Consider the following 69,925-nt stretch of genomic DNA (forward strand, 5'->3'; position numbering starts at 1 on the left):
AGAGACAGAGGGAGGGAGAGGGAGAGGGAGAGGGAGGGTCAACAGGTAGAACAGGTTCAGGGCGAGGCGGTCGAGTGAGCTTCACTTACAGTAAAGAGGAGAGAGAGAGAGAATCCGATTTATCTTCTGTTTGTTTCTGTAGTTCATAACCTCAGTAGAAGAGAAGAAGAAGAAGAAACAGGATGCAAAAGGAAGAAGAAGAAAAAAAAAACGGGATAAAAGAAGTAGAAGAAGAAGAAGAAACGGGATAAAAACAGCCGAAGAAGAAGTTTGTGTTTTCCTTTAAAGACAGATTGAAGAAGAAGAAGCTGCGGATTGTGAACAGGTGAGTCAGGTGAAGTGAACCTCAGTCATCGAGTGGTGTTATTACAAGTACAGCTACACTGATCAGCGGTCAGCCAGCAGACTGCTGATCAGGACACTTTGACTTCATGGTGACGTCATGTAAACTGATACAAAGTGATGTAAATACCGGCTGTTTTACCGGGTCTGTCTGTCTCTGTTTGTGGCGTCACGTGGGTTCACGAACAGTCCTGTAGCTTGTTAGCTTGTTAGCTACTTTAAGATTAGCAACAAGATTTTCACAATAAAAGTCTCACTGAGTTGATTAAAATGCAGCAGAAGGAAAAATAACTCAGAGATCAACTTTAAAGTACGAAGAAGAAGAAAGTTCTCAGAAAGTTTGTACAGTTGTATAATTAAATACTGTCAATATAGTGAAATAAAGTAAATCAAATATAAGTAATGTAAGTACATTAAAGTAAAAATGAAGTGAAATAAAAGTAAAGTAAATCAAATTAAAGTGAAATAAAGTTGAAAAAAGTAAATACATCTAATAAAGTATAATAAAGTATATAAAGTAAAGTTGAAATGAATTCAAATAAAATGAAGTGAAATGAACTATTCTTATTGTCATAATGTACATTACACTGTGTGGCAACTGTGGCTGAGGGAGCAGGGCCGTCCTTCAATCAGAGCATCGGCGGTTTGATCTGCGTCCTTGAGCAAGGCACTTAACCCCAAACCTGCTCCCGTAGCTGCGCCCAGTGTATGAATCTGAATTGTAAGTCTGCTGAATGACTGGAATGTAATGCAAGTATCACAGTGAATCATTCTCTCTCCTCTTAGAGTTCTCTCGCCCTTCCTGATCGGACGACCTCCTGATTGGTTGATTGATCCTCTTTAGCCCCGCCCCCTCCCGTGAGCATCGCCATGTCATCAACCATCAACGTCTCCCCTGACAACCCCTACGGTCAGGTGACCATCCCCCGGGCTAAGCTCCGCCTCTCTGATGACCTCGGCACAGTGATAGCCAATCCGGGGGCTCTGAGCAGCGCCGACCCGTACAGCTCCTCCCCCCCGCCCTACGAGGTGAAGGATGCAGGCGAGGAGGAGGAGGGGGGGGGGGAGGGGCCCCGTCTGCTGCTACCGCTGCAGGAGGAGGAAGTGATGTCACAGCAGGAGGAGGATTGTGATTGGCTTCATTCACGAAAGAAGAAACGCTGCTTTTCATGATCCTAACGTGTCTCCTCGCGTCTCTTTCTCGCGTCCTACCTCCTCCCGGCAAGGATGTGAGGGAAGAGGAAGGAAGGGAGGCGAGGACGAAGGAGAAAAAGCTGCAGAAATCCTTGTTTCCTTTGGACTTGTTTCAAACCACGCGCCACATGTGGAGCATTTATACCTGACTTCAGTGAAGGATACACCTGTGCTTCCTCGCCCTGAGCTCCTCCAGGAGCCTCCTCGTCTCCTCGTGGTGCATTTAATTGGTTGGCGGAGGAATCAAAAATTAGCATAATGAAAAGCACCCGAAGAGAAATAAAGGAAGTTGTTTCCTCCAAATTAAAAAAACTACAAAATGTTTAAACTTCCTGTTTGACTTATAAAATAAAGTTTAAAGAGCTTCATTAACATTTAGACAAACATGCAGGCGCTCAGAAGAAGCAGCTGAAAGATGAGTTTACATTGAATACTTAGTAATAATAATAATAATCATGATCACTAAACAAGATCAATCAAAACGAGAACAATTTAAAAAAAGATGGAATAACCTTTTTTATTATAATAATGTCATCATCCTTATTATTATTATTATTATTATTATTATTATTATTATTCATTGGACGAACATGAACATTATTTATGAATATTAATGAATTAGAAGCCGGGTGTGTTTCTCTGCTGTTGCCATGACGTTAAGAGTAAATATTAATTATTGATTTGTTGTAAAATGAATCGGATGAATCATCAACAGATTGTAAGATGAAGTGTTTCTGTATATAAGGTTTATGAATCATAACGTTTAGTGTCATAATAAATATTAATCTAATGACCAAACAAACGTATTCTTACGGAAAACTTGTGGTGTTTTTATATTTTATATTTTATTCATGATTTTGATTTTCAGACAGTATTTCTATTTTTCACAACGATGATTTTGAACGTTTTAGTATGAAGGAGTGTTTAAAGTATAAATGAAGAATCAAATCATAAATATTAAACGTTGATTTACTGTAAAACGTGTCGATGAAATAAAGACGATGAATGTTCAGTGTTTCACGTATTATTTGTTAATTAGTTTTATCTGAATATTTATATTTAAATGAGAATAAACAAAGTGACAAACATTTAAATGACTTTGATTCTAAAAGCATGCCGGTGTTCCTCTGTGTTCCTCTGATTGGTGAAGGTGATCATGGTTCAGCCAATCAGAGGCAGAGTAGGGCGGGTCATCTCGTTACCATCCGAGGAAACACTCATTTGCATAAAATGAATTCAGCTGACAATGATTTCCGGTTTCTGGCCAAATCAAAGTGAAACCCATTTTATTAATATTAATAATAAAAACAAACGTTCTTGTATCTCACATAAACGTAATTACCCCCCCCCCATTAAACTTTATTAATTGTCTTAATGAACTTTATTAATTTTCTGCTGAAGTAGTTTCTCTCTCTGTTGCTAGGCGACTTCAGTCCTCACCCTGAGCTGTAACCTGATAGGCTGACACCAGCGGCCAATAGAAACAGAGCAGCTCCACTTTCTATTGGCTGATCAGGTTACAGGTCAGATTATTGATCATTTAAACTTTCAATGATATTATAATGTGATTGTGTTGAATATAATACAGTGTATTAAATGTTTGATAATAATATTGATAAGTTCTGGATTTATATTTCATGTTTTATTTATTCATGTTTATATGTTGGTGTTAAAACAGATTTTATTGGTTATAGTTTAGATTATTTTATCTATTTCATTTCTAGATTTTACAGGAAATATTTAACATTTGTTGTATTGTTTGTTTTTGTGTATCTAAATGTGTGTTTAGTACATTGTTATAAGTGTTGTTTTTGTTTCTTTTAAATTGGGTTAGGGTTAGAGAATGACATTATTAATGACACATTATACGTTTTATGTAATAACACAAATAAAAGTTATCTTTACTCACAATATATAAATAATAAGTGACATTCTGTGTCGGCCGAGCGAGGCTGAATTATTGATGATCTCTCTCTCTCTCTCTCTCTCTCTCTCTCTGTCTCTCTCTCTCTGTCTCTCTCTCTCTGTCTCTCTCTCTCTCTGTCTCTCTCTCTCTCTATCTCTCTCTCTCTCTGTCTCTCTCTCTCTCTCTCTCTCTCTCTCTCTCTCTCTCTCTCTCTCTCTCTCTCTCTCTCTCTCTCTCTCTCTCTCTCTCTCTCTCTCTCTCTGTCTATCTCTCTCTCTCTCTCTCTGTCTCTCTCTCTCTGTCTCTCTCTCTGTCTCTGTCTCTCTCTGTCTCTCTCTCAGGCAGAAAGAAGGACGACCACGAACAAACAGAGAACAAGAAAAGAAGAGAGAAGAAGAAGAAAGATGAAAGAAAAGAAGAGAATATAAGAGGAAAGGAAGAGGTGAGAAGAAACAACAAAGAAGAGGACGAAAGAAAAACAGGAGGAAATGAAAGAGTGACGGACAAAAATAAAGGAAAGAAGAGGGAACAGGAATAAAAGACAGAGAGAAGAAGAAATGAAACAAGAACAGACGACAGGAGAAAAAGAGTAAACAACAATAATGTGAAGGAAAAGGAAGAAATAACAAGTAAGTTCCTGTTTACCTTTAAATATATATCGTCCAATCACAGTTCAGCAGGTGTCACCACCTAATATCTGTCTGTAGTCTCATCATCTGATTGGACGGATTGAAGTTACCGAAAAGTAATCAAATTACTTTGACTTTATTAATTATGTTTCCATTAAACATTTTAAATCTTTTATTTTGTTTCTCAAAGTCTCTAAGAATTAATATTTAATAAAAATAAATTATTAATAAATTATTATTAAATTAAAATGAATTAAAATTAAAATGAAAATGAATGAATAGATAAATACACAAACAGGTTAAGAAACTGTATTTAATGTCAAATCCACGATGTTGAAGGAACTTCGCTAACGTCAATTTGACGTTAGCGAAGTTGAGTTGGTAAGTAGCTAGCTAACGAGCTAACGTTGTTATATAATCAACAATCTTGTTTTCAATCAGTTGTCAGGTGATTTTAATCACTTCAAAATAAAATACGTGAATAGAAACACGGCTAACACCTCGTTTTTGTCAGAGGAGACATGATTAGCCTGCATTAGTCCGACATCAGTAAACTAAATGATCAGAAATAAGACAGCAGGCTAACGCTAGCTAACGTTAGCATTAGCTCTTTGTGATCGATTGTAAGATGGATGCTCTTCACCTCAAACTTTGACTGAAACCAAAACAATGATTTTATACAATAGACGAACTAATTCCAGCTGAAAAATATCACCCAGCAAACAAACACAAAGCTAACCTTAGCGTTAGCCAACGTTAGCTAATGCTGCAATACAAGCAAAACAATAAAAGTAAAATGTTAGCGTACTTTAATCAGATGATATTTTATACTATCTAAACTAATACTGTCTCATGTCTCCTGGGGGAAATACATTAACATTTAACTTTCATTATTTTGTTTGTATCGTAGCGACAGCTAATGCTAATGCAAGCATCATGAGTTACCAAGGTAATCTAGGCAGGTTAAAATAGAGCCACTTAACGTATATAAATTACATTGTATTGTATTAAATTATAGTATATTATGTTATGTTCTATTAAATTATATTGTATCAAATACAATTTTATTAAAATATATTCTTCTATTGAATCATGAAATTAAACTTTTCTTCTCGTCTATTAGAACAAAATGTCTGACGACAGAAAAGAAGAAGAGGAAGTGACCTGTCAGCCCCTCCCCCCCCCGCCTCCGCCTTCCTCCGTTGCCGTGGAGACGATGATGTCACTGAGGAGGCAGGACCTCGTGTGCATCGTGTGCTTCGGCAGCTACGACCTGGCCACGCGGTTGCCGCGTCGACTGCACTGTGGCCACGCCTTCTGTCAGGCGTGTCTGAAGAGGCTCGACACCGTCATCAACGAACAGGTGACATCATCGGTGACATCAGCCACACTCACCTGAGATCTGTAGACAGTTCAGGTGTCAGCTGATGTTCAATCAGTGGTGGGCCTTCAAGGCCTTCTCTGCTGGCCTCAACACAATCACAGAGTTACAGATGTTTTATCATTAAGTGGAAATGAAAACTTCAGACACTTTGCAGACCGAAATTTTGAATAAAATGAACTGTATAAAGTAAAAATTGTTTGTATTTAAAAAGGTTATCATGTTCACTTCCTGTCACTAGAACTCCCATGATCCTTTGGGATGTAACATGTAACCCCCCCCCCCCCCCCCCCCCTCCAGGTGTGGATCCCGTGTCCTCAGTGTCGACAGAACACTCCTCGGCCCAGAGGAGGAGCAGCTGGTCTGGACCTGGACTTGGCCTCCTTCCTGGGAGTGAAGGCCCAGCAGACCTGCACCTCCTCCTGCTCCCTGTCCTCCTGGAGCTCCGGCCGTAGGGAGGGGACGGCGGCTGCAGACACGGCCCGGGACGGGAAGCTGTGGCTGGGGAAGGAGGTCGCAGACGACGGCTGGTCACACGGAGGTCTGGCTGAGCCGCGATTCCAACGCTACGGAAACTGCTGCCCGCCGCCGTCCTATTGGCTGTGCTGCTTGTTCTGCTGCCAGGGGCGGGGCTAAGACTGACCAATGAGTGTGCTCACTTTAATTGTCCCTTGTTGGTTCTTCCGAGTGGTGTTATGAAAACTATTTATTTAAATAAACATGTAACGTGTTACTGAGGTTCATAATTAATTTAGAAACAAAAAGATAACAGAAAAACAAAGAGAGGAACTTCTATAAAATATGTATATTATTGTATATAATATACATTATATTCTAAGTGGAATAAAGACAAAGCTGCTGAGAAGAAATATTTATTCATAATTACATATGTTACAAAAAGTATAGAAGCTTAACTAATGACAACAGTTAGCATTCAGTATGGGTCATCAGAATGAATTCATTATTTAATTGTTTATTTTCGTCCAATCACAGGCATCCTGTTGGTGAGCTAGCTGATGCGAATAGCTGTGAAGGCTCCGATTGGTTAAAAATAAAAAAACAATAAAGCTTCAGACATTCAAACTGTGTCAGTGGACGGAGGAACTTCTTATTTCACTTTAACAGAATGTTTTAACGTCATAATTATTTCGTTAAATGTGATGTGAATGTTTAAGTTTTCATATTTCTTCGTGTTTGTGACTTTAAAGGAATATTTGTTTGTTGGTTCAGTTCCTGGAAGAGCGACACAGAGAGACAACAGAAAGAAAAAAAAGACAGAGGTTTGGCATTCAACCCCCCGATGAGGCACAAGGCATGCTGGGAGTCGGAGTCCTCTTTATGTCCTTTACAGGTTTTTTGTTACCGAGAAAAAATTCCCACAATGCCATAAACTCTTGATGTCCGTCTTTCATCAGACGACCAGCACTTCCTTATCATCAGGCTCCTCCCCATCCTGAGTACGCAGCTCGGCCAATCAGACGCTGCCGAGCCCCTCCCCCACTCTGATTCGCTGTCCCGGCTGCAGGTTGAAGCTGAAGTCTTTCGGAGCCTCGAACAGCAGAACGATGGTGGAGCCGAGGTTGAACTCCCCCACGGCCGCGCCCTTCTGTAAGACCACGCCCCCTTCCTCCACAGAGACCACGCCCCCTTCACCCGCCACCTTCAACACACCGTCGTCCACGTAGCTCCGGTCGTGGAAGGAGCCTTTACTGTAGCGAGGAGCGTTGGTCTGAAGCTCCTGAGGACCAATAAATGAATCGAATGAACAGAAATACACATCCAACTACAATACAATGAATACACCCATTCATGTGTTCATGATACAATATTTACTGAAGTTAAAATATGAATTGTGTTAATATTTTCCAGAAATATGAATATACTTGTACAATAAATATATAAATACTAGTATTAACAAAGTTAGTTTAGATAAAAAAGCTTTAAAGAATCTGATTAACTTCCTAAACTGAACTTTAAATATACAATAAAAAATACTGAAACAAAAGTAATAGAAAAGATTCAAAGTATAACGAGTAAAAGCTAAAGTGGTGCTCACCTGGTCGAAGTAAACTCTGATGGAGCCGACGTTTGTGGCTCCGACCGCCGTTAACGAGAAGAAGCCGTGCTGCCATTGGCCGGTGAGAGCAACTCGCTCGTTAAGGCAAAAGAGCTCTTTAACCAAACGAGCCACACCGGGGTTAACGGAGAGTAACGAGCCTAACGAGGGGGAGAGAGGGAGAGAGATGGGTGAGAGAGACAGAAAGAGAGAGACAGACAGAGCGAGGGGAACATCGTCTCACCTGGAAAGTGACGTCGTAGCTCCACCTTCCAGTCGGTAGGCGAATGGAAACAGTGATAGTCACCTGGAGCCAGGTAGACCACGACGTGGAACAGGTCGTTATCAGGGGAGGACAGGAGGAGGTCTCTGAAGGAGGAGGAGGGGTCTAAAGAGAGACAGGAACCTTTAACAGGATGTGGACCCAACAAGTCCTCCAGACCTGACAAGACCCACATTTAAAACAAGTCCCATCTCAAGACCAAGTCTAAATGCTTGAGCAGGTCACTACGCACCTCTATGTAACTGTGCTGAGGGTAGCTTATGTATTTTGATATCAAGTTTATTCACCGTTGCTCCGCCTCTTCTGAGGACCCAGGAAGCTCTCCAGACTGTAGGTGACCCCCTTCACCTGCTCCACCTCGGAGTTCTTCACCTGACCAAAGTGGAGGATCCTCCCGTCAGCCGGAGAGATCTGAGGAGAGACGAGAACAACGTACTGTGAGAGAAGACGCACAGGAGATGAAATACTCAAACATAAATAAAATACATTTAAGAAAAGGAGAGAAAACTAAAGCTGTGACAGAAGATCAAACTTAATACTTTGTGCCTTTGAGTGCCAAAACAAGTCCCAAAATAAAACAATCATAGAAATAAATGAGAAACATGAAGGTAAAACAGAAGGAGGAAGAGGAGGAAGAGGAGCAGTTTACCAGACAGGAGCTGGTACAGAGAGGTCTGACTGCAGCTTTTAGACGTCTTCTGAAGAATTCTCCCAGATTTCTGTAGTGATGTAAATCCTCTACGGCTGCTTCCTATTGGACGAGAGAGACGTGACCAAATACAGACATGATCAAAAATATCTTTCACCAACTTCATCAAGATAAATGATCCGCTTCCTCTCCTCTCCGCTTCCTCTCCTGCTCGTTTCCTCTCCTCTCCGTTTCCTCTCCTCTCCGCTTCCTCTCCTGCTCGTTTCCTCTCCTCTCCGCTTCCTCTCCTGCTCGTTTCCTCTCCTGCTCGTTTCCTCTCCTCTCCGCTTCCTCTCCTGCTCGTTTCCTCTCCTGCTCGTTTCCTCTCCTGCTCGTTTCCTCTCCTCTCCGTTTCCTCTCCTCTCCGTTTCCTCTCCTCTCCGTTTCCTCTCCTCTCTGTTTCCTCTCCTCTCCGTTTCCTCTCCTGCTCGTTTCCTCTCCTGCTCGTTTCCTCTCCTCTCTGTTTCCTCTCCTCTCTGTTTCCTCTCCTCTCTGTTTCCTCTCCTCTCCGTTTCCTCTCCTCTCCGTTTCCTCTCCTCTCCGTTTCCTCTCCTCTCCGTTTCCTCTCCTCTCCTCTCCGTTTCCTCTCCTCTCTGTTTCCTCTCCTGCTCGTTTCCTCTCCTCTCCGTTTCCTCTCCTCTCCGTTTCCTCTCCTGCTCGTTTCCTCTCCTCTCTGTTTCCTCTCCTCTCCGTTTCCTCTCCTGCTCGTTTCCTCTCCTCTCTGTTTCCTCTCCTGCTCGTTTCCTCTCCTCTCCGTTTCCTCTCCTCTCTGTTTCCTCTCCTCTCCGTTTCCTCTCCTGCTCGTTTCCTCTCCTCTCTGTTTCCTCTCCTGCTCGTTTCCTCTCCTGCTCGTTTCCTCTCCTCTCCGTTTCCTCTCCTCTCCGTTTCCTCTCATCTCTGTTTCCTCTCATCTCTGTTTCCTCTCCTGCTCGTTTCCTCTCCTCTCTGTTTCCTCTCCTCTCCTCTCCGTTTCCTCTCCTCTCTGTTTCCTCTCCTGATCGTTTCCTCTCCTCTCCGTTTCCTCTCCTGCTCGTTTCCTCTCCTCTCCGTTTCCTCTCCTGCTCGTTTCCTCTCCTGCTCGTTTCCTCTCCTGCTCGTTTCCTCTCCTGCTCGTTTCCTCTCCTGCTCGTTTCCTCTCTTCTCCGTTTCCTCTCCTGCTCGTTTCCTCTCCTGCTCGTTTCCTCTCCTGCTCGTTTCCTCTCCTGCTCGTTTCCTCTCTTCTCCGTTTCCTCTCCTGCTCGTTTCCTCTCCTCTCTGTTTCCTCTCCTGCTCGTTTCCTCTCCTGCTCGTTTCCTATCCTGCTCGTTTCCTCTCTTCTCCGTTTCCTCTCCTGCTCGTTTCCTCTCCTGCTGGTTTCCTCTCCTGCTCGTTTCCTCTCCTGCTCGTTTCCTCTCTTCTCCGTTTCCTCTCCTGCTCGTTTCCTCTCCTGCTCGTTTCCTCTCCTCTCCGTTTCCTCTCCTGCTCGTTTCCTCTCCTGCTCGTTTCCTCTCCTGCTCGTTTCCTCTCCTCTCTGTTTCCTCTCCTCTCTGTTTCCTCTCCTCTCTGTTTCCTCTCCTCTCTGTTTCCTCTCCTCTCTGTTTCCTCTCCTGCTCGTTTCCTCTCCTCTCTGTTTCCTCTCCTGCTCGTTTCCTCACCTGCATGTTGACTCCAAAGGTCCAGATGTAGAGGGAGTAGACCGGCTTCCTGAGCCACATGGGGAGCTCCACCCCGTTCAGACGGCCCCAGGCCCGAGAGAGGAGGCGGGTCGGGAAGGAGCGGTACAACGCCACCTAGAGGACCGACCAGGAAACTACAGGTGAAATATTATCTTCTGGTTTTAAGGAAGAATTATATTGTTGTGATGTAATACTGATATGTTCAAGGAATCAAACTGGTGGAGGAAGAGGAGAGGAGGTCTGAAAGAAGATGAAATAAGAGGAGAAAAGAAGGAGGTAGGAGATACACCTTCTACAACAGAGTACCTGAACAGGTAGTGAACAGAGTACCTGAACAGGTCGTGAACAGAGTACCTGAACAGGTAGTGAACAGAGTACCTGAACAGGTAGTGAACAGAGTACCTGAACAGGTAGTGAACAGAGTACCTGAACAGGTAGTGAACAGAGTACCTGAACAGGTAGTGAACAGAGTACCTGAACAGGTAGAGAGCAGAGTACCTGAGCAGGTAGTGAACAGAGTACCTGAACAGGTAGTGAACAGAGTACCTGAACAGGTAGTGAACAGAGTACCTGAACAGGTAGTGAACAGAGTACCTGAACAGGTCGTGAACAGAGTACCTGAACAGGTAGTGAACAGAGTACCTGAACAGGTAGTGAACAGAGTACCTGAACAGGTAGAGAACAGAGTACCTGAACAGGTAGTGAACAGAGTACCTGAACAGGTAGTGAACAGAGTACCTGAACAGGTAGAGAGCAGAGTACCTGAGCAGGTAGAGAACAGAGTACCTGAACAGGTAGTGAACAGAGTACCTGAACAGGTAGTGAACAGAGTACCTGAACAGGTAGTGAACAGAGTACCTGAACAGGTAGTGAACAGAGTACCTGAACAGGTAGTGAACAGAGTACCTGAACAGGTAGAGTACAGAGTACCTGAACAGGTAGAGAACAGAGTACCTGAACAGGTAGTGAACAGAGTACCTGAACAGGTAGAGAACAGAGTACCTGAACAGGTAGTGAACAGAGTACCTGAACAGGTAGAGAGCAGAGTACCTGAGCAGGTAGAGAACAGAGTACCTGAACAGGTAGAGAACAGAGTACCTGAGCAGGTAGTGAACAGAGTACCTGAACAGGTAGAGAACAGAGTACCTGAACAGGTAGAGAACAGAGTACCTGAACAGGTAGTGAACAGAGTACCTGAACAGGTAGAGAGCAGAGTACCTGAACAGGTAGAGAACAGAGTACCTGAACAGGTAGTGAACAGAGTACCTGAACAGGTAGAGAGCAGAGTACCTGAGCAGGTAGAGAACAGAGTACCTGAGCAGGTAGAGAACAGAGTACCTGAACAGGTAGTGAACAGAGTACCTGAGCAGGTAGAGAGCAGAGTACCTGAGCAGGTAGAGAGCAGAGTACCTGAACAGGTAGAGAGCAGAGTACCTGAGCAGGTAGAGAACAGAGTACCTGAACAGGTAGATAACAGAATACCTGAGCAGGTAGAGAACAGAGTACCTGAACAGGTAGTGAACAGAGTACCTGAGCAGGTAGAGAGCAGAGTACCTGAACAGGTAGAGAGCAGAGTACCTGAGCAGGTAGAGAGCAGAGTACCTGAACAGGTAGAGAGCAGAGTACCTGAACAGATAGAGAGCAGAGTACCTGAACAGGTAGAGAACAGAGTACCTGAACAGATAGAGAGCAGAGTACCTGAACAGGTAGAGAACAGAGTACCTGAGCAGGTAGAGAACAGAGTACCTGAACAGGTAGTGAACAGAGTACCTGAACAGGTAGTGAACAGAGTACCTGAGCAGGTAGAGAGCAGAGTACCTGAGCAGGTAGAGAGCAGAGTACCTGAACAGGTAGAGAGCAGAGTACCTGAACAGATAGAGAGCAGAGTACCTGAACAGGTAGAGAACAGAGTACCTGAACAGATAGAGAGCAGAGTACCTGAACAGGTAGAGAACAGAGTACCTGAGCAGGTAGAGAACAGAGTACCTGAACAGGTAGTGAACAGAGTACCTGAACAGGTAGATAACAGAGTACCTGAACAGGTAGTGAACAGAGTACCTGAACAGGTAGAGAGCAGAGTACCTGAACAGGTAGAGAGCAGAGTACCTGAACAGGTAGTGAGCAGAGTACCTGAACAGGGAGAGAACAGAGTACCTGAACAGGTAGAGAACAGAGTACCTGAGCAGGTAGAGAACAGAGTACCTGAACAGGTCGTGAACAGCGTACCTGAACAGGTAGAGAACAGAGTACCTGAACAGGTAGAGAACAGAGTACCTGAACAGGTAGAGAACAGAGTACCTGAACAGGTCGTGAACAGCGTACCTGAACAGGTAGAGAGCAGAGTACCTGAACAGGTAGAGAACAGAGTACCTGAACAGGTAGAGAGCAGAGTACCTGAACAGGGAGAGAACAGAGTACCTGAACAGGTAGTGAACAGAGTACCTGAACAGGTCATGAACAGCGTACCTGAACAGGTAGAGAACAGAGTACCTGCACAGGTCGTGAACAGAGTACCTGAACAGGTAGAGAACAGAGTACCTGAACAGGTAGAGAACAGAGTACCTGAACAGGTAGAGAACAGAGTACCTGAACAGGTAGTGAACAGAGTACCTGAACAGGTAGTGAACAGAGTACCTGAACAGGTAGTGAACAGAGTACCTGAACAGGTAGAGAACAGAGTACCTGAACAGGTAGAGAACAGAGTACCTGAACAGGTAGTGAACAGAGTACCTGAACAGGTAGAGAACAGAGTACCTGAACAGGTAGTGAACAGAGTACCTGAACAGGTAGAGAACAGAGTACCTGAACAGGTAGAGAACAGAGTACCTGAACAGGTAGTGAACAGAGTACCTGAACAGGTAGTGAACAGAGTACCTGAACAGGCAGAGAACTAAACATCACTGGGAATTAAATAATTAAATTACTATAAATAAAAAGATGACCCGTCCTCAAAAGGGTTATGTTGAAAAGGGAAAAATAACGAGGTCATTGTTTATTTACTGAACTATTCAGTTTGCTACTTTATGTTCCAAAATTATACTTTTTGTTAAGTGTTCGTAATGTTAAGAATACGGTGGTTTATGTTGATAATTGTCATTTTTGTGCTGGTTTATAGTTTTAACCGTCACATTTCTTGAATACATTGGCAGAGAATTTAAAGTTCTATTTTCTATCTAAATTATTTTTGATTGCAGTAACTTTGGCTAGAACCTCTTTGACTAAATATTAACAGAGAAACTTTACTTATCGATGCTTTAAAGAGACAAATGTAAAGACGTAAAACAATATGAAGAGAAAAGGAGGAAGGAGGAGACGAGAGGAGGAGACAAAATTCAACAACTAACCAAATAAAAAAGGGAAAAGAAGAAACGAATATGGTAGTTTCTGTCCTTCCCCTTTTCCCTTCGTCCAATCAGAAGCCAGCAGGCCGCCGCTCTTACCCGCTTAGCCAACGGCCGCAGAGCGCTGACCGACAGGGCGTAGCAGAGGAAGGCGATTGGCCGACGGCGCCACAGGATTGGTCGACACACGCCACCACTGAGCACGCTCAGACGGCGCCGGAGAGACAAACGAGGCACCTGGAGCCTGAGTGTGATGAGATTTAATGAGATTTAATGAGATTTAATGAGATGTCGCGGTTAAATTGAGGAAATAGAAGGATGAGAAAGTAGGAAGTAAAGACAAAATTAATATGAAGAGAGAGGATGTAAAAACAGGTGGGCGTGGACAGGCGTGAAAAGGGCGGGGCTTCTGTGTGTGTGTGTATATATATATGAGTGTGTGTGTGTGTGTGTGTGGAGGGTTAGGGGTGAGGAGGAGGAGGAGCGGAAGCTAGAGCAGCACACCTATGCTAAGCTACAGCAAAGCTAACAGCGATGCTAACACACTAAATATTTAATTAGAGCAGTCTTCGTAGTTTAATTTTTCCAGTTTCTGCTTCTGAAATAGTTTCAACTTAAATGTGTGTTTACAAACACACATTTTACTTTTATACATATTTATATTTGCTATCATATAATATTTCACCAACACTCGCGTTAGCCTAGTTTAGCTTGCGATAGCCTAGTTTAGCTTGCGTTAGCCTAGTTTAGCTTGCGTTAGCCTAGTTTAGCTTGCGATAGCCTAGTTTAGCTTGCATTAGCCTAGTTTAGCTTGCGTTAGCCTAGTTTAGCTTGCATTAGCCTAGTTTAGCTTGCGTTAGCCTAGTTTAGCTTGCGTTAGCCTAGTTGAGCTTGCGTTAGCCTAGTTGAGCTTGCGTTAGCCTAGTTTAGCTTGCGTTAGCCTAGTTTAGCTTGCATTAGCCTAGTTTAGCTTGCGTTAGCCTAGTTTAGCTTGCGTTAGCCTAGTTTAGCTTGCATTAGCCTCTTTCCTGCTGATCCATATTTATATATAATGTGAATGAGAGTGGGAATATGTGGAATAAAGTTGTGGCTATGTGGCATTAATAAAAGTTTAAATATATATAATGACATTCTGAATTAATGGAATGAACATTAAATGTATGAAAACACATTTAAACTTTCATTCCACAGTAAAGAAAGTCAGTTTGATTTCTACAGATGTTTTAAATATTATACATACATACATATATATGTATACACATATACATACATATATACATACATATATATATACATACATATATACATACATATGTACACATATATATACATATATATACACATATGTACACATATACATATATATATATGTACGTATATATATATATATATATATATGTACGTATATATATATATATATATATATGTACGTACATATATATATATATATATATATATATATATATATATATACGTACATATATATATATATATATATATATATATACATATATATATACATATATGTACATATATATATATACACACACACATATATATATACGATATATATACATATATATACATATACATATATATACATATATATGATATATATACATATATATACATATACATATATATACATATATATGATATATATACACATACATACATATATATACACACTGTGTAGAACACAAACATAAACTGACTTCAGTGTCTGTAGTAAACTAGGTTAGCAGGTTAGCAGGTTAGCACAGATCAACTGAAGAAGGCTAAGGCTGAAATAGATGCCCCCCCCACTAATCCTTAACCTGTAAACCCTCACATGTCTGTCTCTCGAACTCTACATTCTCGCTTCTTCCTCTTCTTCTTCCTCTCCCACCTGAATCTCGCTGTGGTTCTCGTCCTCCCTCCTCTTCCTCCTCCTCCCTCCTCTTCCTCCTTCTCTCCATCGGTCGCGTGCCGCCGCCTCCGCCGCGGCTTCACCTTCCGCAGCAGGTCGCGCTGCTGCCGCGCGCCCCCGCCGCGGCACCGAGGAAAGAACTTTACCATGAACGGGTCGCTGATGACGCAGAGAGAGACGGCCGGTGACACATGATGACGTTTAAATACCAAGAGAAGAAGAAGAAGAAAGCGTGGAGACAGTCCCGTTCTCTGGGAGCAGAGAAGAAGAAGTGACGCAGAGCGCGAGGGAGAGATGAGTTTATACTGGAGAGCCCCGCCCCCTCGACCCTCCCCCTCGGTGTAATATAAAGTGCGTAGAGTGCAGAAATACAGAGAAATCATGTAAAAGTAAAAACACAGATTATTAATAGACAACTTATATTGGATTTATTAATAGGTATTACAATCAAATAAAGTATTTGTATTTGATGTTTATTCTTACTATGAAACAAATAAGAAATCTGAGTTTATTTTATAATATAAATGCTTGAATGATATGAAGGTAATTTTATCATTGTGCTTTTAAACATTATTATTGTTTGTTATTAAATTCATTAAGAAAAACGTGATATATTTATGTGACGATATTATTTGGTTGTTTTATATTTACTTTGAGATCAAGAGATAAAACATTCTGTAAATCATTGATAATATTTCATCACACTGATGCAGAAATACATTTCATTATCTCCAGCGTTACTCCGGTGATGAAATCACAACAGTTTTAAGTTTTAAGTCAAATACGATTAAATTCATCTGTGTCACGGAAATAATCTATTATTTGAGTTCCAGTATTTTTCTCATCATTAATATCATTATTATTAACTCAGAAATACAAAATACAGTCTATTATTTTGCAACATTTGTTTGTTTTTAAGTGACAATGATTGAATAAAATATCAAAATATGAATGACACAATTTCTTTATATTTATTTGTCGTAAATTAATTGTTATATTAATCAGGAATTAAAAATAATTATCATGAGAATAATGAATAAATGAGTTAGATTAATGAATTAGATTGTAACAGTATAGCTGATCATTTAAATGAAATGTATCATTGTTATATTAATATATATATTTATCTTGAATGTGACAAACAAACCAAAACAAACAGAGTGACATCATCACCACCTTTCACCCAGTGAACCAATCAGAGTCTGTTCTCAGGTCAGTTAATGATCCACGCTCACTAACACGTTGCGTCACTTTCTATAACTTCACAATAAAAGCATCCCGCCGGCTCGTCGGCTTTTATTGTGAAGCAGCAGCAGCAGCAGGAACTTCACACGGCTGTGATTCACTCATGTGAGGAATTGAAGTTTCAAAGCATTCCCAGTATGTTTAATCGTACCCGAGTGTGGATATTACATGTGAATATTTACTGACGGAAGTCTAAAGCATGGAGTGTGGTCATGGAATATACTGAGTGTCTGTGGGGGGGGTGAGGTATGTGCTCAGAGCGGGGGATGGAGGGGCTGCAAGGAGGGTGTCTGACCAGAACAACAGGTCAAAGGCCGAGGAGGAGCTTATTGGATTTCAGCCAATCATTGCGCTGATCGATGGCGTGAAGAATGTGAAACATGAGACGGTTCTTTGGGACAAAGAGACGCTGGATTGCCGGACATCGGCCAGTCACACCAGCCTGCTCTGTGTCATGAAAGATTATGTTGTTAATCGGTTTGTAATTGCTTTTGCGTTTGTTAGTCTGTTAAAATTCCTTCTGATTTTGACTTGGACCGGATGATTCCGGCCCCGTTTGCTGATGAAGAAGGAGAGCATGGGGGGGGGGCTTCTTCTCCTCTGTTTGAGAAACCTTTGAACATAACACTGACGGGACCAATAACCAGAGAAGAAGAAACAAACTAAATGCTATACGAGCAGAACATCCCGATCAGTCACGTGATCCATGACACCACAGAAGAAGAATCAGAACCAGAACCGTTTATTGCCATCGTATGTTGAACATACAAGGAATTTGACATGACGGGAGGTGTGCAACATTTAACAACAATCAACAACAATGCAAAGTAGAAACAAATTAAATTTACAGAAAATATAAGATAAAGTAAAATATAAATAAAGTGGAATATAAATAAAGTGGAATATAAATAAAGTGAACATGAGTGTAACAGGACTATGAACCAGTGAGATGAAGTGTCGTGTGAAAGTGTCCAGTGTGACAGAGGGTGTGCGGGAGTGACCGGTGGGAGTCAGTGGGGGTCCCGGGCTCTGTTCATGAGCCCGGCTGCCGAAAAGAGGACGTAGTCATCGTGATGTCAATCATCGGTTTGTGGACGAGACAATGATGAAGAAGAAGAAGAAGAAGAAGAAGAAGAAGAAGAAGAAGAAGAAGAAGAAGAAAGCGGAGAAAAGGAAGAAGAAAGAGCAGGTGTGTCCTCTCCTACCTGTGTGGGCGTGGCTAAAACGGGTGTAGCTCCATCCTGCCCTTGGTCCCTCAATTTGTATTTCTGGTAACCGAGGTAACCACCACCTGACACCAACAGGAGGGGGAGGGGCCAGCGGCTGGGCAGGAAGGTACGACCTGAAGAGAGATCCGATTGGTCAACAACACCTGCAGGCTCTTCAGACTGCACCGTTAATCTCCAGCACTACATTTTACAGATTACATGTGAACACATCATGAACCTCATTAGTATATCACTGTGTTCATATGATCACAAAATATATACAAGATAGACATATTGTTTTGTTTTTATGAATGCTGCATCGCTCTAAATGTTGCTGATGATGCAATGAATTGTGGGACATCATCTCCTTTCCTTTGGTAAAGTATGCTCCAATGTATCCTTTGCTAAAGGAGATATTCAAAAAGGAAGCATTGAAGCACCTTTCCTCAGCATTTTGAGGACTCATCCAGCTCTCCCCGAGGCTGGCACTTACATACTTCCGGGTCATTTCACTCGGTTAGGAAGGAAGCAAACAGGAAGCGAACCGGAAGTGAGGAGGTGCAGACAGACTCACCTGTGCTCACTGCTCTATGCTGGCTGCAGCTCCGAGGAGACACTCTATAAATAAACAACATAACGCGTGACAGTTAAAATAACGTTTCATCATTTCAAATAATCTTGCTAATCTCTGTCGTCACACGTTTAGGTAAATTCACCTGTTCACATGACGTAAACAAGGTAAATGAGACACATCCGGTTAGTGTTACCTGAGCAGAAACCTTCATCACTCCGGTTCACACGCCTGTCACCTGTCTGACGTCACATTTTAGACTCGATCAAACGTTAATTTACTGTAAACTGTGAACAGTCTGGTGGAGCCACAGACAGGTCACCGTTTAATGCGTCACACTACGTCATTACGTTTGATGCACGCGGCCCTAAAAGTGACCTATTCACTGTCTGACGTCAGGCTGTTAGTTTTAATAGGAACATAAATTAAGTTAATATTAATAATACCTCCCAGTCAGTCCGCTGCACACCCTCCGCAAGGCCGCCGCCATGTTGTTTGCGTCAGTGACGTACGGACGTCGTGCGTTACGGTAAACTGTGAGGGTATTGGTTACCCCGAGGATAGTCTGCCAGGTGAACCCTGCTTCACTGTGAACGGGCACTTTAGAAGTTTTCCCTCAAGGCGTTCTGCCCAAAATCTCTTTAGCTTCTGGCAACAAGGACCAGATCAGTTTTGGGTTAAAATGAATTATTTTTAGCGGGAAACACTGAAGGAAAACGTCTCCCACGTGACGTGAACCGTCATCTGAGGCAGCTGCTGCCTGCGAGGTGAAACTGAGGAAAACAAATACATTAATATTTTTAGTTTTTTAAAATGTATTATACTGTATTGATCCCTTTAAGGGGGGCATTTGTCTCTGCATTTGACCCATCCCTGTATATAGGGAACAATAATCTTATTAAGCAATTAATAATTAAAAGAAACAATTTTCATGACAATTAAATGAGATATGTTAATATTTTCTTTCATCAAAAAGGTGACCATGACAATGAATTAACTCTACTTATTAACAGCAATACGTTAAGTCATCTTCTATAGAAAGCCCATAATACTCCAACTGAAACAGGTTTTGTGTTTTTATATTTACACAAAGTGTTAATACTTCAAAGTGTTCCTTGTGCTATTTGTAGCCAACAAGTATCGCTTTGTAACATATTATGGGATGTCTGCAGCCTGGAAGAGTCACATCAAGACAATTACAAAACCAGCCTCCTGTCACCTGAAGAACACATCAAGGATACAACGGGATGTGAGAACATTTTAAAGGTTTTGGCTACAAAAACGTCCAAAAGCTTAAAGACAAAACTTGCTGTGTTTTATAATATATATAATATTCTGTAAAGCAAAAATGCAGATTCAGATGACTTTTAAATAAATGTTCCATTCATTATATTTGTTGACAAATAAAAACGTTTAAACAGTAATCAACAGTAATCACTGATAATCACTAGTAATCAATGACTGATCACTAATAATGGGACAAACTTCAGTGAGCAGAAACAAACTTTATTTGTTCCAAAAATAGACACGTTTTCAGCAGAAATATATATATTACACTTTAAAAACTCCAAATACTTCACCAGCAGTAGTACAGAGTACTCAGACAGTATTTCAGAGTACTACAGAGAACAGAGTCTGTGGTGGGGGAAAATAAAAATAAAGCCAGCTGTGCCCCGATGTGGGCGTGGCCTCATGTGGGCGTGACATGTCATCGTTTAAAAAACTAGTAAAAATATTAAATATTTCAGAAAATTCACATTCAAACAGTCTACACTGTAAAGTCAAATAAAAACAAAAGAAATCAAGTACACTGCAAAAAGTAAAAGTAAAAACCCGCTACACAGGTCTGGTGCGCAAGCAGCTCTGTTTATTTGGCCTTTTGGTCAGCTGACAGGAAGTGATGTCACAGCTCACATGTCCAGGCCCTGACGGGACAAGAAGTCTTCGAGTGCGCTCAGTCGCTCCACCAGCATCACGTCCAGGTCCAAGTCGTCGTCATCGGGGCCGTTGCTGTGGCAATGTCGCCGTGCCGCCACCCGTTTCCTGGGTACCATAGCAACAGGAAGTCCCGCCCCTAAAATAGACATAAAATATCTCTGATCATGTTTCATTGTAAACAACCAATCAGAGGAGAGCTAGTAACGTTAGCAGCACCGCTAATGGCTAACCAACAGGAGGAGAGCTAGTAACGTTAGCAGCACCGCTAACGGCTAACCAACAGGAGGAGAGCTAGTAACGTTAGCAGCACCGCTAACGGCTAACCAACAGGAGGAGAGCTAGTAACGTTAGCAGCACCGCTAACGGCTAACCAACAGGAGGAGAGCTAGTAACGTTAGCAGCACCGCTAACGGCTAACCAACAGGAGGAGAGCTAGTAACGTTAGCAGCACCGCTAACGGCTAACCAATAGGAGGTTCACTTCAGTTACACTATGATGCCTTCAGGCTCTGCTCAGTGAACATGAGTTCTGGCTGAAGGTTCATTATAACGTTATCATGATGTGTTCACATGTCATCTGTAAAATGTAGTTTTGGTGATAAACTAGAATAAACCCAGTAGTTTGAAGGAGATGTTTTCATGTTAATATAAAATAGATGTTAGAGATGAATTATGAGCTGTTTAACTTCCGTCTAGGGCTTTTATTGTGAAAGGTAAGAAAAGGAAGGAGTGGCTCTGGGTTTTTTTTCCCAGCATACCTTGCGGCCTCTTCCTCTTCCTGGGTTGCGTGAAGTCAGGGAAGAGGAGCCTGCGCCTCCTCTGCTGGCCAATCAGGAGCAGTGCACCGTTTTTTTCCCGCGGCTCCTCGAAGATCGTCTCCAGACTCCTGCAGTGAGACAGAAAAGCATGCTGGGAGATGTAGTTTGTACAGCAGTTCAACATCATTCTGGCTGTGTTCTTGATGTGTGTTTACTGTGTTTTGTCAGCTTTCACATTGGAATTAAAAGTCTCTATAAAATATGGGATTTGTTTTTACCTGTTTGTGGTGGGGTTTTGTAGTTTTTACCTGTTTGTGGTGGGGTTTTGTAGTTTTTACCTGTTTGTGGTGGGGTTTTGTAGTTTTTACCTGTTTGTGTTGGGGTTTTGTAGTTTTTACCTGTTTGTGGTGGGGTTTTGTAGTTTTTACCTGTTTGTGGTGGGGATTTGTAGTTTTACCTGTTTGTGGTGGGGTTTTGTAGTTTTACCTGTTTGTGGTGGGGATTTGTAGTTTTTACCTGTTTGTGGTGGGGATTTGTCATTTTTACCTGTTTGTGGTGGGGATTTGTAGTTTTACCTGTTTGTGGTGGGGATTTGTAGTTTTTACCTGTTTGTGGTGGGGATTTGTCATTTTTACCTGTTTGTGGTGGGGATTTGTAGTTTTACCTGTTTGTGGTGGGGATTTGTCATTTTTACCTGTTTGTGGTGGGGATTTGTAGTTACCTGTTTGTGGTGGGGATTTGTAGTTTTACCTGTTTGTGGTGGGGATTTGTAGTTACCTGTTTGTGGTGGGGATTTGTAGTTTTACATGTTTGTGGTGGGGATTTGTAGTTACCTGTTTGTGGTGGGGATTTGTAGTTTTTACATGTTTGTGGTGGGGATTTGTCATTTTTACCTGTTTGTGGTGGGGATTTGTAGTTACCTGTTTGTGGTGGGGATTTGTAGTTTTTACATGTTTGTGGTGGGGATTTGTAGTTTTTACCTGTTTGTGGTGGGGATTTGTAGTTACCTGTTTGTGGTGGGGATTTGTAGTTTTTACATGTTTGTGGTGGGGATTTGTGGTTTTACCTGTTTGTGGTGGGGATTTGTAGTTACCTGTTTGTGGTGGGGATTTGTAGTTTTTACATGTTTGTGGTGGGGATTTGTAGTTTTTACCTGTTTGTGGTGGGGATTTGTCATTTTTACCTGTTTGTGGTGGGGATTTGTAGTTTTACCTGTTTGTGGTGGGGATTTGTAGTTTTTACATGTTTGTGGTGGGGATTTGTAGTTTTTACATGTTTGTGGTGGGGATTTGTAGTTTTTACCTGTTTGTGGTGGGGATTTGTCATTTTTACCTGTTTGTGGTGGGGATTTGTAGTTTTACCTGTTTGTGGTGGGGATTTGTCATTTTTACCTGTTTGTGGTGGGGATTTGTAGTTACCTGTTTGTGGTGGGGATTTGTAGTTACATGTTTGTGGTGGGGATTTGTAGTTACCTGTTTGTGGTGGGGATTTGTAGTTTTTACATGTTTGTGGTGGGGATTTGTCATTTTTACCTGTTTGTGGTGGGGATTTGTAGTTACCTGTTTGTGGTGGGGATTTGTAGTTTTTACATGTTTGTGGTGGGGATTTGTAGTTTTTACCTGTTTGTGGTGGGGATTTGTAGTTACCTGTTTGTGGTGGGGATTTGTAGTTTTTACATGTTTGTGGTGGGGATTTGTGGTTTTACCTGTTTGTGGTGGGGATTTGTAGTTACCTGTTTGTGGTGGGGATTTGTAGTTTTTACATGTTTGTGGTGGGGATTTGTAGTTTTTACCTGTTTGTGGTGGGGATTTGTCATTTTTACCTGTTTGTGGTGGGGATTTGTAGTTTTACCTGTTTGTGGTGGGGATTTGTAGTTTTTACATGTTTGTGGTGGGGATTTGTAGTTTTTACCTGTTTGTGGTGGGGATTTGTCATTTTTACCTGTTTGTGGTGGGGATTTGTAGTTTTACCTGTTTGTGGTGGGGATTTGTCATTTTTACCTGTTTGTGGTGGGGATTTGTAGTTACCTGTTTGTGGTGGGGATTTGTAGTTACCTGTTTGTGGTGGGGATTTGTAGTTTTACATGTTTGTGGTGGGGATTTGTAGTTACCTGTTTGTGGTGGGGATTTGTAGTTTTTACATGTTTGTGGTGGGGATTTGTAGTTACCTGTTTGTGGTGGGGATTTGTAGTTTTTACATGTTTGTGGTGGGGATTTGTCATTTTTACCTGTTTGTGGTGGGGATTTGTAGTTACCTGTTTGTGGTGGGGATTTGTAGTTTTTACATGTTTGTGGTGGGGATTTGTAGTTTTTACCTGTTTGTGGTGGGGATTTGTAGTTACCTGTTTGTGGTGGGGATTTGTAGTTTTTACATGTTTGTGGTGGGGATTTGTGGTTTTACCTGTTTGTGGTGGGGATTTGTAGTTACCTGTTTGTGGTGGGGATTTGTAGTTTTTACATGTTTGTGGTGGGGATTTGTAGTTTTTACCTGTTTGTGGTGGGGATTTGTCATTTTTACCTGTTTGTGGTGGGGATTTGTAGTTTTACCTGTTTGTGGTGGGGATTTGTAGTTTTTACATGTTTGTGGTGGGGATTTGTAGTTTTTACCTGTTTGTGGTGGGGTTTTGTCATTTTTACCTGTTTGTGGTGGGGATTTTTAGTTACCTGTTTGTGGTGGGGATTTGTAGTTTTACCTGTTTGTGGTGGGGATTTGTAGTTTTTACATGTTTGTGGTGGGGATTTGTAGTTTTACCTGTTTGTGGTGGGGATTTGTAGTTTTACATGTTTGTGGTGGGGATTTGTAGTTTTTACATGTTTGTGGTGGGGATTTGTAGTTTTTACATGTTTGTGGTGGGGATTTGTAGTTTTACATGTTTGTGGTGGGGATTTGTAGTTTTTACATGTTTGTGGTGGGGATTTGTCATTTTTACCTGTTTGTGGTGGGGATTTGTAGTTACCTGTTTGTGGTGGGGATTTGTAGTTTTTACATGTTTGTGGTGGGGATTTGTAGTTTTACCTGTTTGTGGTGGGGATTTGTAGTTTTTACATGTTTGTGGTGGGGATTTGTAGTTTTACCTGTTTGTGGTGGGGATTTGTAGTTTTACATGTTTGTGGTGGGGATTTGTAGTTTTTACATGTTTGTGGTGGGGATTTGTAGTTTTTACATGTTTGTGGTGGGGATTTGTAGTTTTACATGTTTGTGGTGGGGATTTGTAGTTTTTACATGTTTGTGGTGGGGATTTGTCATTTTTACCTGTTTGTGGTGGGGATTTGTAGTTACCTGTTTGTGGTGGGGATTTGTAGTTTTTACATGTTTGTGGTGGGGATTTGTAGTTACCTGTTTGTGGTGGGGATTTGTAGTTTTTACATGTTTGTGGTGGGGATTTGTCATTTTTACCTGTTTGTGGTGGGGATTTGTAGTTTTTACCTGTTTGTGGTGGGGATTTGTAGTTTTTACCTGTTTGTGGTGGGGATTTGTAGTTTTTACCTGTTTGTGGTGGGGATTTGTAGTTTTTACATGTTTGTGGTGGGGATTTGTGGTTTTACCTGTTTGTGGTGGGGATTTGTAGTTACCTGTTTGTGGTGGGGATTTGTAGTTTTTACCTGTTTGTGGTGGGGTTTTGTAGTTTTTACCTGTTTGTGGTGGGGTTTTGTAGTTTTTACCTGTTTGTGGTGGGGTTTTGTAGTTTTTACCTGTTTGTGTTGGGGTTTTGTAGTTTTTACCTGTTTGTGGTGGGGTTTTGTAGTTTTTACCTGTTTGTGGTGGGGATTTGTAGTTTTACCTGTTTGTGGTGGGGTTTTGTAGTTTTACCTGTTTGTGGTGGGGATTTGTAGTTTTTACCTGTTTGTGGTGGGGATTTGTCATTTTTACCTGTTTGTGGTGGGGATTTGTAGTTTTACCTGTTTGTGGTGGGGATTTGTAGTTTTTACCTGTTTGTGGTGGGGATTTGTCATTTTTACCTGTTTGTGGTGGGGATTTGTAGTTTTACCTGTTTGTGGTGGGGATTTGTCATTTTTACCTGTTTGTGGTGGGGATTTGTAGTTACCTGTTTGTGGTGGGGATTTGTAGTTTTACCTGTTTGTGGTGGGGATTTGTAGTTACCTGTTTGTGGTGGGGATTTGTAGTTTTACATGTTTGTGGTGGGGATTTGTAGTTACCTGTTTGTGGTGGGGATTTGTAGTTTTTACATGTTTGTGGTGGGGATTTGTCATTTTTACCTGTTTGTGGTGGGGATTTGTAGTTACCTGTTTGTGGTGGGGATTTGTAGTTTTTACATGTTTGTGGTGGGGATTTGTAGTTTTTACCTGTTTGTGGTGGGGATTTGTAGTTACCTGTTTGTGGTGGGGATTTGTAGTTTTTACATGTTTGTGGTGGGGATTTGTGGTTTTACCTGTTTGTGGTGGGGATTTGTAGTTACCTGTTTGTGGTGGGGATTTGTAGTTTTTACATGTTTGTGGTGGGGATTTGTAGTTTTTACCTGTTTGTGGTGGGGATTTGTCATTTTTACCTGTTTGTGGTGGGGATTTGTAGTTTTACCTGTTTGTGGTGGGGATTTGTAGTTTTTACATGTTTGTGGTGGGGATTTGTAGTTTTTACATGTTTGTGGTGGGGATTTGTAGTTTTTACCTGTTTGTGGTGGGGATTTGTCATTTTTACCTGTTTGTGGTGGGGATTTGTAGTTTTACCTGTTTGTGGTGGGGATTTGTCATTTTTACCTGTTTGTGGTGGGGATTTGTAGTTACCTGTTTGTGGTGGGGATTTGTAGTTACATGTTTGTGGTGGGGATTTGTAGTTACCTGTTTGTGGTGGGGATTTGTAGTTTTTACATGTTTGTGGTGGGGATTTGTCATTTTTACCTGTTTGTGGTGGGGATTTGTAGTTACCTGTTTGTGGTGGGGATTTGTAGTTTTTACATGTTTGTGGTGGGGATTTGTAGTTTTTACCTGTTTGTGGTGGGGATTTGTAGTTACCTGTTTGTGGTGGGGATTTGTAGTTTTTACATGTTTGTGGTGGGGATTTGTGGTTTTACCTGTTTGTGGTGGGGATTTGTAGTTACCTGTTTGTGGTGGGGATTTGTAGTTTTTACATGTTTGTGGTGGGGATTTGTAGTTTTTACCTGTTTGTGGTGGGGATTTGTCATTTTTACCTGTTTGTGGTGGGGATTTGTAGTTTTACCTGTTTGTGGTGGGGATTTGTAGTTTTTACATGTTTGTGGTGGGGATTTGTAGTTTTTACCTGTTTGTGGTGGGGATTTGTCATTTTTACCTGTTTGTGGTGGGGATTTGTAGTTTTACCTGTTTGTGGTGGGGATTTGTCATTTTTACCTGTTTGTGGTGGGGATTTGTAGTTACCTGTTTGTGGTGGGGATTTGTAGTTACCTGTTTGTGGTGGGGATTTGTAGTTTTACATGTTTGTGGTGGGGATTTGTAGTTACCTGTTTGTGGTGGGGATTTGTAGTTTTTACATGTTTGTGGTGGGGATTTGTAGTTACCTGTTTGTGGTGGGGATTTGTAGTTTTTACATGTTTGTGGTGGGGATTTGTCATTTTTACCTGTTTGTGGTGGGGATTTGTAGTTACCTGTTTGTGGTGGGGATTTGTAGTTTTTACATGTTTGTGGTGGGGATTTGTAGTTTTTACCTGTTTGTGGTGGGGATTTGTAGTTACCTGTTTGTGGTGGGGATTTGTAGTTTTTACATGTTTGTGGTGGGGATTTGTGGTTTTACCTGTTTGTGGTGGGGATTTGTAGTTACCTGTTTGTGGTGGGGATTTGTAGTTTTTACATGTTTGTGGTGGGGATTTGTAGTTTTTACCTGTTTGTGGTGGGGATTTGTCATTTTTACCTGTTTGTGGTGGGGATTTGTAGTTTTACCTGTTTGTGGTGGGGATTTGTAGTTTTTACATGTTTGTGGTGGGGATTTGTAGTTTTTACCTGTTTGTGGTGGGGTTTTGTCATTTTTACCTGTTTGTGGTGGGGATTTTTAGTTACCTGTTTGTGGTGGGGATTTGTAGTTTTACCTGTTTGTGGTGGGGATTTGTAGTTTTTACATGTTTGTGGTGGGGATTTGTAGTTTTACCTGTTTGTGGTGGGGATTTGTAGTTTTACATGTTTGTGGTGGGGATTTGTAGTTTTTACATGTTTGTGGTGGGGATTTGTAGTTTTTACATGTTTGTGGTGGGGATTTGTAGTTTTACATGTTTGTGGTGGGGATTTGTAGTTTTTACATGTTTGTGGTGGGGATTTGTCATTTTTACCTGTTTGTGGTGGGGATTTGTAGTTACCTGTTTGTGGTGGGGATTTGTAGTTTTTACATGTTTGTGGTGGGGATTTGTAGTTTTACCTGTTTGTGGTGGGGATTTGTAGTTTTTACATGTTTGTGGTGGGGATTTGTAGTTTTACCTGTTTGTGGTGGGGATTTGTAGTTTTACATGTTTGTGGTGGGGATTTGTAGTTTTTACATGTTTGTGGTGGGGATTTGTAGTTTTTACATGTTTGTGGTGGGGATTTGTAGTTTTACATGTTTGTGGTGGGGATTTGTAGTTTTTACATGTTTGTGGTGGGGATTTGTCATTTTTACCTGTTTGTGGTGGGGATTTGTAGTTACCTGTTTGTGGTGGGGATTTGTAGTTTTTACATGTTTGTGGTGGGGATTTGTAGTTACCTGTTTGTGGTGGGGATTTGTAGTTTTTACATGTTTGTGGTGGGGATTTGTCATTTTTACCTGTTTGTGGTGGGGATTTGTAGTTTTTACCTGTTTGTGGTGGGGATTTGTAGTTTTTACCTGTTTGTGGTGGGGATTTGTAGTTTTTACCTGTTTGTGGTGGGGATTTGTAGTTTTTACATGTTTGTGGTGGGGATTTGTGGTTTTACCTGTTTGTGGTGGGGATTTGTAGTTACCTGTTTGTGGTGGGGATTTGTAGTTTTTACATGTTTGTGGTGGGGATTTGTAGTTTTTACCTGTTTGTGGTGGGGATTTGTAGTTTTACCTGTTTGTGGTGGGGATTTGTAGTTTTTACATGTTTGTGGTGGGGATTTGTAGTTTTTACCTGTTTGTGGTGGGGTTTTGTCATTTTTACCTGTTTGTGGTGGGGATTTTTAGTTACCTGTTTGTGGTGGGGATTTGTAGTTTTACCTGTTTGTGGTGGGGATTTGTAGTTTTTACATGTTTGTGGTGGGGATTTGTAGTTTTACCTGTTTGTGGTGGGGATTTGTAGTTTTTACATGTTTGTGGTGGGGGATTTGTAGTTTTACCTGTTTGTGATGGGGGATTTGTAGTTTTTACATGTTTGTGATGGGGATTTGTAGTTTTTACCTGTTTGTGGTGGGGGATTTGTAGTTCTTGTTTGTGTAAATCTCCTCCAGGCTGAACTCTTTCTTCTTTGACCTAAAAGTAAAATCTAGTTTAATATATTGATCTTTTCCTCAGATTTAGTCTTTTTACCCCCCCCCACCACCACCAGCTGACCTTTTGACCTTTGGTAGTCCCATCGGAGTGAGCAGCGTTTCCCGCGGTGACGCCCGGCGGATTCGTATTTGTGAGACTCGTTTACAATGCTGAGAAGAGAAAAACACAGAAAACTAGTTGAGGACTTGAGCTTAGAAAAAAAGAGTAAAACCATAGAAATCAAACAGAAGATTCAAAACAACGCAGCAGGATGGTCAGAGCCCCGGATATCTTTTGAATACACTAAACAGACTTAAGATAGTTCGCTGGCTCGTTAGCTAACTTGCTAATTCCACCATGCTTTAATGCTACACTGGTTACAGAAATTAAGCCTCACAGTTGGTGGGCACCACCTAAACTCTCTGTCACTTTGAAGGCCACCTAACTAACTAGCGAACTAGCCAGAGCTGCATCCGATCTTAGACTGTATATCAGAAGTGGACGTAGTCATAGTGATGTCTCTCATTGTTTTGAAACCGTGACTTCTGCAATTTCGCTGTTTTTTTCCAACCAGTGAACTGGAAGTGAGCATATCTGGACTGACGAGGAGTGACGTAGAGACGCAGTATAGTCTCTGGTAGAAACCTGTCAATCAGCGTGTAGCCCCGCCCTAAAGCATCCCCAGCTTTATGGTCTGTGTGACTCTAAATGGACCATAATGTACTAAATGAACATCATGCTGTATTGAAGAAGACTTGAAACTAGAGATTGAGACATAAACTCATGTTTACAATGTTTACTGAGGTAATAAATCAAGAGAGAAGTAGAGTCATTTTCTATAGACTTCTATACAACCAGAGGAGTCGCCCCCTGGTGGACACTAGAGAGAATGCAGCTTTAACACGTGAAGCTTTGGCTTCTCCTGATCTATTTCTTTGGGAAAAACTTTGACATTCTACAGGAAGAGAAAAAAAACTCCACCTCTCCATTTGTGCTGAGAAACTCAGAGCCCGCTTCTGATTGGCTGACGGCAAGCGGAGCAGCAGACAGCCCATTGGCTGAACACAGGGGGAGGGGCAGTGGGAGTCGCCGGGGGAGGTGGAGGCTGCGGCTGCTGTGATTGGCTCGCTGCTTCTGCTGTCGCCGGGCAGAAAAGGTTGGGCTGCAACAGACAAGATTTTTATTGATTTTTACATCGTATTTAAAACACAAACACTCATAAAAACAAATTTAACAATTAAAACATTTTTTTTTCAAAATGTATCTTTAATGACATACATTAAATTACACAAACTACGATTTTATAAAAAAAAGTGTTTATTTATGAAAATTACCTTGGTGTAGGCATTCGCACATAACTGCAAAGACAAAACCAAATGTAAACAGGGTCAATAACTATAAAGATGACACTAAATGAATGAATCTATTGTAATTTTTTTTTAAATGACACGATAGAGATTAATAAAACTTATATAAATATTTATAAATATTGTTAAAAGAATTACTAGAAATTACTAAAAGTATTTCACTAATTCATAGTCAACAAACGTTACAATGTCCTCGTGAATATTAAGGACTATATTAATTATATATCAATATTAATGAGGGGTGATTTAAATGAGTCAACCAACCAGTGGTCGCTGCTCAGGCTGGGCGGGACCGTGAAGTCCTTCAGAATCCGCAGAGGACTCCTAATAGCTCCCCCCTTCACTGAGTCTGACATCATCTCCACGGCAACCGCTGACAGCCGCAGCATGGGGGCGGAGTTAAAGGAGGAGGAGCATAGGTGCCATATGTGGAAAGCACCGTGATTGGAGGAGAGGGAGAGAGGAGAGGTGAAGTCGGAGAAACGCCATTGGCCTGAAGAGATGTTGAGTGCTTCTGATTGGCTGCAGGTCCGATAACTCCGGGCTGACTGCAGGAGGTGCAATGCATGATGGGAAGAGGAGCTAAGGAGAAAAGGAGGAGTAATACATACATTTTATGAATGTTAAAGTTTTTATTTCTACAATATAAATAAATGAAATGAACCTGAGTAGCGGCGCTCTGTATCCATTCTGCCTGACGACACTGACGGCTTTCTCTGATTGGCCGGCTCCTCCCGCTTCTCTTCTTCTGTGCTTCCTTTGGTTGAACCTGTGCAGAGTGAGCGGTGCCTCCTCCTCTGCTCCTTTCCTGAAGGAGACCACCATCCGGCCCACAAACCTCCCGACATCTTCCTCTTCATCTTTTTCTCTCTTTTCTGGAAAAATACTAACATCTCTTCCTCTGTGGTTCTTCCTCCTTTTGCTTAACCTCCCCTCCTCTTCCTCCTCCTCCTCTCTGCTCCTCCTCCTCTGTGCTGACTGGCTCAAATTAGAGAGAGGAGGAGGTGTGGGTGAGTCCTCGCCATCTGATGAAGAAGATGATGATGAAGGGGAGGCGGTAACAGGTGGGCGGTGGGCGGGGCTACACGAGAGGGCGGGGCTAGACAAGGAAGCTCCCAAACCGAATGAAGAAAAGAGAAAAAGATGAGTTTAGTTGAGAAATTGGTTCAATTTATTATGATTTTTGCGATTAATATTTGGATCAATTTGTAGAAATGTACATCTATTATGGTTCAAAAGTGTAGAAATGTATTATTATCATCGTCATTTATTGACAAACATCCTGGTAGAGCGTCTCTTTGTTGTCGTTGATGCTCCTCTGTGGATCACAATCATCCTCAGACCGTCCTGGAAGAGGAGGCGATAAAGGAGAAAACAGACAGAACTCACCAGGAGAACAGGTGGCTCCTCCCCCTTCTCCTCTCAGCCTGTTCCTCTTCTTCCTCCTCTTCGTCCTGCTGCTCCTCTCCAGAGAGTCCAGGCGACGACCGAGGGAGGACAGAGCTCCCCGCAGGAGGCGCCGCACCTCCCACCGGTGAGCTGAGAGGAGGCGAGGCAGGAGGGAGGAGCAAGGGCAGCAGGGAGGAGGAGCTACATGAGGAGGAAGAGATGGAGCTACAGGAGGAGGAGGAAGAGAAGAAACTTGAGGAGAAGGAGGAAGAAGAGATTTAGCGACAGGAGGAGAAGAAACTGGAGGAGAAGGAGGAAGAGGAGAAGAAACTGGAGGAGGAAGAGGAGGAGAAGAAACTGGAGGAGAAGGAGGAAGAAGAGATTTAGCGACAGGAGGAGAAGAAACTGGAGGAGAAGGAGGAAGAGGAGAAGAAACTGGAGGAGGAAGAGGAGGAGAAGAAACTGGAGGAGAAGGAGGAGGAGGAGAAGAAACTGGAGGAGAAGGAGGAGGAGGAGAAGAAACTGGAGGAGGAGGAGGAGGAGGACAGGGAAGAAGGTATGGAGGGACGGAAGGAGAGGAAGACGGAGGAGAACAGATGGCAGAAGCATAATAAAAAGGAGTAAAAAGGAGAGGAGGAAAAACATGAGGAGAAGAGTTGTGAAGAGGAACAGAAGAACAAGGAGGAGAACGATGAGGACAAGAAGGAGGTGATGGAGAAGAAGAGACAGAAGCTGGTGGGGTACGGACAACATGAGGAGACATCAAAGGAGGTGAAGGTTGGAGGAAAGAAGGAAAAGAAGACAAAAGGTCGGAAGGAGGAGAAATAGAAGGAGCAGGAGGAGAGAAAACTTCTGGAGGAGAAACAGCAGTCAGTACTTAATGTCGATCGCCCAAAACTTTTAATTTGTTGAATAAAATAACAATAAATACATTACAAAAATTAAATATTGATATCATAAATGAATATGAAAGGAATACTTATGCCAACTAGAAAATGCATTTCCTGCTGAAAATGCGTTGGAATGCTGAAAGCTGAAATTAATTGCGAAAAAATTTCTGAAAATTAAGAAATGGGAGACAATCTGTCTGAAAAATGTTGAAGCCCGAAAGCATTTAAACTGCACTGCTGAAAACCTTCTGGTTGAAATGTGTAACTATGGAGTCTGTAGCTGAAAGTATGAGGAAGAAGAAGGCTTTGGAAGTTGAAGTATAACAGGATTTGAAGATTTTCTCCATAGAGATCCCATTCAAAAGAAAATTACAAAAAGCTTCATTCAAAAAGTTTAAAGATTACAAAAATGAAAAGTCAAAGCACCCCTCTCCTGAAAGAGCTGAACATTTTGATATTTCAACAATTTCTGTACTTAAACAAATTTCAGAAGTAGTGACATTTGTAGTAATAGGAGTAGAAGTTGTAGTTGAAGTAGAAGTATTATTAGTAGTAGAAGTATTAGTAGCATTAGAGTAAGTAGTAGTCGTAGCAGTAGTGATATTTGTAATAGTAGTAGTAGAAGTCGTAGTTGTAGTAGAAGTATCATTAGTAGTAGAAGTATTAGTATTTAGAAGAAGTAGCAGCCTAGTATCAGTAGTAGTAGTAATAGCTGTAGTAGTGATCGTAGTATTTAATATAACAGCAGTAGTAGTAGTAGTAAAAGTAATGGCAGTATTTGAAGTAGAAGTAGTAGTAGTACTAGTAGCAGTTGTACGAATAGCTGTAGTAGTATTAGTACTGGTAGTAGCATGAATATGAATAGCAGTAGTAGCAGTTGTAGTATAAGTAATAGTAGTCGTGGTAGTAATAGCAGTAGTGGTAGTAACAATATTGATGGTAGCAGTAATAGCACTAGTAATAGTAGCAACAGCAAAAGTTGAAGTAGTAGCAGCAGTAGTAGTAGTAATACTAGAAATATTAGCAGTAGTAGTAGTTGTCGCAGTATTTGTAAGAGCATTCATTATTTCAACAAAAAAGCCAAATTTTGAGCTTAATGTTTACATACAGTTAATCCATGGGGCTTTTATTTTGAAAGGGTGGGACTGGGTGGGGGAGGGAGGGGAGAGGAGACATAATCATCATGTTTGACACATAAACAGAGGTTATTAAATGACAGGCTTCATCACAAGCAGTTCAGTTAGAATTCACTCTCTGGGGCTTTTATTTTGAAATGGGGTGTGTGTGTGTTGGAGGGGGGAAAGACATTATATAGACAAAATATTCTCCATAGAGATCCCATTGAAAATAAAAAGCTTAATAATTCAAAAAGTTTAAAGGTTAGAAATATGAAAAATCATAGCACCCCTCTGGTGAAAGAGCTGAACATTTTAATAGTTGAACGGTTTCTGTAGCTTAAAAAATGAAGAAGAAGAGGTGCGACGGAAGAAATAGAAGCTTAACAGCATTCCAACAATAAAGATTTGAAGAACAATAAATCAACCCCAACCTGTTTGTGTGTCTTCGTCATCATCAACCAATGGGAGAACAGGAGGCGTGGTCACGGCTGCTAGGCCACGCCCCCTGCAGTCGCTCTCGTTCAGTGTCAGCTGGCGAGTGAGCATAACTGAGAAACACGTGACAGAAAATTAAGAAAATAAAAGAAACTCATGAAAACAGTAAATAAAAATGTATGAATTCATATTTGACGTATTCACAATACAAATTATATACAATTACATATTAATAATATAAAGTGAATATCAAGGACAAAATAATAACATAGGCTTCTTCTTGCTAGTATTATTTCTACTTCGTTACTATACACCACTGTACATGCATACAGTATATATGACGAAAAGCTTCTCTCGCGAGATTTCACCTATTTTGTTGGAAAAAAATCCCAAAAATCTTCCTGTAAATCTGAATGTTTTCACTGTTTTCAGCTGATTAACGGGTGATTTTCACGGTTTAATTTCGTCATCGCGGAACTGTGTGTGACGTAACACGAACGGAGGGTTAGAGGAAGTGGGGGTGTTGCGGGAGGAAGTGAGAAGTGAGGGTAAAACGTGGTTTGGGGGCAAATAAAAAGGAAACTGTTGTCGAGCTAGCAGCGGCTAGCTGTCGTTAGCAGGCTTTAGCCGTCAACCGGGACATTTGAACGGTTCATTTTACCTTTTTCAAGCCCGGTGGGTCCGTTAGTTTCCGTTAAATCCTATTATGTCTCATTATAGGCGGTTAATGGCTGGAAAATGCTGAATCTGGCCGGTATTTCCAGAGGAATCGGTGCCTCTGTTATCGCCGCAGACCGGCATCAAGGTAACGGAACCCACATCTACGGAACTTCCGGTGGGGATGTCAAAATAAACGACCATGAACGATGGTAAAGCGGAAATGACGGCATTATCGTGCAGAGAGATAGAAAACCTTTCAAATGAAGACACATAATTTGAATTACCTGGATTTTGCTTCCCAAAACAGACAGAGACATTTCAGGAAAAAACGGATATCATCAATCTGTTGATTATTATTGTTAAATTATATATACATACGTGTAAATTAACAAGCCAAAGACCAATTTTTTGTGTTTACAAAGAGTTTGAGCCGTACATAAAAACTTTAACATGCTGTCCCAAGAAAAATGACATTTAAATATTAATGCCTGTGATATATGAATAAAATTGCACGTCAGAATGTGTTCCTTGGTGTCCCTTTTACTTTCTTTATATCATTTTTTGCTGATTTTTTTAATGCTTTTATTTACGTCTGTTTTTCTGCTCTTCTGTGGTCCCCGGCATGTTAGCTTGAATCTATGGGTTCATCCTAAATCTCTTAATTGCGTCCTCGTTTCCCTCACTTGGGTCCTTTCCTTGCGTCTTAGTCCCTCCCACCAGGGATGCATGGAGGAAACCATGCAAGGACAGAGGAACGAGGAGATATGTTTTAAGAGACATGAGACGTCCTTTCCTCAGTTGCGTCACGTGAAGCGACGTCTGTTTCTGATGACGGAGGATCGGCTTTAGCAGCTGGAGAGACTTTTGATAAGTTTGTGTGTGTTCACATGATCACTGTACTTAATAACAGCAACTAATAATACTAATAACTAATAAAGACACACAGTAGAGGTGTTTCTCTCTGTAGTCTGTTCACAAACTGTTCTGTTTATAAGATCAGGATCCATTTCTACGGGCGGAATGCGATCGTCTTATTTATGAATTATTCGCGTCTGTACGTTTTGAAATTCAGATTGTGACGTCGATATTAAATCACCCAGAATATGATTATTGTTTCTCTTGAATGATAAAATTCATCAAACCCGACAATCAGGAATGAACAGCCTCACGTGACTGAATGAAATGATGATAAATTATGTAAAAAGTGATTCAGCTCTTTCTATCTATCTATATATATCTAAAGATATATATATATATATACTCCACCATGGTCACGTGACTTCACATTAGTCTATAACATGCACAGGAATGTCTGTCTGTCTGGCTGTCCATTATCGTCCAATCAGGCTGCAGCTATTATCTTCAACTGACCTCTGATCAGTCTGGACTTTGGAGTTGTTGTTGTTGTCAGAGCAGATTTCACTTTTCTCAACGTCTCTGAGACAGAAAACAGAAATAACAGAACAGAGGATCTTTTTTCTTTCTTGACTCATGATGCAGGTTTTCCCGCCTCTTCTTCTTCTCCCCCCTTCCTCCTGGTCCTCCATCCTTACTATCCAGCTGATGGCGGCCATGTTCTGGTTTTCCCGGGTGAGTACAGCCACTGGTTGAACATGCGGAGCATCATGGAGGAGCTGGTGAGGAGGAACCACTCCGTCACAGTTTTAGTTGGAGATGCTTCGCCGTCAGTCAACAACAGCCGCGACGCAGAGAAGTTCAACTTCCTGGTTTTGAAGTTCAAACACGACATGAGTTCAATGCTTTTCAATGACTTACAATGGTTTTCACTGGAGTCAATGACTACAACAGCTGTGACGCAGCCAAGTTCATGCTCATCATGTTCCTCATGCTCATCATGTTCATCATGTTCCTCATGCTCATCATGTTCATCATGTTCATCATGCTCATCATGTTCATCATGTTCATCATGTTCATCATGTTCCTCATGTTGATCATGTTCATCATGTTCATCATGTTCCTCATGTTCCTCATGTTCATCATGTTCCTCATGCTCATCATGTTCATCATGTTCATCATGTTCATCATGTTCCTCATGTTGATCATGTTGATCATGTTGATCATGTTCATCATGTTCCTCATGCTCATCATGTTCATCATGTTCATCATGTTCATCATGTTCATCATGTTCCTCATGTTGATCATGTTGATCATGTTGATCATGTTGATCATGTTCATCATGTTCATCATGTTCATCATGTTCATCATGTTCATCATGTTCATCATGTTCATCATGTTCCTCATGTTCATCATGTTCATCATGTTCCTCATGTTGATCATGTTGATCATGTTGATCATGTTCATCATGTTCATCATGTTCATCATGTTCCTCATGTTCATCATGTTCATCATGTTCATCATGTTGATCATGTTCATCATGTTCATCATGTTCCTCATGTTCATCATGTTCATCATGTTCATCATGCTCATCATGTTCCTCATGCTCATCATGTTCATCATGTTCCTCATGTTCATCATGTTCATCATGTTCCTCATGTTCATCATGTTCATCATGTTCCTCATGCTCATCATGTTCATCATGTTCATCATGTTCATCATGTTCATCATGTTCATCATGTTCCTCATGCTCATCATGTTCATCATGTTCATCATGTTCATCATGTTCCTCATGCTCATCATGTTCATCATGTTCATCATGTTCATCATGTTCCTCATGTTCATCATGTTCATCATGTTCATCATGTTCATCATGTTCCTCATGTTCATCATGTTCATCATGTTCATCATGTTCATCATGTTGATCATGTTGATCATGTTCATCATGTTCCTCATGTTCATCATGTTCATCATGTTCCTCATGCTCATCATGTTCATCATGTTCATCATGTTCCTCATGTTCATCATGTTCCTCATGTTCCTCATGTTCATCATGTTCATCATGTTCCTCATGTTCATCATGTTCATCGTGTTCATCGTGTTCATCGTGTTCATCGTGCTCATCGTGTTCATCGTGTTCATCGTGTTCATCATGTTCATCATGTTCCTCATGTTCCTCATGTTCATCATGTTCATCATGTTCATCATGTTCATCATGTTCATCATGTTCATCATGTTCCTCATGTTCATCATGTTCATCATGTTCATCATGTTCCTCATGTTCATCATGTTCATCATGTTCCTCATGTTCATCATGTTCATCATGTTCATCATGTTCCTCATGTTCATCATGTTCCTCATGTTCATCATGTTCATCATGTTCCTCATGTTCATCATGTTCATCATGTTCATCATGTTCATCATGTTCATCATGTTCCTCATGTTCATCATGTTCATCATGTTCATCATGTTCCTCATGTTCATCATGTTCATCATGTTCCTCATGTTCATCATGTTCATCATGTTCATCATGTTCCTCATGTTCATCATGTTCCTCATGTTCATCATGTTCATCATGTTCATCATGTTCATCATGTTCATCATGTTCATCATGTTCATCATGTTCCTCATGTTCCTCATGTTCATCATGTTCATCATGTTCATCATGTTCATCGTGTTCATCGTGTTCATCGTGTTCATCGTGCTCATCGTGTTCATCGTGTTCATCATGTTCATCATGTTCATCATGTTCCTCATGTTCCTCATGTTCATCATGTTCATCATGTTCATCATGTTCATCATGTTCATCATGTTCATCATGTTCCTCATGTTCATCATGTTCATCATGTTCCTCATGTTCATCATGTTCATCATGTTCATCATGTTCCTCATGTTCATCATGTTCCTCATGTTCATCATGTTCATCATGTTCCTCATGTTCATCATGTTCATCATGTTCATCATGTTCATCATGTTCATCATGTTCATCATGTTCCTCATGTTCATCATGTTCATCATGTTCATCATGTTCCTCATGTTCATCATGTTCCTCATGTTCATCATGTTCATCATGTTCATCATGTTCCTCATGTTCCTCATGTTCATCATGTTCCTCATGCTCATCATGTTCATCGTGTTCATCATGTTCATCATGTTCATCATGTTCCTCATGTTCCTCATGTTCATCATGTTCATCATGTTCATCATGTTCATCATGTTCATCATGTTCCTCATGTTCATCATGTTCATCATGTTCATCATGTTCCTCATGTTCATCATGTTCCTCATGTTCATCATGTTCATCATGTTCATCATGTTCCTCATGTTCCTCATGTTCATCATGTTCCTCATGTTCATCATGTTCATCATGTTCATCATGTTCATCATGTTCATCATGTTCATCATGTTCATCATGTTCATCATGTTCCTCATGTTCATCATGTTCATCATGTTCATCATGTTCCTCATGTTCCTCATGTTCATCATGTTCCTCATGCTCATCATGTTCATCATGTTCATCATGTTCATCATGTTCATCATGTTCCTCATGTTCATCATGTTCCTCATGTTCCTCATGTTCATCATGTTCATCATGTTCCTCATGTTCATCATGTTCATCATGTTCCTCATGTTCATCATGTTCATCATGTTCCTCATGCTCATCATGTTCCTCATGCTCATCATGTTCATCATGTTCCTCATGCTCATCATGTTCATCATGTTCATCATGTTCATCATGTTCCTCATGTTCATCATGTTCATCATGTTCATAATGTTCATCATGTTCATCATGTTCATCATGTTCCTCATGTTCATCATGTTCCTCATGCTCATCATGTTCATCATGTTCCTCATGTTCATCATGTTCCTCATGCTCATCATGTTCATCATGTTCATCATGTTCCTCATGTTCATCATGTTCCTCATGCTCATCATGTTCATCATGTTCCTCATGCTCATCATGTTCATCATGTTCCTCATGTTCATCATGTTCCTCATGCTCATCATGTTCATCATGTTCATCATGTTCCTCATGCTCATAATGTTCATCATGTTCCTCATGCTCATCATGTTCATCATGTTCCTCATGCTCATCATGTTCCTCATGTTCATCATGTTCCTCATGTTCCTCATGTTCCTCATGCTCATCATGTTCATCATGTTCCTCATGCTCATCATGTTCCTCATGTTCATCATGTTCCTCATGTTCATCATATTCCTCATGTTCCTCATGTTCATCATGTTCATCATGTTCCTCATGTTCATCATGTTCCTCATGTTCATCATGTTCCTCATGTTCATCATGTTCATCATGTTCCTCATGTTCCTCATGTTCATCATGTTCCTCATGCTCATCATGTTCCTCATGTTCATCATGTTCATCATGTTCCTCATGTTCATCATGTTCATCATGTTCCTCATGTTCCTCATGTTCATCATGTTCCTCATGTTCATCATGTTCATCATGTTCATCATGTTCCTCATGCTCATCATGTTCATCATGTTCATCATGTTCCTCATGTTCCTCATGTTCATCATGTTCATCATGTTCCTCATGTTCATCATGTTCCTCATGTTCATCATGTTCCTCATGTTCATCATGTTCCTCATGTTCATCATGTTCATCATGTTCCTCATGTTCATCGTGTTCCTCGTGTTCATCGTGTTCATCGTGTTCCTCGTGTTCATCATGTTCCTCATGTTCCTCATGTTCATCATGTTCCTCATGCTCATCATGTTCATCATGTTCATCGTGTTCCTCGTGTTCATCGTGTTCCTCGTGTTCATCATGTTCATCATGTTCCTCATGTTCATCATGTTCCTCATGCTCATCATGTTCATCATGTTCATCATGTTCATCATGTTCCTCATGTTCATCATGTTCATCATGTTCCTCATGTTCATCATGTTCCTCATGCTCATCATGTTCATCATGTTCATCATGTTCCTCATGTTCATCATGTTCCTCATGCTCATCATGTTCATCATGTTCATCATGTTCATCATGTTCATCATGTTCCTCATGTTCATCATGTTCCTCATGCTCATCATGTTCATCATGTTCATCATGTTCATCATGTTCATCATGTTCCTCATGTTCATCATGTTCATCATGTTCCTCATGTTCCTCATGTTCATCATGTTCCTCATGCTCATCATGTTCATCATGTTCCTCATGTTCATCATGTTCATCATGTTCCTCATGTTCATCATGTTCCTCATGCTCATCATGTTCATCATGTTCATCATGTTCCTCATGTTCATCATGTTCCTCATGTTCCTCATGTTCATCATGCTCATCATGCTCATCATGCTCATCATGCTCATCATGTTCATCATGTTCCTCATGTTCATCATGTTCCTCATGCTCATCATGTTCATCATGTTCATCATGTTCATCATGTTCATCATGTTCCTCATGTTCATCATGTTCATCATGTTCCTCATGCTCATCATGTTCATCATGCTCATCATGTTCCTCATGTTCATCATGTTCATCATGTTCATCATGTTCCTCATGCTCATCATGTTCATCATGTTCATCATGTTCCTCATGTTCCTCATGCTCATCATGTTCATCATGTTCATCATGTTCATCATGTTCCTCATGTTCATCATGTTCATCATGTTCCTCATGCTCATCATGTTCATCATGTTCCTCATGTTCATCATGCTCATCATGTTCCTCATGCTCATCATGCTCATCATGTTCATCATGTTCCTCATGCTCATCATGCTCATCATGTTCATCATGTTCATCATGTTCATCATGTTCATCATGTTCATCATGCTCATCATGTTCCTCATGCTCATCATGCTCATCATGTTCATCATGTTCCTCATGCTCATCATGCTCATCATGTTCATCATGTTCATCATGTTCATCATGCTCATCATGCTCATCATGCTCATCATGTTCCTCATGTTCCTCATGGAAATAGCCAGGTAAGGAATGCCCAACCCATTTGCCGACGACAGGGAAAGCCACTCACAGGTTTTCAGAGTTGGCCTAAAATGCTGCTAAAAAAATGTCTCTGTAATAGTTGACACGCTGGACCCAGTGTCTATTTCACCTTCACATCACCCAACCATCACCCGACTCACAGCGCCAAACTGCAGCACCCGTTACCACAGAGACCCGGTTCACAACACCGTAAAGGCACCTACACACAGGAAGCAGGGTTATAAAGTACAAATGCTTTATTGGTACAAACTATGTGGAGGAACCAGTGACAGCTGGTTTAGCAGGCAGGAGGAGTTCACAGACAGGCGATAAGATCGGTATCACAAACTATTTAAAGCCAAATAAGTGTCTGCCTCACGCTGCGGCAGACACTGCGCTACTGACGCAACGTATGCGCCTCACGCTGCGGCAGACACTGCGCTACTGACGCAACGTATGCGCCTCACGCTGCGGCAGACACTGCGCTACTGACGCAACGTATGCGCCTCACGCTGCGGCAGACACTGCGCTACTGACGCAACGTATGCGCCTCACGCTGCGGCAGACACTGCGCTACTAACGCAACGTATGCGCCTCACGCTGCGGCAGACACTGCGCTACTAACGCAACGTATGCGCCTCACGCTGCGGCTCCGCTTGTTGTGGGAGAGAAAGCAGGAGGACTCATCCATGTTAGATCTCCAGTCAGGCCGTCAGTGTTTAGAGCGTTCCAACCTTTTCTGAACTGCGGCACACCAACAACCAACAACGTTACAAAATGACACCGGACGATGTCTCGCGGCACACCGGACGATGTCTCGCGGCACACCGGTGTGCACTGATTACACTGTGACACACTTTTTCTACTTTTGTCTCTTTACACGACCCCAGTGGATTTGAAATGAATCATCAACATGCGGTTGAAGTGAAGACTTTCAGCTTTAATATAAAGGATGAAACAACAACATCACATGAATTGCAGACATTGTTCTACAGTTACCCACATCACAGAGGCTCAAAACTAAATAGACAAACGTGTTCATGGACCGATGAGTCGGTTTGGGATTGACCAAATCAACAGTTTAGTACATTCTTAAAAAGAAGGAATATCGGTTCTTTTAAACATTTTTATCAAACATATATTAAGTCCTTCGGCTCCACAGCGCTGCTTCCGGCCAAACATATTTTACATCCGTACTGGTTTAGGACTACCATAGGAAATGAATGGAAATGGTTTTAGGGAGTTTTAGCTAAAGCATGCTGGGTTCGATCCCCGCCAATGCAAATCATCTTTACCTCCTCTGTAACAAATAAAACGCACAGAGAGTACAAGCGTGCACGGGGCCTGAGTGACGTCCTGTAGAGCAGTGACGCAGAGGTCCCGTGTGTTTCTGTCGCTGGTGCTACACTTCATTTAATAAGCGGTCTGTATTCAGGCTCCTCTTTGCTGAGGTTTGTTCTGTTGAAGAGAAAATCCCGATTTATAAATGATAGATGTAGCACAAACACTCCTCGTGCCCCCCGCTCCTCCAATTTAAAGCTATAAAACATTTTTCTGGTTCAATTAAAAAAAACGGCGAAACCAGTGGATTATCTGATGTTTCCACCAGCTGATCACAGAGGAAGAGCTGGAGACGAGACAAAGAAATAAAAATAAACAGAAAAACGAGGCTTCTTATGATCTAATGACTGTATATCGTTGTTTTTTTTTAAATCAAACATATATCAAACATATATTAAGTCCTTCGGCTCCACAACGCTGCTAGTGGCCAAACATATATTACATCCGTACTGGTTTAGGACTACCGTAGGAAATGAATGAACCTATAAATACGGAGGTCCCGCACGCTAAACCTCGTTGCGCATTGGTGGTTCAGTGGTAGAATTCTCGCCTGCCACAAATAGGCAAGCCGTGTATAGTTGGCATACGCTGACAGCCAATGAAATTGCAGCATTTCATATCGCTGGTTTCAGCTCCTGGACGCAGATTCGAGTCTCACTGGGGCAAAGCCACTCATCAATGACAAAGAGCTATTCATAAATCAAGAAATGTTTTTCCAGCTTTACCTTTTACTGATTGTCACTAGATTGTAGTGGCAGATAGATTATCAAGTACTTGACTTATTTTTGGCTATAAACCTATTATATTGTAGTTTTTACTGTTGACTATAATGATTCACGTATTAATGAGACATGTGAACATTAGTGAATGAAATATATTTATTAAACACAACAGGGACAGTGAATATTGAACACAGAGCCAATAATGCAAGGTCACAAATACACAACACAAATATGTTAAACAAATATAATAATGACAAAACACTCCCCTTTTCTCTTACTTTCCCTTTTCAACCTCCCATCTCTTTTTTTCTGTCTCATAAAAAGCAGGTCGTCTGCTTCTCATGCCCTGGTCTTTGTAAAAGGAAAAGACTTTACCAGGGCAGTAAATGTACTTCCCTGTTAGTCCAGGGAACCCCGTGTGAATGTGAGGACTGTTTGGATCCTGCTTCAGATCCATCTGACAGAATCGACACTTGCGACCTGTGGGCTGGGATTCAGTCCTCTTCCTCTTCTGCTGTCTTCTGTCCTCCACCCTTTTCCTTGTAGCATCCAGTTCCAGCTGAAATAACTTTGGAGGAGGAAGATCAGAGATGCTGTGGATTCATTCTGGCTGGGGAGGGAGATGCCACAATGACACCATCTTCATGAGGTTGCGCACAGGAAAGCAGCCTGTCCAGAGACCCGTGGATTCCAGCTCTGTCTTCATCCAGATCCTCTGCTGCTGTGAACAGGTCCACTGGCTGACTTCATGCTCGTAGCCAGGGAGCTGTGGAGGAGGACGGGTGGGGACAGCTAACGGCCTGGGTGATGGCTCACCTAGTCAGACAAGAATAAACGGAGCAAATGAGTACGATTCTGGGTGCGTCTTGATTTAATCTTTTGACATGAAAAACCTTCTAATACTAACTTTGATCTCTCTGTGCAGGTGACAGTTGAGCGGGCTCTGCAGACGTCTCAGGAGAAATCAGGGGGGCCTCTGACACTACAGAGAATATTAAACATGTTGTCATTATTATTGACAGTAAGATGAAGCAAGGATGTAACATGACAGCTACACTGTCGTCTGTGAAACTCAGCAAGCTGGACACTGGAGTGCTGCCTACCTATTGTCTGAATACAGTGCAGCAGCAACTGTATAGAATTAACAACAGTTTTGATGAACACTACATGAAGTATATTTTTAAGATGCAAATACAGGTCAAATAACACACACCAGGGACTGTGACAGTCGCCTCTGTTGCTGGACGACCCGCTCCTTCTGGCAGCAGACACGTGAGCTCCTGAGGAACAGGCACTGGTCTCCTTACAGTTACAGCTGCAAGGAGAGAAGGATCACAAAACACAATCAATGGTTTATAAAAGATATGAGCACAGTGAATATGACAGATGTGTTTAAATGTTGGATGTATTTACCATCTACTTGTGAACCCTTCAGATGAGTTGGTGCAGCCAGTGTAGCAGATGGTTCTACAATGGAAAACACCTTGTCAGTAATTTATATTTTGACAATATACAAACACAACTGTTAGTATCGTTACTTCACCTTTCTCAGCCGTATCCAATGACAGACTGTTTCTCACATTAATATATAAAGAATATACTTCATTCATACACGTGTGTTTGTCTTTCAATGGGTTAATATTCAGTGGCCAGTCATTGTGATGTAACCTAGGCAGGTGAAGCAACATGGCACACTTCAAACACCGTTCAGCAAACCGGCTGAACTGTAACTGATTTTAAATCTTCAGGTGGTAGAAATGAAAGACATCAAATGTTTACTCTCAGCTCTGCACGTGTTGCTTTGAAGGAGATACTCAGCATCCCTCTCTCCAGCTCTTCATCTTCATCCATCACTGAGATGCAAACAGACGAGAATTAGAACGTCATTAAATTAATATCTTCTTGCACTTCTTGTACATAAACATTATTTTAACAGTGATGGAGAAAGTCTACACATCTTGTACTTCAGTAAAAAAATATGTATTAATACCACCACATGGTGTAAATACTCTTTAAGTGAAAGTCCTGCACTCAAATCTTACTTACTCAAAGTCTGACTTCAGTAAAAGTACAAAAAAGCATGTGTTCATCACTTTAATGACTTTATATACTGCTGGTAGTTTAATCTGTAATAACACATCATTTATTAGTTGAGTATATTTTGTCTGATATCCTGAATCTGCCAAGTAACTAACGTTAGTAACTAATGCTGTCAAACACACGTGGAGCAGTTAATGTACATAACTATGAACTACATGCATTAATGACGATACGTGACGTGATACAACGGAGACGTGCGTGTTTATTTAACGTTAACGTGATTCACATGAACCACCGGGTCCGGTCACAGCTTGTTGTTCTTTTGTTACGTGTCCGTAAAGTAACAGAGTATATCTTACGTTCACCACAACCTCAACCGGCCGCTGCTCAGCCTCTGTGTTCACTGACATGCGTCGTAAACGCGAACTCATTTTATTTGAATGCACGTTCGTGTTAACTTGTGATACTTTTGGTCACAAAAACGCATCAAAGTCGGACATGAATTAACCGATATGAACCGTTAACGGCTCCAGATTACGTTACGTTGTAAGGTAACGAACTCATACAGAAGTCCGCCTTCGACACAATAACACAAAAAAAACACAACTAACTTTATCTTTGAAGCTTTCAAGTGAATGTCAGACAGCCCAGACTAATTGTCATGACATTTTAATTCATTGTTATTCATCTTAATGACTTACCGTTCAACGTAGTGTCCACCCAGCGAATAGATCCGGAAAATGCGGGCTGTCGATGCTCTTTCCAGGCTCCGACTGACTGACAAACACCGGAGAAAATCTTTCTCTCGCAAAACGGCACCACAGCGCTGCTGGTGCTGGTGGCCAAAGATATATTACATCCGTACTGGTTTAGGACTACCATTGAAAATGAATGGGAAACGGTTTAGGGAGGCCCGGGTTCGATTCCCGGCCAATGCAAAATACCTTTTTCTTTGTTAGGGTTAGTTTTAGCGTTAGTCGGGGTTAAGGGTTCGTGTGTTAGATTGGGGACGTGACTTCCATCGTGTATGGAGCTAAATCCAGGTCAAAAGTTTTGTTCATTTGAAAAAAATATTTGAACCTGAAAGTTCAAGTTGTGGTTTTGAACATTGAAAAATGGATTCAAAATAAAAAGAAGTCAATGAAAAGGATTTTCAAAATAAAAAAATGCGCTAGAAAATAATTGTCGGTGTCAATTAATGAAAGCGTTAACGCGATAATAACGCGTTAACTTGCCCAGCACTCATTTTGATATTTGAGTTCTTATATTTTTCAGTTTCAGATTTTATATTGCTGTTGTAATGTTGTGCTCTGGTTGTCATCTCGCAATGATCTATTGGGTTTGGAAGGGGGTGAAATAACATTAGTGTTATGTTATGTTCGTCTCATGCCGTGTTCACACCAAAACGCGAATTCATCGCGCCGCATATTCGCGTCAATCGCGCCGCCGGTCTCGCCGGGGACCATTTGTGGACATTGGTCCGGTCTCTGTTGATATGAGGTATCGTAGAGCTCTGGGTGAACACAGACGCTACAGGATTTATTTCCTGATTCAACAGCGGCAGGAAGCCAGTGATGACAGGGGGAGCAACTCAACGCTGATAGGCTATCGCGCCACAGCGTCACGTGAATATTTCGCCGAATTGACAGTTGAAAATTTCAACTCACACTCTTGGGGCGATTTGGCCTTTGACGCGAATCTCCCTCGCAGTCGGAGTCTTTCTTAAAAAACATAAATATTTTTGAATGTCAGAAATAATATTACTGGAATGTTTTGAGGCTTAATGAAGCACAATCCTTTCACAATAAAAGCCCCCGTGTTTCCTCCCTCCCAGGTCAACCAAAGACGAGAGCGTTGGTGACTCACGGCGGCACCATTGTAATAATCTTGAGTGTGAAACCAAATGTGTAATCAATACAAACGCTTAATCATATTTTTTGTGGGCTGTCTTATGTGTATATAAGAATGTCCATATGAGCCAGTAAGTCGTTACGACTCTGGACACGGACATAAACACTTTAGGGCTTGCGGCTGCCTAGCCTTCTAGTCCTTAAAGTTTATAGTTAGGGTTAGGGTTAGGGTTAGGGGTTAGGGTTTAGGGTTAGGGTTAGGGTTAGGGTTAGGGTTAGGGACCCCTTAACCTAACCCTAACCCCTTAACCTAACCCTAACCCTAACCCTAACCCCCTAACCTAAACCTAACCCTAACCCTTAACCAACACAAAGATAAGGCATGTTTATTATTGAATCGTTTGAAATTTATTAACCCTAACCCTAACCCTAACCCTAACCTTAACCTAACCCTAACCCTAACCCCTTAACCTAACCCTAACCCTAAACATAACCCTAACCCTAACCCCTTAACCTAACCCTAACCCTAACCCTAACCATAACCCTAACCCTAACCCTAAACCTAACCCTAACCCTAAACCCTTAACCTAACCCTAACCCCTTAATCTAATCCTAACCCTAACCTTAACCCTAACATTAACCCTAAACTTAACCCTAACCCTAACCCCTTAACCCTAACCCTAACCCCTTAACCTAACCCTAACCCTAACCCTTAACCAACACAAAAATAAGGCATGTTTTTTTGTTGATTCGTTTGAAATTTATTAACCCTAACCCTAACCCTAACCTTAACCTAATCCTAACCCTAACCCTAACCCCTTAACCTAACCCTAACCCTAAACATAACCCTAACCCTAACCCCTTAACCTAACCCTAACCCTAACCATAACCCTAACCCTAACCCTAAACCTAACCCTAAACCCTTAACCTAACCCTAACCCCTTAATCTAATCCTAACCCTAACCTTAACCCTAAACTTAACCCTAACCCTAACCCCTTAACCCTAACCCTAACCCCTTAACCTAACCCTAACCCTAACCCTTAACCAACACAAAAATAAGGCATGTTTTTTTGTTGATTCGTTTGAAATGTATTAACCCTAACCCTAACCCTAACCTTAACCTAATCCTAACCCTAACCCTAACCCCTTAACCTAACACTAACCCTAAACATAACCCTAACCCTAACCCCTTAACCTAACCCTAACCCTAACCATAACCCTAACCCTAAACCTAACCCTAACCCTAAACCCTTAACCTAACCCTAACCCCTTAACCTAACCCTAACCCTAACCTAACCTTAACCCTAAACTTAACCCTAACCGCTTAACCTAACCCTAACCCCTTAACCTAAACCTAACCCTAACCCTAACCCCTTAACCTAACCCTAACCCTAACCCTAACGCTAAACCTAACCCTAACCCCTTAACCTAACCCTAACCCTCTCACCTAACCCTAACCCTAACCCTAACCCTAACTATAAACTTTAAGGGTTAGGGTTAGGGTTAGGTTAAGAGGTTATAGTTAGGGGTTAGGGTTAGGGGTTAGGGTTAGGGGTTAGGGGTTAGGGTTAGGGTTAGGGTTAGGGTTGAGGTTAGGGTTAAGGTTAGGGTTAGGTTTAGGGTTAAGTTTAAGGAGTTAAGGTTCAGGGGTTAAGGTTCAGGGTTAGGGTTAACCCTAACCCTAACCCTAACCGAGTGTTCCGCGTCGTGCTGATGGTCGGGATCCCGCTGTTCGGAGATCAGCCCGACAATCTCGCCCACCTCACCCCGCCGCGGCGCGCCCGCCGTCCTCGACCAGCCGGGGTGAGGACGATGACAGGAAGTGTTACATTTTCGTTCTTTTAACGTTGTTTGTTCCATCGTCATTTTTTTCCTTTTACTCTAAAAGCCAACTTCCTGGTGAATTCACCCCAGCTCCTTCACAATAAGAGCATACGAACATTTTCAAAATAAAAAACACCAGTGTGACCAGTTTTTAGTTTTTTTCCCTCCCATGATGCTTAGCGACAAGTCCAGCTAATCAAGACACAAATCTGAAGATCATTTAAGATGAACATGTTCACTTTTAATAAGGAATTGGTTTAAGATCCATCCGAAATATTTTTGTTCCAGTTCGATGAAGTTAGTTGAAACAAAAAAAAATAGAATTTAGTTTAAATGTTATCCGATTACCCTCAATAGTAACCTCATTACCCTCCTAAAACAGAAACCCAAACATCTGTAACATGAGAAGAAATATTCTGATTAGTCGTTCTGATTTAAGATTGTTTTTATTTTGTACAAAAACAAGCTCCGCCTCCTTCCTTTCAGAAACAGGAAACAAATAGTTTTAACCGTCAATCTTTTCTTTTAACACTTTAACCGGATGATCAATACACAATAAAACAGATCAGCTGGACGTTTGTTTACCATGGTGACAACCAATCAGAGAAGAACAAGTCATGTGTTCTTTTTAATTCATGAAGACACAACAGTGTGCTGATGTGTCATCACCACCACAAGGCGAACCAGAGTAAAAAAACAGAAAACTTTATTGTTTTTGTGACAAAGACGTACAGAAATGAAGAATTATAATAATAATAATGTGATTCACTTCATACTGATGACTAAAGTACAGTCACTGATCAGGAAACACAAAATAAACCTGAAAATAAATAAATGAACTGTAGCAGATTTACATTAAACAAAAAAAGAGAATAAAATGAACTAAAAATGTTTTTAAAAATCTATTAAAAATGAGAGAAAAATCTGGCAGAACTTAAACTTTTCTTCTTCAGGTTTTAAATGATTTTCTTTTTCTTCACAATTAATATGAAGGAAAAAACTTTTTACAATAAAAGTAAAATGTGGAGAAAAAAATGGGAATAAATGTTTCTCTTTCCTGTTTGTCATCTTGTGACACGTCAAAGGGCCTCGACCCTCATGTTGGGAACCTCTCAACTAAAAACAAGAGGAAAAACAAAACGGTTTCCTGTTCAAACGCTGCACAGAGGATTCTGGCTGACGTAGAGTGAAGGTTAAAGAGTAATCAGGCTGTTCCTGTGCTGTGATGTCACTTCCTTTGTTACACAAGATCATCAAAATAAATGTTTGACAAAACTCAACAGATTTTATATTTATACCGGTTTTTTTTCCCAATATTTGATTTTAGCATAGTAATGATGCAGCTGATGTCATCACGTTGCTCGTTTTTTATTCCTAACAAAAAAAAAAGGAAACCAGCAAAAAACCCAGATGACAAAATAAAAGCCCCTGCAGGCTGACAGGATGTGGACATCATCGGATCACCTGCGGTACCGCCCCCTCTCCTTGTCCCTCTCCCTCTCTCGTTCTCTGTCCCTTCCCCGCTCTCTCTCTCTCTCGCGGCGGGGTCCTCCGCGTTCTCGTTCTCGCTGCCGCTCGCGCTCACGTCGACTGCTCACCACCGCCTGAGTCCTCCGCAGGAAGTCGTCCACACGCATGTCGTAGTCGTGCTGCATGATGGGAAAAACAACAACAGAAGAGAAGACAGGTCACACAAAAATAATAACACATCAGTTAAGATTTAGATTCCTGAAAAATTCAGCTGTTGAATTAAAACAAATAAATACAAGATTAGAAATAAATCTTATGCACAAACATTCATATTATTATTGATTGATTTACATTATACTCTATATTACATGTAATATTGATTGTAGTTTCATAACACATATATACATACACACATACAATAATTCTACTTTGTGTTTATTATTGAGTAGGGCATCACAGTAGAGCGTCAGTAGGGCGTCACAGTAGAGCGTCACAGTAGAGCGTTACAGTAGTCAGTAGAGCGTCACAGTAGAGCGTCAGTAGGGCGTCACAGTAGAGCGTCACAGTAGAGTCAGTAGGGCGTCACAGTAGAGCGTCAGTAGGGCGTCACAGTAGAGCGTCACAGTAGAGCGTCAGTAGGGCGTCACAGTAGAGCGTCAGTAGGGCGTCACAGTAGAGCGTCAGTAGGGCGTCAGTAGGGCGTCACAGTAGAGCGTTACAGTAGAGTCAGTAGAGCGTCACAGTAGAGCGTCAGTAGGGCGTCACAGTAGAGCGTCACAGTAGAGTCAGTAGGGCGTCACAGTAGAGCATCAGTAGGGCGTCACAGTAGAGCGTTACAGTAGTGTCAGTAGAGCGTCAGTAGGGCGTCACAGTAGAGCGTCACAGTAGAGTCAGTAGGGCATCACAGTAGGGCGTTACAGTAGTCAGTAGGGCGTCACAGTAGAGCGGCAGTAGGGCGTCACAGTAGAGCCAGTAGGGCGTCACAGTAGAGCGTCACAGTAGAGCGTCATAGTAGGGCGTCACAGTAGAGCGCTACAGTAGAGCGTCAGTAGGGCGTCACAGTAGAGCGTCAGTAGGGCGTCACAGTAGAGCGCTACAGTAGAGCGTCAGTAGGTGTCACAGTAGAGCGTCAGTAGGGCGTCACAGTAGAGCGCTACAGTAGAGCGTCAGTAGGGCGTCACAGTAGAGCGTCAGTAGGGCGTCACAGTAGGGCGTCACAGTAGAGCGCTACAGTAGAGCGTCAGTAGGTGTCACAGTAGAGCGTCAGTAGGGCGTCACAGTAGAGCGCTACAGTAGAGCGTCAGTAGGGCGTCACAGTAGAGCGTCAGTAGGGCGTCACAGTAGGGCGTCACAGTAGAGCGCTACAGTAGAGCGTCAGTAGGGCGTCAGTAGGGCGTCACAGTAGAGTCAGTAGGGCGTCACAGTAGAGCGTCAGTAGGGCGTCACAGTAGAGCGCTACAGTAGAGTCAGTAGGGCGTCACAGTAGAGAGTCAGTAGAGCGTCACAGTAGAGCGCTACAGTAGAGCGTCAGTAGGGCGTCACAGTAGAGCGCTACAGTAGAGCGTCAGTATGGCATCACAGTAGAGTCAGTAGGGCATCACAGTAGAGCATCAGTAGGGCGTCACAGTAGGGCGTCACAGTAGAGCGCTACAGTAGAGCGTCAGTAGGGCGTCAGAGTAGAGTCAGTAGGGCGTCACAGTAGAGCGCTACAGTAGAGCGTCAGTAGGGCGTCAGTAGGGCGTCACAGTAGAGTCAGTAGGGCGTCACAGTAGAGCATCAGTAGGGCGTCACAGTAGAGCGCTACAGTAGGGCGTCAGTAGAGCGTCACAGTAGAGTCAGTAGGGCGTCACAGTAGAGCGCTACAGTAGAGCGTCACAGTAGAGCGTCACAGTAGACTCACCGGGCTGGAGGTAAAAGCTCGGTTCTGCGGTGCCCGCTGTTTGTCTCTGAAGCGAGGGGGTGGAGCCTCGTGCGGTGGCAGGGGGGGGTGGTGGTGGTAGGCCTGGTGGGGGGGAGGAGGGGGGTGGCTGTGGTGGTAGTATGGGGGGTGGTGGGGGGGCGGCTGCTCCACGCCGGGGTACGTCGCCTGATGACACACACATGACATCATCACTAGTTCAGTCTGTCGTCAATAACTGATCAATCGATCAATAACTGAGTCTTACCAGAGTCTGCCAGGGAGCAGGAGGACCAACATTGTGGTGATAATCCCTCATGTAGTCATTATAGGACTGAAACAGAACACACAGGTGAGACCATGAACGCACCTCAACTCACCTGTATGTAGCTACAGCAAAGCTAACAGGAAACTGTGGTCATAACACTGCGCACAGGTTCACCTGAGCTAACATGCTAACATGAAGCTAAGCTAGCAGGTTACTCACCCCGTTGAGAAAAACGTCTCGTCTGACGGTGGAGAAACGTCTGAAAATAAGTAACAAACTTCAATGAACAATCTCTATCAATAGTTAGCTCAACATTATTTTGAAAGGTTTCATGTTAAAGATAACTTCCTGTTTGTGTTTTTATACGTAAAACATTTCAAAAGTTGCAAATAAAAACAAACTAAAATGTGTTTTTTTAAATTCTAACATTTTCAATTACACCAGATTTCCTTTCAGTTTTTAATCTTTCAACATATTTTCCTGACTGATGCTGCTGTAGCCCCGCCCACTTCCTATGACCTGTTTCAGGTGAGTCTCACCTGTCCACCGGCTGGTTACGAAGGTCCTGAATGAACCCTGAAAATAAAATAGATTCTTCTGTTCAATTTTACTTTTCCATCAGTGAGTCTGGCAGCTGAGCAGACGAAAGGTTCCGTTCACACAAAAATAAATAAAAACATTAAAAACAATTAAAATAAAAAACAAATTTATAAAAACATAAAACAAAGATGCTCAGATGCTTTAAAAGCAGCAAAACACAATTAAACACTAAAAATAACATTTCAGCAAAAGAAATACAAAATTGAAATAAAATAAATTCCTGAAAATTATTTAAGAAGAAATGGAATATACTTATAAATATATATAAAACATAAACGTATAAATAAAACCTATAAATATAAATAATATACTTTTAAAATAAATATACTTAAAAATATAAATAAAACTTATAAATATAAATAAATTCAAAAAAATCATCACACAGCTTTTTTACAGAGTGCAGTTAGTTTCACAGTTTACATTTTATAAATTCATTAAGTTATTGAAAACAGATTGAATGTTTCAGATTCTCGACCTGCTCGCTGGTTGAAGTCGGGCGGACCGTCGACTCGCGGTCGTTTTCTGCCGTGGAGGTCGAACTCTTCAGGACGACGCCTACGTAGACAAGTTCACAATTAAGACACACACATGCACACAATACACACACACACACACACACACACACACACACACACACACACACACACACACACACACACACACACACACACACACACACACACACACACACACACACACACACACACACACACACACAGAGGTCGAATTCAAACAGAAGAAGAAACTCACAGTACTTCACCAAAACTACTTAAAAAGATTGTTTTTAAAATCTTCCAATGGAACAGATTTACTCTCCAGTAATAAAGGTTTGACGAGTCGTCCAGGTGAGAGGCGTCAACAGGTGTTCAGCCATCACTTCCTGTTTCAATTTAACATCATCAGATCCACACAAGACATCTACATCCAATTAAAACACCAATCAGATACTAGTCCTCCTCCTGTCTACTGGTCCTCCTCCTGTCTACTGGTCCTCCTGCTGTCTACTGGTCCTGTCTACTGGTCCTCCTGCTGTCTACTGGTCCTCCTGCTGTCTACTGGTCCTCCTGCTGTCTACTGGTCCTCCTCCTGTCTACTGGTCCTCCTCCTGTCTACTGGTCCTCCTCCTGTCTACTGGTCCTCCTCCTGTCTACTGGTCCTCCTCCTGTCTACTGGTCCTCCTCCTGTCTACTGGTCCTGTCTACTGGTCCTCCTGCTGTCTACTGGTCCTCCTGCTGTCTACTGGTCCTCCTGCTGTCTACTGGTCCTCCTGCTGTCTACTGGTCCTCCTGCTGTCTACTGGTCCTCCTGCTGTCTACTGGTCCTCCTGCTGTCTACTGGTCCTGTCTACTGGTCCTCCTCCTGTCTACTGGTCCTCCTCCTGTCTACTGGTCCTCCTGCTGTCTACTGGTCCTCCTCCTGTCTACTGGTCCTCCTCCTGTCTACTGGTCCTCCTCCTGTCTACTGGTCCTCCTGCTGTCTACTGGTCCTCCTGCTGTCTACTGGTCCTGTCTACTGGTCCTCCTGCTGTCTACTGGTCCTCCTGCTGTCTACTGGTCCTCCTGTCTACTGGTCCTCCTCCTGTCTACTGGTCCTCCTCCTGTCTACTGGTCCTCCTGTCTACTGGTCCTCCTGTCTACTGGTCCTCCTCCTGTCTACTGGTCCTCCTCCTGTCTACTGGTCCTCCTCCTGTCTACTGGTCCTCCTCCTGTCTACTGGTCCTCCTCCTGTCTACTGGTCCTCCTCCTGTCTACTGGTCCTCCTCCTGTCTACTGGTCCTCCTCCTGTCTACTGGTCCTCCTCCTGTCTACTGGTCCTCCTCCTGTCTACTGGTCCTCCTGTCTACTGGTCCTCCTGTCTACTGGTCCTCCTGTCTACTGGTCCTCCTGTCTACTGGTCCTCCTGTCTACTGGTCCTCCTGTCTACTGGTCCTCCTGTCTACTGGTCCTCCTGTCTACTGGTCCTCCTGTCTACTGGTCCTCCTGTCTACTGGTCCTCCTGTCTACTGGTCCTCCTGTCTACTGGTCCTCCTGTCTACTGGTCCTCCTGTCTACTGGTCCTCCTGTCTACTGGTCCTCCTGTCTACTGGTCCTCCTGTCTACTGGTCCTCCTGTCTACTGGTCCTCCTGTCTACTGGTCCTCCTCCTGTGTCCCGGTCCAGTGATAGTCATCCTAATCCTCCAGCATTTACACATATTTTGCTTCTCACACACACACAGCAATAAAAAAAACAAACAAAGAAGAAGAAGCCTCTTAAAGGGACAACATACCGCTTGTGTTGTGTATGGGGGAGGGGCTGTTTGTGTCAACAACACTTGATTATAAAAAACAGTTTCTCCTCCTCATCAGTCCATGTTTAAGGCTTTTTATAAACCCTCTTATTTTGAAAGGGTGGACGGGGTGATGATGATGATGATGATGATGCAGTCCTTTCAATCAACAAACAAAGCCCCGCCCCTTTCAGACCAGCCCCGCCCCCTCCAGACCAGCAACACAGTCCTTAAAACAGAAACGACAAAACTTTCTCTCGTCGTTCTGTTGCTCCGTCCGTTCAGGATTCTTTAACTTTTCTTATTTTTCTTTCCTCACACACTTATTTTCAGTTCATAAGAGAGAGCGACACACACGAGCTCTCAGTCCTGATTCAGTGTGTGTTTGTGTGTGTACTGGGGAGGAGGGGGTGTATAACTGTCCTTTCATGGAGGGGGGGGGGGGTCATCTCTTTCAGTCCAAGAGGATTTCTTATTTTTTAACAGAGTCCATCTTTTCCTTTATGCATCCCTGTAATTTTACCTTATTTGAGCAGGCGAGGAAACCCCGCCCCCAAAGACACTTCCTCACCCTCTCATTGGATATAGTCCAGAGGCCACGCCCCCTGTGTGACCAAACCTCAGAAAAACCAGAACCAGTCCGCTGTGAGCTCAGTCCCTCACTTGCTGTCTCTCTCTCTCTCTCTTAGTTCTACCCCTCACCCACGCCCTCCTCAGTCAGTCCAGCCAGTGACGCTCGTTCCTTTAAGCTTTTATTCTGAAAGGGTCAGCCACAGTCCAGCTAAAAGCCAAACATTCTGATTTTTTGTTTTTTTTTTACTTCCGAAGTACGAAACTCCTGTAAAGAAAAAGAGCTTCAAAAGGAGAAATTTAGCAACAACAAAAGCAACAAATCGAACTGATAGAAATTAAAAATGTGCATCTTGTTGCTTAACTTACACTTAGATGTAATATAGCTTCATATTTAATTGAGAATTAAACTGAGATTTAATCTTAAACTGTTAAACGAGCACCACCCCACCAAGGACTTTAACTTCCTGCCTGACTTTTTTTTTTGGGCGTCACTCTTTTCCGGTGGAAAACTCCCGACTGGAAAAACAAACAACAACCAGAGAACCGGCAACGCTAGCCACGGGGGAAGCTAGCCGGCAGCGGTTGTCTCCGTCGTCCGGCAGCAGGTGGCGCCGCGGTCGCAGCAGCAGAAGAAGAAGAACAGGAAGCGGGAGGAGGAGCTTGGTGATTGGCTAACCTTCCCGGCTCGCGTTGTGGCGGTCGGCCTCGAGGTCGCGGCTCCGACGGCGTCCGGCGCTTGTGGCGAACGTGGCGAGCCACCTGGTGGATGTCCACGCTCTCGTCCAATGGGAACAAAGCGCAGAGCTGAGCGCCGATCTCCGGTTGGATCTCCTAAAAAGAGACAAAAGTAGTTCAAAACCTTTCATGTAGCACAAAAAATGAACCAAAATAAAGGACACGTGAGATCACCTGTCCGTCACGGCCGATCTTCACCGGCTTGTGTTCGTTCCAGGGGTTTGACAGGTGAGCAGTTTTAGTGAAGGGAAGCTCTCTCCTGTAAGAATAATAAATATAAAATATACGTCTTTATTCACATGCAACAACATTTCATACAATATGAGTTCCATATCTTCCACATATATATATATACACAATATATAATATATATGTTGTTGCTGCTGTTGACCTGCAGAGCCAGTCGATCTTGAAGACTCCTCCCAGCATCTTAGCGTTCATACCAGCAGGGAGGACCCAGTGGATCGGAGATCCTCCGTGTTGAGACTCTGACGCCAGCCGAGCAAAACCTGAAGAACCAACGGAGGCTGATGAGTTCACAACGTTCACACGTCTGGAGACAATCAGCCATGTTTGGTGAGGACGTTGTTAATCGATCCTTTCGTTTTATGACCTTGGAACTTGCCGCTCTCCCTCACGGAGAACACGAGGACGACGCTCCGAGCCGATCGGAACGCTGCGTTCAGCTTCTTCTCGTTCACCGGCAGCGTCGACCAAACGCCCTGAAGATCAAAGCAATCGTCGTGACGACAAGAAGTCAGACGTTTAAGAATGAGGCGTGTAAACGTTAGCGTGTAAACGTTAGCGTACCTTAGCTTTAGCCAGAGACACGTTCTCGTGGTTGTTGCTCTTTATGAGGAAGAACCGAGCGTCTCGCAGGACGTATCGAAGCTTAATGGTGGGATCTGAAAATATACAGGAGTAATCGGATTACTTTAACGAAAACAAGCCGCCTATAATCTGATGAAAGAAAACTAGCCAGCTGTAATCTGATTATTTATTAGAATAAAAACTGAATGGATTATGAGAAAAGAGATTCAATTAAAAGATGTTTACACTAAATCTGCTGGAATACATAAACTATGAACCAACATGTTCATTATTAATGATTATTCATTTTTAAAAATGGCCGCCTTACTCTCCATTCCTTTGCGAACAGCTCGGACAGACGACGACAGCTTCTCCTGTTTCTTCTCTGAACCTTTCAGAATAAAAGCAAAGAATTAAATGACAGCAACAAAAAGGAGAGCAAACAGAGCGGCGGACATTTTTTCCCCGGGTCTTAATCTCTAGTAAGAACTGACGTTGTTGTCGTCACGGTTACCTGAGGCCTCGGAGGCGGAGCCTGAGTGCACCGACTCTCCGTCGTCGGTGAAGCTGACTGAGGAGGCGGAGCGCGAGTCGCCGGCCTCGCTGCGAGTGTCGTAGTCGTTTCCCTCGCCACGACGCTCGTACTCCTCTTCCTCGTCCTCGTCCTCCTTCTCTCCTTCTTCCTCCTCATCATCCTCCTCTTCCTCCATGCCCTCCTCTTCCTCCTCCTCATCCTCTACCTCATGTCCCTCGTCCTCTTCCTCCTCGTCCTCTACGTGGGAGGCGGCGGGGGAGGAGCTTCCCGAGCCGGGCTCAGAGCCATACTCTGCCGGCGCCTCTGATTGGTTGTCCCCACCGTGGGGGGAGGGGCTCGCCCGTCGCAACTTCTGAAGACAAACAGGAAGTGAGTTTTGATTGGCTGTCAAACTGAAAGGTGATACCAGTACCTTCCTTGTCGCCGACGGCTCGTTCTGTCTCAGTAGTGTCAGTAGTAGTACCATCAGTGTGAGTATCAGTAGTAGTACCATCAGTGTGAGTAGTAGTATCAGTAGCAGTACTATCAGTGTGAGTAGTAGTATCAGTAGTAGTACCATCAGTGTGAGTAGTAGTATCAGTAGCAGTACTATCAGTGTGAGTAGTAGTATCAGTAGTAGTACCATCAGTGTGAGTAGTAGTATCAGTAGCAGTACCATCAGTGTGAGTAGTAGTATCAGTAGCAGTACCATCAGTGTGAGTAGTAGTATCAGCAATAGTACTATCAGTGTGAGTAGTAGTACTATCAGTGTGAGTAGTAGTATCAGCAATAGTACTATCAGTATGAGTAGTAGTACCATCAGTGTGAGTAGTAGTATCAGCAATAGTACTATCAGTGTGAGTAGTAGTATCAGCAATAGTACTATCTGTGTGAGTAGTAGTATCAGCAATAGTACTATCTGTGTGAGTAGTAGTATCAGCAATAGTACTATCAGTGTGAGTAGTAGTATCAGTAGCAGTACTATCAGTGTGAGTAGTAGTACCATCAGTGTGAGTAGTAGTATCAGCAATAGTACTATCTGTGTGAGTAGTAGTATCAGCAATAGTACTATCAGTGTGAGTAGTAGTATCAGTAGCAGTACTATCTGTGTGAGTAGTAGTATCAGCAATAGTACTATCAGTGTGAGTAGTAGTATCAGTAGCAGTACTATCAGTGTGAGTAGTAGTACCATCAGTGTGAGTAGTAGTATCAGCAATAGTACTATCAGTGTGAGTAGTAGTATCAGCAATAGTACTATCAGCGTGAGTAGTAGTATCAGCAATAGTACTATCTGTGTGAGTAGTAGTATCAGCAATAGTACTATCTGTGTGAGTAGTAGTATCAGCAATAGTACTATCAGTGTGAGTAGTAGTATCAGTAGCAGTACTATCAGTGTGAGTAGTAGTATCAGTAGCAGTACTATCAGTGTGAGTAGTAGTATCAGTAGCAGTACTATCAGTGTGAGTAGTAGTATCAGTAGCAGTACTATCAGTGTGAGTAGCAGTATCAGTAATAGTACTATCAGTGTGAGTAGCAGTACTATCAGTGTGAGTAGTAGTATCAGTAGCAGTACTAGCAGTGTGAGTAGTAGTATCAGTAGCAGTACTATCAGTGTGAGTAGTAGTATCAGTAGCAGTACTATCAGTGCGAGTAGTAGTATCAGTAGCAGTACTATCAGTGTGAGTAGTAGTATCAGTAGCAGTACTAGCAGTGTGAGTAGTAGTATCAGTAGCAGTACTATCAGTGTGAGTAGTAGTATCAGTAATAGTACTATCAGTGTGAGTAGTAGTATCAGTAATAGTACTATCAGTGTGAGTAGCAGTACTATCAGTGTGAGTAGTAGTATCAGTAATAGTACTATCAGTGTGAGTAGTAGTACTATCAGTGTGAGTAGTAGTATCAGCAATAGTACTATCAGTGTGAGTAGTAGTATCAGTAGCAGTACTATCAGTGTGAGTAGTAGTACTATCAGTGTGAGTAGTAGTATCAGTAATAGTACTATCAGTGTGAGTAGTAGTATCAGTAGCAGTACCATCAGTGTGAGTAGTAGTATCAGTAGCAGTACTATCAGTGTGAGTAGTAGTACTATCAGTGTGAGTAGTAGTATCAGTAGCAGTACTATCAGTGTGAGTAGTAGTATCAGTAGCAGTACCATCAGTGTGAGTAGTAGTATCAGTAGCAGTACCATCAGTGTGAGTAGTAGTATCAGTAGCAGTACTATCAGTGTGAGTAGTAGTACTATCAGTGTGAGTAGTAGTATCAGTAGCAGTACTATCAGTGTGAGTAGTAGTATCAGTAATAGTACTATCAGTGTGAGTAGTAGTATCAGTAATAGTAATATCAGTGTGAGTAGTAGTATCAGTAGCAGTACCATCAGTGTGAGTAGTAGTATCAGTAGCAGTACCATCAGTGTGAGTAGTAGTATCAGTAGTAGTACCATCAGTGTGAGTAGTAGTATCAGTAGCAGTACCATCAGTGTGAGTAGTAGTATCAGTAGTAGTACCATCAGTGTGAGTAGTAGTATCAGTAATAGTACTATCAGTGTGAGTAGTAGTATCAGTAGCAGTACCATCAGTGTGAGTAGTAGTATCAGTAGCAGTACCATCAGTGTGAGTAGTAGTATCAGTAGCAGTACTATCAGTGTGAGTAGTAGTATCAGTAGTAGTACCATCAGTGTGAGTAGTAGTATCAGTAGCAGTACCATCAGTGTGAGTAGTAGTATCAGTAGCAGTACCATCAGTGTGAGTAGTAGTATCAGTAGTAGTACCATCAGTGTGAGTAGTAGTATCAGTAATAGTACTATCAGTGTGAGTAGTAGTATCAGTAGCAGTACCATCAGTGTGAGTAGTAGTATCAGTAGTAGTACCATCAGTGTGAGTAGTAGTATCAGTAGCAGTACCATCAGTGTGAGTAGTAGTATCAGTAGTAGTACCATCAGTGTGAGTAGTAGTATCAGTAGCAGTACTATCAGTGTGAGTAGTAGTACTATCAGTGTGAGTAGTAGTATCAGTAATAGTACTATCAGTGTGAGTAGTAGTATCAGTAGCAGTACTATCAGTGTGAGTAGTAGTATCAGTAATAGTACTATCAGTGTGAGTAGTAGTATCAGTAGCAGTACCATCAGTGTGAGTAGTAGTATCAGTAGTAGTACCATCAGTGTGAGTAGTAGTATCAGTAGTAGTACCATCAGTGTGAGTAGTAGTATCAGTAGCAGTACCATCAGTGTGAGTAGTAGTATCAGTAGCAGTACTATCAGTGTGAGTAGTAGTATCAGTAGCAGTACCATCAGTGTGAGTAGTAGTATCAGTAGCAGTACTATCAGTGTGAGTAGTAGTACTATCAGTGTGAGTAGTAGTATCAGTAATAGTACTATCAGTGTGAGTAGTAGTATCAGTAGCAGTACTATCAGTGTGAGTAGTAGTATCAGTAATAGTACTATCAGTGTGAGTAGTAGTATCAGTAATAGTACTATCAGTGTGAGTAGTAGTATCAGTAGTAGTACCATCAGTGTGAGTAGTAGTATCAGTAGCAGTACTATCAGTGTGAGTAGTAGTATCAGTAATAGTACTATCAGTGTGAGTAGTAGTATCAGTAATAGTACTATCAGTGTGAGTAGTAGTATCAGTAATAGTACTATCAGTGTGAGTAGTAGTATCAGTAGCAGTACCATCAGTGTGAGTAGTAGTATCAGTAGCAGTACTATCAGTGTGAGTAGTAGTATCAGTAGCAGTACTATCAGTGTGAGTAGTAGTATCAGTAGCAGTACCATCAGTGTGAGTAGTAGTATCAGTAGCAGTACTATCAGTGTGAGTAGTAGTATCAGTAGCAGTACTATCAGTGTGAGTAGTAGTATCAGTAGTAGTACTATCAGTGTGAGTAGTAGTATCAGTAGCAGTACTATCAGTGTGAGTAGTAGTATCAGTAGCAGTACTATCAGTGTGAGTAGTAGTATCAGTAGCAGTACTATCAGTGTGAGTAGTAGTATCAGTAGCAGTACCATCAGTGTGAGTAGTAGTATCAGTAGCAGTACCATCAGTGTGAGTAGTAGTATCAGTAGCAGTACTATCAGTGTGAGTAGTGTTGAAGAAGATCATCAAATAACTGTGAATTGAACTCGAATTGAACTGTACGCATCTGGGCCCACACGTAAACAGTTACATAACGTGTTATTCTGATTCTCAGCATCGCTTTTGGGAAATGATTCTCAGAGTCAGATAAAGAGTGATTAATCTCTCAAGTGCACCAAAACAACTCCGTACATGGAGTTGTGTTCTGTGTGCCCAGAACAAAATAGGAACATGCCCAAATTAGGAGTCCAGACGTGTCCTGTTTTGATTGAACAGACAGGTTTGAATGATGCAACACAGCAGAAGGGGCGTGAATTTTGACTATAAGAGTGATCTGTGAAGAGCAGTACATTGGGAGTAGTTTTCAATATGCTGAACTTGTTGATGTTGGCTTGTTCTTATTAAAACACGACCCGCTGGTTGGCAACTCCAGTTCGTCGCCTGTCTTCTCCTCATTTTCGCTACGACAGAAGTAGTATCAGCAATAGTACTATCAGTGTGAGTAGTAGTACTATCAGTGTGAGTAGTAGTATCAGCAATAGTACTATCAGTGTGAGTAGTAGTATCAGTAGCAGTACTATCAGTGTGAGTAGTAGTATCAGTAATAGTACTATCAGTGTGAGTAGTAGTACTATCAGTGTGAGTAGTAGTATCAGCAATAGTACTATCAGTGTGAGTAGTAGTATCAGTAATAGTACTATCAGTGTGAGTAGCAGTACTATCAGTGTGAGTAGTAGTATCAGCAATAGTACTATCAGTGTGAGTAGTAGTATCAGTAGCAGTACTATCAGTGTGAGTAGTAGTATCAGTAATAGTACTATCAGTGTGAGTAGCAGTACTATCAGTGTGAGTAGTAGTATCAGCAATAGTACTATCAGTGTGAGTAGTAGTATCAGTAGCAGTACTATCAGTGTGAGTAGTAGTATCAGTAATAGTACTATCAGTGTGAGTAGCAGTACTATCAGTGTGAGTAGTAGTAGTATATGTGAATGTACTGTTTGTTGTGTACTGTAGGTAGTATTATTAATACCAGTATCAAACTGAAGGTGATATGTGAATGTACTGTAGGTATTAATCGAAGTATCAGTACCTGGCTCAGAGCCTCCAGGCCTCTCTGGGACTCTCTGCGTCGGACCTCCTCCCCCCCGCGGCTCCTGGTCGCCTCTCGCGCTCCTCGCCGACCTTTCCTCTCCTCGTAGTACTCGTGACGGTAGCTGGCGGCGGCGGCTGCGTGGCGAGCACGGGGGCTGGACGGCGCTTTCTTAGAGGAGGAAGAGGAGGAGAGCGGTGGCCCTGGGGCTCTCTTATTGGCGGAAGAAGACCTTGAGGGGGCGTGGTCTGTAGAGGGGCGGAGCCTCTTTACATCCTGGCTACCTGAGCGCTCACTCTTCCTCTTTGTTCCTGTCAGACAGAGCGGAGGGTTTAGATGCGGTAGGCAGCTTCATTTATAGTTGGAATGCTGTTAAGAGAGTGAATTCTAACTGAACTGCTTGTGATGAAGCCTGTCATTTAATAACCTCTGTTTATGTGTCAAACATGATGATTATGTCTCCTCTCCCCCTCCCTCCCCCACCCAGCCCCACCCTTTCAAAATAAAAGCCTCATGGATTAACTGTATTTAAACGTTTCGCTCAAAATTAGGCTTTTTTGTTGAAATAATGAATGCTCTTACTAATACTGCGACAACTACTACTACTGCTAATATTTTTAGTATTACCACTACTACTACAACTTTTGCTGTTGCTACTATTACTACTACTGCTACTGCTATTACTGCTACCATAAATATTATTACTACCACTACTGCTATTACTGCCACTACCACTACTATTATTACGGATACCACAACTGCTAATACTGCTATTCCTGCTACTACCAGTACTAATAACCAGTACTAATACTACTACAGCTATTAGTATGACTGCTGATACTACTACTTCTACTACTTCTTCTAATTACAAATACTTCGACGACAACTTCTACGACTACTGCTACTACAAATATCACTACTGCTACAACTAGTACTTATTCAAATGCTACTCATACTTATACTGCGAATAATACTTCTACTACTACTACAACAAATATCACTACTGCTGGAATTCTTTTAAGCTACAGAAACCGTTCGAATATCAAAATGTTCAGCTCTTTCAGGAGAGGGGTGACATAACTTCATATTTGTAATCTTTCAACTTTTTGAATTATTCAGCTTTTTGCAATTTTTTTTAAATTGGTTATCTATTTTCAGCAATGTTTTTGAGATTCATTTCAGTTTCAGCATTCCAACGCATTTTCAGCAGGAAATGCATTTTCTAGTTATTATTTATTGTTGTCAGCTGATTCATGAAGTAGTACTAGTAGTAGTAGCATTATCAGCAGTATGAGTAGTACCACCAGTAGAAGTATTATCTGTAGTATCAGTACCTTTCTTGTCGCTGACGGCTCGTTCTGTCTCAGGGTTGTAGAGCTCGTCGTCTTGATCCGGAGCTTCAGTCAGAATATCTTCCAGAACGTTCAGTTCTCCGTCTGAAACAACAACAACGTTAGTTTCATCTCACTGACCAGATGATGAAGGACTTATTCGATCACTTCCTTCATGTTACTTTGAACAGACGGCAGTAAAGAGTCAAACAGACAGAATGTTGCTGCTGTCTTTACTGTTTGAATGAAAACGTTTGTGACATCTGACAACTCAACATTTACTTTGTAGAAAATACACAAATACATATTTGTCATGTTTCGCTATAGAGTGGTCTCGTGTGACGTCACAGTTTAGCTGTCGGCCATGTTGGAGTACACACAAAGCCACTGGCATGCACGGCTGAGTCGCATAACCTATCGGTGGTGAAGTTTTGTGCTGTCTTTGGTTGTGGCAGCAGAGCTGATAGACAAGAAATCATTCTTTGGTTTGCCAGCGGTCATTACACATCAAGGAAATTACACGAAGGAGCTATCCAAGCGACGTCGCCAGAAATGGCTGTCACGCATCTCTCGAGATATAAAGGAATGGAATTTGGCGTACACTAGAGTATGTGCGGATCACTTTATAAGTGGTCAGTGATTTTATTTACTAATTAGTTTGTGAACAGTATTTAATAAAGGAAATATAAATTAAACTTGGACATGAGAAGGTTACCGAAGCTTCATCGGCCCGTGACAGCAGTCGGTACCAGAGACCGTCGAGCGTGTACAACAGGCGAAACACAGAGATGCAGCCTCAGCATTGCTTGATATGAGTTTAACGTCGGATCATGCATATGACAGCCCACCAGCAGCAGAGGATGAGGACGAGGATAAGAATAACCAAGCCAACCAGACGGACCTCGGTGGGGCCACGATTGCAGCAATGCAAGCTGAGATGCAGCGCCGACTCTCGGAAAATCAGAATTTGAAAAAGGAACTTTCCGATGAACGATCCATGTTTGATTCAGAATTTTTCGAAAATAATGATGAAAAAGTGAGATATTATACTGGACTGCCGGACTTCTCAACCCTGCAAATTCTATACCATTTTATAGAACCACACATCCCATATTCTACTTGTGTAAGGACTGGGGGTGTTCACGAGATACGTGTAGATGTCGGCGTAGTTTACCGATGGAAGATAAGTAGGATCGGCACTGAAACCATCTGCACTCATCGTATAGGGATCCAAGTTACCAATAACCTTCAATTTGGCCGGGTAGCGAACCTTTGATGCACTATCCAGTGATTCAAAGCATGGTATTTTCACCGCACTTCCTTGTTTACTCGCCGCCATGTAGGATCTGTATGTACTCCAACATGGCCGACAGACCTCGTAACTAAGGAGATCGTGACGTCGGTGAGACCACTCTATAGAGACTAAAAAGACAGAGATGTGACTTTTAGTCACCAGCTCTAGTTTCGACATTAAACTGTCAGAGAATCATATAAATAAAAACCAACAGAATGAGCGATACATTCTCAATCATTTATCTGAACCACCAAAGACACGGATTACAACTTTGTTCTATTTGAAAGTAAACTGAACACTAAATAATAAATCAGTTGAATAAAATAATTCAAAATCAAATAATAAAATACAGACTTTGAGCATATTTAGACCACTGGAACATGTTGAGGCTCGTCTTAGTTATCTATGAATCGATCTGTTACTTTTTGGGTTCAATCACATAATTGATTAGCCAATGAAATATAAAAACGTCATCAAAGTTTCTAACAACACGACTTTAAATTTACTGAGAAATAAAAAGAGAGAAAAACTGAATGGAGGTTTTGAACTGATACTTTACTTTTAATTTAAAGTAATCTATTGATGGTCTAACGGTTTAAAATCCACATTCATAAACGGAAGGACAGCCGTGTGCCTCATCATAAGGATCCTAATATTCTACATTTATAATGAGGAATAATCCAACACTGTGTTTATATGGGTTAGACACACAGGGAGACAGACGGGGATATTCCACTTTCTGAGCGAGGTCGTAGAATCAGTAGTTTTCGTAATGGAGTCTGGTTAGCAGCTGGTTAACGTCGTGATTAATGAACGAGACACGTGCAGCTGGTCGTTAACTAGCTCACGTGGTACCTGGCCACACGTCACTAACATCTTCATTAACAACTGATCAATAAACCCGCTGATTATCGATCTGCAGCTGAAAGGACAAGTCTCAACAGAACAAAATACATTAGCACACTTGATAATAATGCTAAAGGCCGCTAACAAAGCCGCCTGTCTCGTGCACCTTACCTTTGTCCTCGCGCCGGTCGGCCGCCATCACAGCGGCTATGACGCGGTCCGGGCACAAAGATTCAGTTAAATAAACAAACCTAACAGTTTTATTGTTTTGATTCAAACACGAAATGATCAGGACAAAACAGACTAGAGAGCCGCTGAGAGACAGAAAATGGCGGATTGAGTCTGTTGTTGTAGCTTCTTCTTCTGCTGGTGTACAGAAGCAGCGTCCTGGTGAACTACCGCCACCTGTCGGATGGAGAGGCCACATCCGGTTCTTCTTAAAGTTTTAATAAAGCAGCTATTCATTTTATTTTACTTTAAATTATCAGCAATATATATATATATGCTGGCCAGCTGGATTAAATATGTAATTACCACAATTTGTATGATTCTATATTAGGTTATGAAATGGACATATACATTAAATTATCACACTCAGTGTCTCAATGTGTTCCCTATAATCTTAACAACAATTAAACAGTATTGTATTCATGAAAATGAAGATTGTTATTGTAGTACAACATGGAAAAGATATAATAACTGCTCAAATTTGTCTGTTTACCCAAATATCTGTTAAAAAATAGATGAAAACAAACTGACGTTTATTCATTTGGTTTTTTAATCCGACCTCACACCGAACAGCGATTTCTAGACCGGGTTAATGGACCGGAATCTAGTTAATTACTGCAGGAGTGTGGGGGATTTTATTTTGAAAATCCCACACAGGAAGTGGTTCGTCTTGACGCGCAGCCCCGCCTTGTCCAACCGGAAGTCCACGTCAGTACTGAGACCGGGACTGAAGACAAACTTTAACCCGAACTGAAGCTGTTTGAATTTAAACCAGTTTTTTTTTTTTTATTAAATCTTATTTTCTTTTTCTTTTTGGGGGGGACTGAAAATGGCGGACGACGCCACGCGCAGGGCCGTGTCGCAGATCCCGCTGCAGAAGACGCACGCGGGGCCCCGGGACCGCGCGCTGTGGCCGCAGCGGCTGAAGGAGGAGTACCAGGCTCTGATCCACTTCGTGGAGCAGAATAAGGTGGCGGACAACGACTGGTTCCGCCTCGAGTCCAACGCGGACGGCACGCGCTGGACCGGCACGTGCTGGTTCATCCACGAGCTGCTGCGCTACGACTTCCGGCTGGAGTTCGACATCCCGGTGACATACCCTAACACCGCGCCCGAGGTCGCGATCCCGGAGCTGGACGGTAAAACCGCGAAGATGTACCGCGGCGGAAAGATCTGCCTCACGGACCACTTTGCGCCGCTCTGGGCCCGGAACGCGCCGCGCTTCGGTCTCGCGCACCTGATGGCGCTGGGACTCGGACCCTGGCTCGCGGTGGAGATCCCGGACCTGATCAGCAAGGGTCACGTGGTCCACAAGGAGCAACAGCGCGAGGCGGCCGCGTGACGTCACCGGACTAACACGTTGAACACTGATATAATAAATCTGAAATAAACTGAAATTAATTTCACTATTTGCTGGAGATTAATGTGAAGTTGGAACAAGTTTGAAGATAGAAATATTCAGTGAAAATGTTCTGTAGCAATTAAAAACAAGTTCAGAGTTGATTCTGAGTAAAACGTTATGGACATAAACACACTCACAGGAACATCAGATGATTCATTAACACAAGTTAAAGAACTCATCACAATATGAACAGTCTGCTCACAACCAGGAGGGACTTTGAATGACTGCTGACATTTTATTTTAAGTACATGTATATTATATATAAAATGTTCTGCAGTTCGACAAATAGTGTTTGAAGATAAATTAGTTTTATTTGATCAAATTATACTGTATTTTTTACATATTTGGATGTCTCTTTTTAATAAATGCATTAACACACATTAATCAGTCCAAATAATGAGGGAAGTTTGATCAGTTTTATTTAAACAGAATTATTTATAACTTCTTTGTATTAAATGTTACATTAATGACAGTGGACGATTTTGAACTAAAAACAGACTTTAGATGTAATGTTCGTGCTTTAATTCATAAATGAAGTTTATGGTTATATAAAGGACATTGTAGACATCGTGACAAACATTTATTATTATTGTAGTTATTATGAGAGTTGATGTCATCCAGACAAAAAAAAGTCAGCTTTTGTTAGTGTTTTATTGTGTTTATAGTGTTCTTTGTTTGTAGTTTCCGTCTCAGTAAACTTGAATAAGCTCCACCCACTCGGATGGAGGCCACACCCCATTCTCTTGCACGTTGCTAGGCGACGACTTCCAGTCCCAGCTCCTCACCGGGACGTTCCAGGTGGAACCGTAGTTCGCAGTCACGTAGTCGAGCGTTTCACAGGGAACACGAACCTTCAGCTCCAGAAGCTCCGCCCAGCACAACGAGAACCGGGGGAAGATGTACCTGTGTACAAAAACACAAAGAAATATTTGCTGTCAGGGCCTTCAAGGTTTTCTCTGCTGGCCTAAACAGAATCAAAGTTATAGCTATTTTATAATTAAAATTTTTTTCTTTAATACACTACATGTATTATAATTCATACAAATATTTTCCCATTATCTTATGTTCTCATTGCACAGCTCCTGTCTTCCTCAGTTGCTCTGCTTCCAGTGCAGCTTGCTTTAAGTAGAGCTTTTATCCAATCAGATCTCACCTCTGTGTCTCTAGGTAGAACAGAGCCAGAGGCCTGCAGACTCACAAGTGCATCATGTGCACTTTAAGTGAATGGAGACGATGTTGATTGTCATAGTGTTCAACCAATCAGATCTTTAGTTTGACATGTTGGGCGTATTCTTTGACGTGTCAGAGCTGCTAGCTGGCCTACAAGCACGTCAGCATTAGTGCAGCTCAGTGTTCAGGAGCAGCTCTGCAGTGCGGTTCAGCGTGCGCTGTGATTGGTCAGCGGGCGAGCACGTGACTATCGTGAAACGAAATTTGCAGCAGAGGCTTAGTCGGAGTAGTAAGAGTTCAAATTGAAAGATATGGAAGAAATGATGACATTTTTTGCATTCTGCTTGGTGTAATTTTTTCTTTTTTTTTTACCTAGCTTTGTTTTTTTAACACTCAATGGCTGAAGGAGGAGAAACTGATTTGTGAGTTTGGATTTAACCG

The 69,925-nt window shown here is 42.0% G+C and overlaps 6 protein-coding genes and 1 long non-coding RNA gene across 17 annotated transcripts in view; 2 read left to right on the forward strand and 5 right to left on the reverse strand.

Annotated features, from left to right (window-relative positions):
• Positions 1–5,200: 5,200 nt before the first annotated feature.
• rnf224 (ring finger protein 224) lies at positions 5,201–6,088 on the forward strand (the record flags this gene model as incomplete). Its single annotated transcript, XM_079289579.1, has 2 exons — positions 5,201–5,434; positions 5,753–6,088. The coding sequence occupies 2 exons, from the start codon at positions 5,201–5,203 to the stop codon at positions 6,086–6,088; spliced, it is 570 nt and encodes a 189-aa protein (XP_079145705.1).
• Positions 6,089–6,333: 245 nt separating this feature from the next.
• Positions 6,334–15,630, reverse strand: pisd (phosphatidylserine decarboxylase). Of its 3 annotated transcripts, none has more exons than XM_079289514.1 (8): positions 15,364–15,630; positions 13,479–13,719; positions 10,114–10,248; positions 8,441–8,542; positions 8,079–8,202; positions 7,753–7,896; positions 7,509–7,669; positions 6,334–7,190 (listed from the first exon to the last, which is right to left on the reverse strand). In XM_079289514.1, exons 1-8 carry the CDS (start codon positions 15,531–15,533, stop codon positions 6,927–6,929), a joined length of 1,341 nt encoding a protein of 446 aa, XP_079145640.1. In that variant the 5' UTR covers positions 15,534–15,630; the 3' UTR covers positions 6,334–6,926. The 3 variants fall into 3 exon arrangements, with proteins under 3 accessions (XP_079145640.1, XP_079145641.1, XP_079145639.1); XM_079289515.1 differs by having other exon boundaries at positions 13,575–13,719; positions 15,307–15,630; XM_079289513.1 differs by having other exon boundaries at positions 15,307–15,630.
• A 4,277-nt stretch (positions 15,631–19,907) lies between these two features.
• Positions 19,908–34,476, reverse strand: LOC306792127 (uncharacterized protein). 5 transcript variants are annotated; one of them, XM_079289147.1, is made up of 11 exons: positions 34,347–34,476; positions 33,682–33,798; positions 31,243–31,467; positions 30,518–30,965; positions 30,118–30,435; positions 29,821–29,844; positions 29,468–29,648; positions 28,568–28,656; positions 28,415–28,486; positions 21,104–21,231; positions 19,908–20,482 (listed from the first exon to the last, which is right to left on the reverse strand). In XM_079289147.1, exons 2-11 carry the CDS (start codon positions 33,794–33,796, stop codon positions 20,319–20,321), a joined length of 1,764 nt encoding a protein of 587 aa, XP_079145273.1. In that variant the 5' UTR covers positions 33,797–33,798; positions 34,347–34,476; the 3' UTR covers positions 19,908–20,318. The 5 variants fall into 5 exon arrangements, with proteins under 5 accessions (XP_079145273.1, XP_079145272.1, XP_079145269.1 ...); XM_079289146.1 differs by having other exon boundaries at positions 31,243–31,494; XM_079289143.1 differs by having other exon boundaries at positions 31,243–32,094.
• A 10,144-nt stretch (positions 34,477–44,620) lies between these two features.
• On the reverse strand, positions 44,621–46,005 carry LOC306792475. The gene is made up of 3 exons (XR_013772817.1): positions 45,949–46,005; positions 44,987–45,060; positions 44,621–44,674 (listed from the first exon to the last, which is right to left on the reverse strand). It is a non-coding gene; the product is annotated as an uncharacterized lncRNA (long non-coding RNA).
• Positions 46,006–49,361: 3,356 nt separating this feature from the next.
• On the reverse strand, positions 49,362–67,211 carry ythdc1 (YTH N6-methyladenosine RNA binding protein C1). Of its 2 annotated transcripts, none has more exons than XM_079290168.1 (16): positions 66,856–67,211; positions 64,548–64,649; positions 63,214–63,524; positions 58,057–58,429; positions 57,871–57,927; positions 57,543–57,637; positions 57,346–57,454; positions 57,124–57,241; positions 56,907–56,991; positions 56,674–56,828; positions 53,633–53,712; positions 53,097–53,133; positions 52,777–52,816; positions 52,558–52,623; positions 52,293–52,478; positions 49,362–50,571 (listed from the first exon to the last, which is right to left on the reverse strand). In XM_079290168.1, the coding sequence occupies exons 1-16, from the start codon at positions 67,109–67,111 to the stop codon at positions 50,383–50,385; spliced, it is 2,259 nt and encodes a 752-aa protein (XP_079146294.1). In that variant the 5' UTR covers positions 67,112–67,211; the 3' UTR covers positions 49,362–50,382. The 2 variants fall into 2 exon arrangements, with proteins under 2 accessions (XP_079146294.1, XP_079146293.1); XM_079290167.1 differs by having other exon boundaries at positions 57,871–57,933; positions 66,856–67,209.
• A 248-nt stretch (positions 67,212–67,459) lies between these two features.
• ufc1 (ubiquitin-fold modifier conjugating enzyme 1) lies at positions 67,460–68,318 on the forward strand. Its single transcript, XM_079289157.1, has one exon. The coding sequence runs from the start codon at positions 67,742–67,744 to the stop codon at positions 68,252–68,254; it is 513 nt and encodes a 170-aa protein (XP_079145283.1). The 5' UTR covers positions 67,460–67,741; the 3' UTR covers positions 68,255–68,318.
• A 458-nt stretch (positions 68,319–68,776) lies between these two features.
• fktn (fukutin) overlaps positions 68,777–69,925 on the reverse strand; it is an 11,655-nt gene continuing 10,506 nt past the window's right edge. For 2 of the 4 annotated variants that reach the window (XM_079289156.1, XM_079289155.1), the window contains exon 10: positions 68,782–69,217. In XM_079289156.1, coding sequence (XP_079145282.1) covers positions 69,004–69,217 — 214 coding nt within the window. In that variant the 3' untranslated portion in view covers positions 68,782–69,003. Of the gene's footprint in view, positions 69,218–69,925 lie in introns of all 4 variants that reach the window. The other 2 variants (XM_079289153.1, XM_079289154.1) reach the window with 2 other exon arrangements.

The sequence above is a fragment of the Melanostigma gelatinosum genome (genome assembly GCF_949748355.1).
Source record: "Melanostigma gelatinosum genome assembly, chromosome: 18".
Classification (NCBI taxonomy): Eukaryota; Metazoa; Chordata; class Actinopteri; order Perciformes; family Zoarcidae; genus Melanostigma; species Melanostigma gelatinosum.

Coding starts and splice junctions, on each gene's coding strand:
- ythdc1 (XM_079290167.1), bottom strand. CDS start 67,111: ATGTGGCCTCTCCATCCGACAGGTGGCGGTAGTTCACCAGGACGCTGC. Junction 57,242..57,345: donor GGAGAGCGGCAAGTTCCAAG/GTCATAAAACGA, acceptor TTGGTTCTTCAG/GTTTTGCTCGGCTGGCGTCA. Junction 56,992..57,123: donor AAGATCGACTGGCTCTGCAG/GTCAACAGCAGC, acceptor TTATTCTTACAG/GAGAGAGCTTCCCTTCACTA.
- pisd (XM_079289513.1), bottom strand. CDS start 15,533: ATGGTAAAGTTCTTTCCTCGGTGCCGCGGCGGGGGCGCGCGGCAGCAG. Junction 8,543..10,113: donor CCTTTGGAGTCAACATGCAG/GTGAGGAAACGA, acceptor CTCGTCCAATAG/GAAGCAGCCGTAGAGGATTT. Junction 8,203..8,440: donor TCTGTACCAGCTCCTGTCTG/GTAAACTGCTCC, acceptor GTCTCTCCTCAG/ATCTCTCCGGCTGACGGGAG.
- LOC306792127 (XM_079289143.1), bottom strand. CDS start 33,796: ATGCTCACTCGCCAGCTGACACTGAACGAGAGCGACTGCAGGGGGCGT. Junction 32,095..33,681: donor TGACGAAGACACACAAACAG/GTTGGGGTTGAT, acceptor TTTCTCCTCCAG/AAGTTTTCTCTCCTCCTGCT. Junction 30,966..31,242: donor AGGAGCCACCTGTTCTCCTG/GTGAGTTCTGTC, acceptor TCGGTTTGGGAG/CTTCCTTGTCTAGCCCCGCC.
- ufc1 (XM_079289157.1), top strand. CDS start 67,742: ATGGCGGACGACGCCACGCGCAGGGCCGTGTCGCAGATCCCGCTGCAG.